The 54,868-nt window shown below is 34.9% G+C and overlaps 3 protein-coding genes and 3 pseudogenes across 6 annotated transcripts; 3 read left to right on the plus strand and 3 right to left on the minus strand.

Annotated features, from left to right (window-relative positions):
* Positions 1-3,728: 3,728 nt before the first annotated feature.
* LOC143539389 (protein NDL2-like) lies at positions 3,729-7,183 on the plus strand. The gene is made up of 11 exons (XM_077032727.1): positions 3,729-3,794; positions 4,949-5,048; positions 5,219-5,316; positions 5,832-5,920; positions 6,008-6,068; positions 6,145-6,231; positions 6,324-6,401; positions 6,476-6,532; positions 6,613-6,668; positions 6,744-6,879; positions 6,968-7,183. The coding sequence occupies exons 1-11, from the start codon at positions 3,729-3,731 to the stop codon at positions 7,181-7,183; spliced, it is 1,044 nt and encodes a 347-aa protein (XP_076888842.1).
* A 15,179-nt stretch (positions 7,184-22,362) lies between these two features.
* Positions 22,363-24,598, plus strand: LOC143539405 (homeobox protein ATH1-like). The gene is made up of 4 exons (XM_077032739.1): positions 22,363-23,293; positions 23,876-24,213; positions 24,298-24,358; positions 24,464-24,598. The coding sequence occupies exons 1-4, from the start codon at positions 22,385-22,387 to the stop codon at positions 24,596-24,598; spliced, it is 1,443 nt and encodes a 480-aa protein (XP_076888854.1). The 5' UTR covers positions 22,363-22,384.
* Positions 24,599-24,859: 261 nt separating this feature from the next.
* On the minus strand, positions 24,860-27,937 carry LOC143539391 (histone deacetylase 2-like; annotated as a pseudogene). The gene is made up of 13 exons (XR_013136429.1): positions 27,775-27,937; positions 27,606-27,661; positions 26,573-26,690; positions 26,425-26,487; positions 26,259-26,327; positions 26,005-26,171; positions 25,861-25,925; positions 25,731-25,777; positions 25,591-25,635; positions 25,460-25,510; positions 25,291-25,377; positions 25,118-25,205; positions 24,860-25,036 (listed from the first exon to the last, which is right to left on the minus strand). The product of XR_013136429.1 is annotated as a histone deacetylase 2-like (transcript).
* Positions 27,938-29,552: 1,615 nt separating this feature from the next.
* On the minus strand, positions 29,553-31,523 carry LOC143539392 (uncharacterized). The gene is made up of 6 exons (XM_077032728.1): positions 31,382-31,523; positions 30,660-30,730; positions 30,543-30,580; positions 29,949-30,440; positions 29,772-29,862; positions 29,553-29,695 (listed from the first exon to the last, which is right to left on the minus strand). The coding sequence occupies exons 1-6, from the start codon at positions 31,521-31,523 to the stop codon at positions 29,609-29,611; spliced, it is 921 nt and encodes a 306-aa protein (XP_076888843.1). The 3' UTR covers positions 29,553-29,608.
* A 5,172-nt stretch (positions 31,524-36,695) lies between these two features.
* LOC143539410 (glycine dehydrogenase (decarboxylating) A, mitochondrial-like) lies at positions 36,696-42,954 on the plus strand (annotated as a pseudogene). Its single transcript, XR_013136431.1, has 15 exons — positions 36,696-38,155; positions 38,245-38,490; positions 38,569-38,646; positions 38,731-38,831; positions 39,239-39,443; positions 39,527-39,652; positions 39,872-40,057; positions 40,132-40,245; positions 40,842-40,994; positions 41,073-41,260; positions 41,342-41,419; positions 41,495-41,620; positions 41,703-41,801; positions 41,887-42,004; positions 42,692-42,954. The product of XR_013136431.1 is annotated as a glycine dehydrogenase (decarboxylating) A, mitochondrial-like (transcript).
* A 4,476-nt stretch (positions 42,955-47,430) lies between these two features.
* Positions 47,431-49,781, minus strand: LOC143539393 (zinc transporter 4, chloroplastic-like; annotated as a pseudogene). The gene is made up of 3 exons (XR_013136430.1): positions 49,766-49,781; positions 48,085-48,740; positions 47,431-47,963 (listed from the first exon to the last, which is right to left on the minus strand). The product of XR_013136430.1 is annotated as a zinc transporter 4, chloroplastic-like (transcript).
* Positions 49,782-54,868: the final 5,087 nt, after the last annotated feature.

A 54,868-nucleotide genomic window follows, 5' to 3' on the forward strand; every position in this document is an offset into this window, starting at 1 on the left:
AATAGGAAAGCTTAATGAACGAGGAGAGTCGAGCCCAACCAGCTTTAACTATGGCTCAGGCTTGAAGTTAAATGACTTAGCTTTGTTTGGTTTATTTAATGTTAACTTAATATTTAAGTTAAAACTAATATTAAAATTGATATTATAGTGGTCTATAATGAGCTCATGGGCCATTTTATGTGGACTTGATTATAAATGAAATTGATTTTTAATACATACATTAAAATTTGGGCTTAACTTAAACGAGCCTAATAAACAAGTTTATCTTGGCTCCCTCGACTCGTTTATAAATGAGCCAATTTTAAATGAGCTTTGATACACAAGATTTTTATACATTCCTACTAGACTTGATCAACTAAAAAACATAGGAACCTTGTCTACGGGTTTAACTTTTGAAGGATGGGAAATAACGATGAGCAGGTTCAACAACTTGTTGAACATTCAACCCATTAAAAAGTTGTACACATGTAATGGATTTTGCCGTTTTATCTTCTCAAATGACTATAAAACTTAATACTACGTTAGTTCAGGAGACTATACACACTACAAAACCACTTGGAGTACACAATAAACAAACAAAATTTTCCAACAACAAACGCATAATCATGTTTGGTGCATTCCAAGCTCAATGGTCAATTCAGACAGTACAATCTACTACTCTGGTTATCTTCTCTCAGAAGACAGATTAGTTCTCTCACTAGCAACATCTGCCCCAACCACAACCTTCTTCTCCTCGTTCCTAATGTTCTTTGTGTTATTTGTAACATGATAGTATTTTTTTTTTCTTTTTTGAATTAGAATTTGCTTTTCATACCGTAAATGAGTTTAAATGTTTTATCTTATTCCATATTATTTTACTAACGTACTATATGAAGTCTGTTATATTATTTTACTAATGGTACACGCTACTTTACATGTTCTTTTGTAAAAATTGAAGATATTATTTTAAGGGAAATTCCCCAAATAAGCATTTGTATAAACAAATTTCTAATTTTAGGTACTATTTACAAAAAATTCCAGAAATAGGTTTATAAACTAGTTGTGACGAGTAGTTTGTAGAAACCAATTAGAACTTGCCACGTGTTCGTAAACTAACCGTAACGAGCACGTTCACTAATCAATTACTCGTCACGATTAAATAGGTTTCATGTCTCGTAATCAACGCCACGAGTAATTTATAAGTCCTATAGTCGCGACGAGTAGTTTACCCGGTTTATAAGTCCCTCGTAATCAAACACCCACTCCTGTTGCTTAAAAAGCTTCTGATAAAGAAACCGCTGCCGAGAGTCATTCTCGATAACATGTTCATAGTCCGATTACAAATCATTTACATTCTAACATGTTTCTAACTTAGAACATACTCACACTACAAATGTGGAGAAATTGTAACACCCTAAAGTTATTAGTAAAATTATGCTATAAACTAAAAGGTGTAAGAAGGAATAAATATGCCTGGGGTTTAATAAGGCTAATGCTAAACTTTAACCCTTATTGATCATATGGCATAATACATTAAGCTTTAACCCCTATAGATCATCATATGACATGATACTGAGGTTATAGTGAAAATACTGCTTTTTTTTTGTTTTTTTTAAACGACGAATTTCAGTTTGCTTAACAGTTCGTTTTTACTCACCACTTTTAGATATAACATAAATCAAATTACCTATATAATTATCCACAAAGTAACACAAACCATCTAGTTTCTAGATTAACCAAACCGTGGAGTACATCCATGCCACCAATCAACTTTATCCTTCCTTTGACCCCGCCTGATTCCCAATAATACACATAAAATCATATTGATTGACACAAATAGCATGTCATCCACATTTTCGAAATCCTTGTTTGCAAAACAAACAAGGCAATGAATTGTGAATGTTCTTACATACATTAGGGATGGGGGCCGGTCATCCCTCCCCAAAAGCATATTTCACACATTCTCTCCTCCACATAGACGTCACGTCATATTTCCACCATCTCGTCTCATTCCATCTTTCTTGCACAAAATTGATATCTTTCCAACTCAATCCATCTTTCACCATTTAAATAATTAAAATTACAAATTAAAAAAAAATCCATCTTTCACCGTTAAAATGCTTAAGGATGAGAACCGGCATAGAGAACCCGAATCAGGTTGGTCTTTGTCGGCCCCAAGACACAGGGTATACCATCCGAAAGTATTCCATCTACCCTTAGATATTGAAAGAAAAAAGGTGGTATTTTTTTATTGAATCGAGTTAGTTGACTAACATATTTATATAATTTAACCATTTAATAGCAGTTGACCAATTAATTATAAATCACTGGTTCAGCAGCAAATTCAGTCTATTTATAAAATTAAACATTCATTTATGGCAGATCGAGAAATAAACTGAAAATGAAAAAATGTCGGTACTTAACTATGGTTAAATAACTAACTAAAGTATAGCGTTAAGTGAGAGGAGAGGTGAGTGGTAATGGTAATGGCCCACTCCAACTCTATAAATAGAAACGGAATGAAGAGAGCGTCGGTTGCTCCATCTTCACGTTAATTACATTTTGGACCCTTATGTTTTCATTTTTACATTTGATCATTGTGGTTCAGATCTTCTCTTTTTTGCAACAAAATAGCAATGTTTTCAACCTTTTATGGTAAAGTATTTATAATGGCCTTTATAAGGATAATTATACAAAACTATTTTAACAGTCACGCATTTACTTTCTTACTACAATTTTACCACACTAATTATCACAAATAAGTGATTACAAATAACCTAAATAAGAAAATCATCTGTGAATATAATGTGTCTGTTAAAAAGTTTTTCTTGACACACATTAAAATTGATGAAAACTCATAGGTGTAATATTTTAGCAATGAAACTGATTATCATTTTGTTTTTTTACAAACTTGTTAAAATGGTGAAAGATGAATTAACTGTTATGAAGTTTCAATACTAGCATTCCATGATAATTCAATATTACTTTATATTTAGCTATAAAATTTAAATAGAAAGTTGAACTTGGTAATATCCAAGTGATGTATTTCATCTTCTAGTAGTATATACGCTCTTCATTCAACGAATATAAAAACTGAAACTAAAATTGATCAAATATAAAATAGTATTGAATAAATATAAAATATAATTCTTTCACACTTAAACATGTTGTGCACTTAAGGGTGCGTGGTATGGACTATGGAGTCAAGATGGGATCAAATTTTGACCGGTATCGATTAGATATGGGACGTTGTTTTTCTTCACTCGCATTACAAAAATTGTTTCCATTCGTGACCATTTTGCCAATCTGGATGGAATAGAGCATTTCCCACTCCATCGGTACCTCCCAAATTCTTATCCATTGTTGCATGTACAGCTTAGATTATGAAGGCCGCAAGTTTAAACGAGCCAAAGAGGGATACATGCAGAAGTTACGCAATTTACTTGTTCTAATTCATTTTTTAACCTTAATACTTTTAAATTTCAATTTCAAGGAGAAAATTATATTTCACTGAAAATGAACAATTACTTAGAAGTGTGAGAATTGAAAGAAACTGATTCCCATAAGGGCCAAAGTGTAAATAAGATAATATAGATTTACAGGCAGGCACACATACACATGACACTATATATAGATATAGATATAGATATAGATATAGAGAGAGAAAGTCAGTCACACACTCCATCATCACTGAGATATAGCCAAAAACATTGTAGATTCGTATTGCATTCAAACGCCATTCATTGGCAATGGCGGATTCAACCGATAATTCTTTCTCCATTGACATGATGGAAACCACCTCTCCTGGTGCAAAGGTATAATTATAATCCTATTCATATCGATGAATATAGTTATGTGTATTTTGAATTTTAGGCTGCTTGCTTTGATTGTTGACGCTTCGTACGCTCGTTTATTATTATTATTATTATTGCGTCATCTTCAGATTATTCGTTGATTGATTGCATTACGGATTCCACATTTCATCGAATTTGTTAAATACCGAGTGCAATCATCGATCTCGAAATGAATGAATTAGGTCTCATCAGTACGTTATCATCTATGCATAGAATGAATTGATGATCACTGACAATTATTTATTTATTTAGATCCGGATACTCTGAAATAATCATCATCATATTATATGTTATGTTATATATATGAATATATTTTAATAAACGGAAATTAAGATCGTGTTAATTAGGCTTATACATGTAGTTATGTTTACTTCGAATTGAATACTTGATAGTATATTCCATGATTGAATAGTAAATAATATATCGTTTGATGATTGATCACACTACACAGTCGAGCTTTGAGCCGAGCTTTGGCTCATTTAAGACACTGCGCACAAGCCTGAGCAGAGCTTGGGCTTGTTTAATTAAGGTTTTTCTTAAAATACATAAAAATGTAAATGAACTTATTAATAAATATTAACCAAGCCGAGCTTGAGCTCGACCTCTCGTAAGCTAAAACAAGTCGTGCTCGAGCCTGGTCAAACTTGAGCTCGGCTTGTTTACACCCCTAGTTGAAGGCATTTCATTTGTTTATTCACAAGATGATCCGTCATTAATGTATTATTATTGTTGAGGGTAGTTTAGTCATTTTATATGGAGTTAGCTGAATAGATTAACGGCCTTAGCTAATAGCTAGTAAGGACCGCCGTAGTTATAAAATACATACATACAACTTAGAGATGCCACTCAATGCCTATGAATAAAGTTAATTTAACCGATGTTTATTTTAATAATTTAATGAATTGGTGACACTATCATTTTTGTGATTTTCTTTTAACGTATTTATACACAGTAAAAATGTCCGTGATGATGAGAATATTAAATGAAAGTACGAGGAGATTTATTGGGCATTGGCTATGTGCCCATTTTGGCCAATACTGTGAATAAATGTATATAATACAATCAAATAATTGTAGATGAAAAAAGTTGTTTTGTAACTAATGCATTAAATTCAGGAGCACCTTATCAAAACAGCCAAAGGAGTGATTTCAGTTGCCATGTTTGGGGATCCAGACAAACCAGCTTTGATTACATATCCTGATATTGCTTTAAATTGTAAGTTAATTACTTAATTATATTCTTGTTTTACTTCTAAGTGCTAAGATATGCTAGCTTTTATATAGAAATTATGGTGTAAAATGATTTTTTTTTTTTTGGGTGAATTGATCAGTGAATAAAAATGATTTTCTATTAATAAGAATAAATTTATGTGATTTTTTGTTCAGATATTTCATGTTTTCAAGGGCTGTTTTTATGTCCAGAAGCATTCTCTCTGTTGGTTCATTACTTCTGCATATATCATATTAGTCCTCCGGGCCACGAGGTGAGCAATTGCTAACTTCACTTTATATTATTAATCATGCAACTTGTACCATATAATTACGGTTGCTAACGAGTCAAGCTGCTCGTGAGCTATTCAAGATCGGCTCGCTAAAAGCTCAAATCGAGATGAGCTTCAACGAGCTCTAGCCTAAAGTAGGCTTGTTTAGCCCGAGCCAGCTCGCGAACCTATACGAGCCTATTGTTTATAAAAAGTTTACTTAATGTATTTAATATATAATTTTATATAGTTATTATTATATATAAAGTTAGAAAAAAGAAATAAATAATAATTTATATTATGATATATAAAATTTATAGTTAAAATTGTATATATAAAATAAGTATAAATATAAGTAAATGAATTAATACATAATAAACAAGTCGAGCCGGAGCCGAGCTCGAGTCTAGCCGACCTTGGGCTCAGCTCGGCTCGTTTCCACCTTCACATATGATAAGAAGCTAAGTTTGATGGCATGTTCATTGACTCCCACACACACTTAATTATTTTGGCTGCAGTGGGGAGCTGCTCCAATGTCACATGATGATCTGGCATTATCTGTTGATGACTTGGCTGATCAGGTTGCTGATGTTCTCGACTATTTTGGGTACTCTTATATTTTCCTTAACTTTTAGAAGGTTTATTTTCTTTTTAGCTTGGAAGGAGTTAAATGATATGTGAACTGTTGTTTCAGACTAGGTGCGGTTATGTGCTTAGGGGTAACAGGCGGAGCTTATGTGCTTACCTTGTTTGCTGTAAGCTGCTTCCTATGTGCATCATACAAATTCATTAATTCTGTATTTTACAATCTTGGTGTTATTTGGTAAACAGATTAAATATGCGCGACGTGTAATTGGTCTCATACTTGTTTCTCCACTTTGCAAATCACCTTCTTGGTCAGAATGGTTGTGTAATAAGGTTAGTAATTTCTGAATGCCATTTCATACTTCCATTCCAATGCCTTAAGAAACTTTTGGTAAATTTTAAACTTGTTCAGTTCTTGTTTTCAGGTTGTATCGAATGTATTATATTACTATGGAATGTGTGGTCTAGTAAAGGAATTACTGCTGATGCGTTACTTCAGTAAGGTACATATTTTATACTGAACTTGTTCTTGACAACTTCATAACTAAAATTGCATTCATCATGTGTTAAATAATAGGAAGTCCGTGGATGCAGTCTAGTTCCAGAAGCAGATGTGGTTCAATCATGTAGAAGAGTAAGTGCTCGAACATTTTGACCCGTTTGACACATTTGACCCACTAAAGATGAAACATAACCCGAACACTTTTCTTGCAGGCCCTTGATGAGATGCAGAGTCTTAATGTGCTGCGATATCTCGAAGCTCTTAACGGGTAAATTTCATTTTCTTATTGTAAGCGTTAGCATGGCCAGAAATATCTAATTAGGTTTTTTTTTCTTTTGTGAAGGCGAGCGGATATTACAGACGGGCTAAAAAGACTACAATGTCGTACACTTATATTCGTCGGAGAAAATTCCACCTTTCATTTAGAATCCCTTCACATGACTTCAAAACTAGACAGAAGACTCAGTGCACTGATTGAGGTGTGTATATGTATGCATATATATGTGTGCGCGCACGCGTGTGAGTGTTATATGAATTTGAGCTAAATGGTTTTGGTGATAATATTAGGTTGGAAGATGTGGGTCATTGGTAACAGAAGAGCAGCCTGATGCAATGTTGATGCCACTGGAATATTTCTTGATCGGCTATGGAGTTTACAGGCCCAGTGAGTTGAATATAAGTCCTAGAAGCCCATTGAGCCCAACTTTGATTTCCCCTGAGCTTTTTAAGCCCGAAAGCATGGGTTTGAAGTTAAAGCCCATTAAGACTCGAGTTTCTACTTGAAGGAACCGAGAAGACGTATATACATAGAAGTAAAGACTAAAGAGAATAGAGTAGATTTCAATCTACTATAAATGCATTGATACACTTACATTCCTTAATTATGGAAATATCATGTAGACTTATATAATTGTTCAAGGTTTGGTTTAGCTGAATTTGATAAAAAAGAATAAGAAGTCTAGATCGAATCACTAACTAATGTTTAACATATAACATATCGAACGAGATGGGTTGGGTGCAGTTGGTCGGATGGATAGTTCGGTTTTAACTGTTTGATCGTTTGAGCTGTTGAAGCGTATTTTTATTTTTAAAATGATTTGTTTATATTAAGTTTTTTAAAATGGAAAAAGTAAATAAAGCTTGTTTTATATTTTTGGAATATTATTTATAAAATAGTCTGTATAAACTTTTAGATAGTTGATTTTAAAGCTTGTTTTTTAGATCATTGTTTCAAGTTGTAGATGGCTGATTCATTTTGAAGTTCTAGTTTTATTTCTCTATATCTATTTTTTAAAATTATAAATTTGTTATTACGTTAGTTAGTTTTTTTAAAACTGTGTAGTCAATAACGTAGAGTGGCTTGTTCTTGGGCCAATCCAGATTTTAAGCACTGATAAGTCTAGTGATGACAATGAGGCGGGTTTAGGTTATCCTAACCTAATTATAAAAGTTTGTCTCATACTTGGTCTAAAACATGTTGGGTATCTACTAAATAACCGTTCGTTCGGTATTAAATATATCAGTTAGTTTATTATATTTAGGTATGTCCAACCCAAAACCCGACGGGTGTCTATTAAACATTACGTTTAGAAATGGTGATGAGAGGAAGTGTAGGTTCTGCAAAAAAAAATTAAAATGTATATACTTAATATTTAAAATTAAAAGATTAATGAATAATCATGTCGGGTATATAATCAGGTAAACGAGTATATATTATCGGTAATCGCCTTGGGTAACGGGTATCACCATATTCCATATTCGTATCATACCAGCAAAAATTCAAAAGTAACTCATATCCGGCTCCATACCCAATTTCCTTCCATATGTTTTGAGTGTTATCATCGGATTCGGCTTTCAGTGTGATCATGAATAACATATATAATGTATTTAATAGTCAATCTATGCATCATATGAAATTATATAGAATTAACAGAATATATGTGGCCTAAAACGCAATGGGTATCATTTGTAAAACAGGAACTAGTGACCCACCGGGTAGATGGTAGTTTGGGTAGCATTCAATATTCAGTGCTAAAAGCAAAGATGGTACTTGGACTAGGGTGTAGGATATCATTTTACATTATTTTATTCCTTATATATATATATATATATATATATATAAGAACTTTGTTATGAATTATGATAAGTAAGTTTAAAATCCACAAATTTGAGTATGTATTTAGGCAATCAAAGTATTTATATAAAAGTGTCATAAATATATAATGAGATTAAAGCACACAAGGTTACATGATCAATTAAAAATATTCTTTCAATAGTGAGTTAGTTAGACTAGACGTAGTGGTAAAGAATTGAGGCGTTAAAATGGTGATGTGGATTTTAATTGTTTGCCAAACACCATTACATACTATTGAGACTGGAAGTTGAAGAATTTATGCGCCAAGCCAATGGCGGCACTAATAGGAAATAAATAGAAAGAATAGAAGACTTTTAATTCCACAATCAAACTTGGAGCAATAGAGCCATTAATTTTTTTGGAAATACAAAAAAAAGTTTAAAATTTTAATTACAAATTTTACGTTATAAACCAACAATTTTAAATGAAGCAAACTCCATCTTATCCAAATAAATTTAAATGACACTGACGAAGAGCTTGATATTAATCACATCGAAGAGCCAATTCACCCAATCGGTAGAGATAACGCTAAGGCTAAGACCCGATCCTCATTATATACCTCGACTACAATGAATCCTGAGATAATATCTCAAGTAGAAAGCTTGGATTTTAAAATCGACCGTTTAATCTGGTTTAGAGAGGAATAACAAGACAATATTGATTTTGCTTTTCTCGAAAAAAACTAATTATATCATTTACCATCCGAAGATCGTAAATAATTATATCATTTATTCGAGTGAAAAAAGAATGAAATTCATGACAAATAATCTGCCAAGAAATAGTCTTTTTCTTTTACTTTCTTTGTTATTTTTTTACAAAAATTGTCTATTTTTTTCAAGTATCCTTTGTACTTTTTTTTGTCTTATTTCAAGGGTTTTTTTTTCTTCTATCTACTTGTAATATTTATTTTATTAAAATGTTATAGTATTTGTTGTATGGCTTTTTTATTTCAGTTATTATGCTTATTAAATATAAAATATGAATGAGTGATAATTGTAATTAGTTAAAACCACTACACTTGATTTAAAAGAGACTTTAGTGAATTAATTTTTATCTACATGACGTCTAAGTGGCATTTTAACTAAACAATTGTCAAAAACCACTACATATAGCCTTATTCAGATGCTACATATGGGTTACTCAAATTTCATGTGTGCTTTCTAACTTTAAAAAATTACATATATGCACTAGCTGTATGCTAACTGTTTCTAAAACATAACGCGGATTCTCCTTCAAGTGAATGAGCGTTAGTTCACTTGAAGTAACTTTTAGAAATAGTTGAATTATATGCATCCGAGTAATTTAACTCTAAAAGTTACTTGCAAAAACTTGTTTATAAATTTCAAAAATTAAAAAAAGCTAAAATATTATAATTTTTGTTTTCTTTTTAAAAACTCATGCTGGAATCAAGCATGTTAATATCAATATTTTTTTAATTGAAAGGCGTATTAATATTAATAAAATTTATAAATATTTTAAATATAATAGCATGTCATTTTAAGACGTCATAGGTTGCCACCCAGCCATATTTTAGTGTTATTCAGATTTTTTTATGATAAATGCACGATAATTCTATGTATGTTTTTTAAAATTTGTTGAACTTAAAGCTTAAAAGTTAAAAAAATTATTTTAAACTCGATGGTTGAGTAATCTGGTGGCTAATTGATATGATTTTGAATGAATACAAATAGGTGGTGGTCCATTAGTAAAGACAAAATCTTTAAACATTTAAGTTTATAAATAGGAGATTTCGGGTTTAAGTCCCGCAAAAAATATTCTCATTAAATAAAGTATAAGTTGAATGAATAAAAAGTGTGAAAAATATCATTATCAAGACAATAAAGTTATCTTCTTTAATGTATTCAACAAAAGTACTTATAATGCATCCACTTGTCCAACAATAAAATCGCAACGCATCATTTTCCATTTAATGAAGTCACGGAAAACATGTGATATATATGTGTTAGCCGATTTGAAAAGGTAAAAAGAAATGTCAACCTATGGATCAAATTAAAATATTAAATCAATGGCTAAGAAACAGATCGACAATTTTTATAAAGTATCCATGATTGTACACATTGCCGTCTTCGAGAATCTTTTAAAATTTTAAGACCTGGGATGAGTAAAAAAGAGGCTCCTAAAACCGTGTTTTCAATTATTTAATAGATAATTTGACAATTTTACAAATAAAGTTGTCTTTCAAAAACCCAAAACAAACAAATAATAATAAATATGTTACTAAAATGACTCATATAAAACACAAATGAAAGTTTGTCTATATAAAAAAAAAGAACGCCAATTGTGAGAGTTGAAACCATGACATTTGTTCTCCATAGTCTAACACATTTTTCATTCAACAAAAGAGTTAATTATTTTGCAAACTTCTAGGTAAAAACAAAATTATATTTAAAATATAAATTTTATTTTTTAACAATTATTGGCTTCTCGAAAGAGTAGGCCTGGGTTCGTCGCTGTAAGGCTCCGTTCCCGGTGCCCTACATTTGGTGTTGGATTTACTCATAAACACAGTTCTAAATATCAGAGTTAATAAAAACTTTTCGAGGAAATATAAAAGTCAACCATTCTTACAAACCAACAAGTATTAGTTTTAAACAAAAGAACACAAGTCTTAACGATAAACATAAATAGCACGTAATCTTCCTTATCTTCGATGCCAGTCTTCTTTTATTTGCTACGTGTCCCATCTCAAGCAACTTGTCTCATTCTACTCACTTGCGTGCATACTAAAAGTCAGCTACGCTGAGTAAGTTCTAGTTAATCAAATTACATACATTGCTTTCATATCCTTAGTTATACATATCCGGAGATACGTATTTTGTACTTTACTTACTAATATTTCTTTCATACATATTTACGTGCATACATACTTACATACTTTTCTTTTCTGTTATCCTTTGTTATAACTTCTATACTTACATTACTTCTTATTACTCATTCGCTTTAAAGAGCATTTCGCCCTACATACCTCGGATATTATTAGGGTCCGGTGTCATTCATACCTCGGATATTATTAGGGTCCGGTGTCATTCATACCTCGGATATTATTAGGGTCTAGTGCCCTCCATACCTCGGATATTATTAGGGTCAGGTGTCTTCATACCTCGGATATTATAAGGGTCCGGTGCCCTTCATACCATACAACCATACAACTAAACATACGTTTGTTATATATCTTTATTACCTTCAAGTATAAATAAATATGCATAACTGCATGCATACTAATTAATCATTCTTTATCGTCCATCAAACATACACAAATAACCATCTAATATACACTTACCACTTAAGGTAAGTGTATGATCTAACGCATCGTAGTATGCATGCAGCATCGAAAACATAACACAGAAAGGGGCTAGAACTCACCTAAAGTCGGTTTCTATCTAAGTTAATGGTAATACCCTTCCTTAGCACGGCTAACTGTGTAATAATTATAAGTATTAATTAATTACTTCTAAACAAATCATACTTCTAAGTTAGTGAAATCCCTAACGACCGGGGGGTCCGGGGGCAGCGCCTTGGTAGCGGGGTCTAGGGGCGGCAGCCCCTAGCAGGGTCCAAGGGGCAGAGCCCCTGGCTGGGATCGAGCTGTCAGGTCAGATTGAAAAAATTTTATTTTCATTAATAAGCCTTTATCAAAATTTCATCAGAAAAAACGAGTCAAGTTAAGCTTTACAACAATCTGAATCGCATGTTAAAGCAATCGCATCGCATGGCAAAAAGGAATCGCATCGCATGGATGCAAACTAGTCGCATCGCATGGGAGCAACCAGTCGCATCGCATGGCGAATTCCAATCGGATCGCATGCATGTGCGATACAATTCTTCTCCGTGCGATCAGAATAATCGTTTTCTTGATATTTTTTTACCATTTTTCAACCATTCTCCTCTGTGACCTTTCCCTATGACCCAGTTAACCCTTTTTAATGGGTTTTGGGTTGTAACAACTTTGTCTGCTTACTTTTTTTTACGCAGCCCGAACGTCACTTTTCGTCCTATATCGCACCCGCTAAGTCGCGAGTCATCAAGTTTATGTTTTTCTTGCATCTTACAGTCCGATCTAGTATTATACCAAGTTTCATAGCAAACCGACCTCAAACACTTAACCTTTTTAGTTAAAACGTACCTCTTGGATTTGGTTTGGCGTCGGATTTGATCGAATACGTGAATGGTGCTTTGCTTCTTGTTGTTTAGGTGAAGTTCTAATACAACTCGTTTCGGTTTGGGCTCAGATCTGGGCGGAATGTGAGGAAGGTGTTTATGTGTGTTTTGAGTGTGTGGAGGCAAGATGGAAGAATGAGGGTTTTAGGGAATGTTTAGGACCTTAAATACTCTAGGCCCATAGGCTTTTAGGTCCATAATCATTCTAGGTCCATGAACCATCTTAATCTTTACCCTTTCATTCTTGTATTATTTAATTGATTTAAATATCGACACATGACATATTATTAAATGAAAACTTATATTATTTTATTTAATAACTTTCAAAAGTGCGGCCGTTACAATCGCCCTCCTCGCCCTCCCTTGGACCGGGCCTGACTGTGAAGAAGGGTAAATAAACACAACTTTGGCATTTTTTCCGATTTCTTTATTTTTTAGACATAAATAACTTTTAGAGTAAAATGCTAAAATCGTCCTTGAGGTTTAGCCAGTTATGCCACTTTCGTCTAAAAAGTTTTTTTTATGCAAGTGGACCATCGAGTTTCTCGGTTGTTGCCAATTTCGTTCAAATCACTAACTGCATCCAAACTTTCCGTTAGTTTTTTACAAAAAGATCAAATTACCATTGATTATAAAAATACTATTTAAAAAAGAGTTAAATCTTTATAAAATCTCTCCCGCCACATATAGACCTCCAGCCACTTTCGAATACCACCACCATTACCACCCTCCAGCGTTGTACCCAGCACCGCTGACAGATCTGAGGTCACCAGCAAGGCAATTCCACTCATTATCGAGGCTTTAAACCTATCCGGTGTTCTTGTAGCTGACGCACTGACCTGATTGCGTCTCGGTTCAATCACTTCAATGGTTTAGTTCCACCACTAACTCAATCATCCTTTAAAATAATCAAAGTTCCCGTCAATTTTCTAAACGGTCCTGACGGAGGCGGTAGATGCGTCGATGATAGTATGATGGCCGACGTGGTGGTATGGGCAGAGAAGAAGTGGGTGGCGGTTATGTATTATTGTCTTATGCTAATAACAAAAATAATGGAGTTGGCACGGAACAAAAGCAATAAAAGTGTTAGATACATTCTAGCAAACGGTTATAGAAAACTCAAAAGGAAGAAGTATAATTATCATATCGGGTTAAGTTAGAATAAGAAGTTTGATTTTCCTAAGAAGGCTAGGAAGGAGAGTATTTTAGTCTAATACTTTAATATCAAAAATCACTTACTTTAATCTCAAAACCCACTGACATTAATTTCAAAAACCCAATTACATCTTCACTTATCTCCTACAACCACCACCACTCCACCGCCCACCGCCACCACAACCGTCACCCACCGCCACCACCTCGCCGAAAAAGTTCGAAAAAACACAATAGAAAACACTACGAAAAACACAATGTAAAAAACACAATGGAAAAAAACACAATGATAAAAACACAATTGTATGACACAATGTAAAAAACACAATGAAAAATACTATTGTATAACACAATTTTGGTAAAACACAATTTGTAAAAACCCACTTATTTTTTTTTAATTTTATATAACAATGTGGTACTCATATAAAAGATAAAAAGACACTCGTTACGGTGAATTTGTTTTCCAATAAAAACGTCGTAAAAAAAAGTTATGGACGTTTAAAAATGATTTGGGAATTTGGCATGTGTCTTGCATGTGGAGAGAGAAAGTCAACAAATGTGTTATTCCTTTTATACCCTTTCTCTTATGTTCATACTTGATTTCCCCCTAAATTAATCTCAACCCTTCATGTACAAAATCAATGGACAAAATTACATGCTATCATTCCTAAAAAACTATACTTCCTATTATAACATAACCCTTATTACATGTCATAAGTTGTTTTAAACATTATTCATGGGCTGTGCCACTAGTTTGCACAATAAGTTAGGTATAACTGATATATTTACCAACTGGGGTTAGGGTTTTGTTGAAAAGAAAGATGATGCAGTGTTTGTGGAGCCCATAAGTTTTAAAAAAAATGACACATAAGAGTGACACATCATTAAAAAATGTCGCATTAACAAGAAAACTAGTGAGGTTTTGATATGTTAAATTTGAAAGTACTAGAAAAATAACTTAAAGTTGAAAATGAGAGGAAACATTATGTTAGTTAGAAGTATTCTCGGCCAACAAGTTTTGAGTATTTAAATACAATAACCCTTTATACATATAAAAAACCAAATTGTTAAAAACACATTTTAGGTTTATTATTATTATTATTATTATTATTATTATTATTATTACCTCATAGAGTCATAGTAGTAGTATGAAGCCTTTTCAACCATTACTTAATTATTTGTTTTTTTTAAGACTATCCTATATTTTTATAAATTAAAAATAAGCAAAAATTAAAAAAAATAGTTATTCTGATAAGTAATATTAAGCACTAAAGAAAAATTATATTATTAAAAACCATAAAAGTTGAGCATGATAAAACATTATTGTGGATCACCCTCCATTTCAACATTAAATGGTTAATGGAACGGTGGTTTTCCTGACCCATATAAGTATGAAAGTTGTCACGAACATTTAACCAAAACTGAAGATTGTCAGCGGTTACTTGATCATTGATGGTATCGACCCACCACATCAACGCTACTTCCTCCCCGGCCGTCCACGGTTCACGGCTCCTGTCGCTCTATAGACATTGTTGTTTTCATTCTCTGGGATATTCGGATTCATGGTTATAAGGGGAATTCAGAGTGGAAGATATCAAGCTATTAGGTTGGTAAAATGATGCATAATACCTATCTTTCTTTTATAGAGTAATTTTTTTCCGAACCCCCCCCCCCTCTTTCCTCCATCCCTTACTCTTAACTACTACAATTTTTAAAACACCACCTTGACTTCGTCGTCACAAAAGCGGGAAGGGCTCAGAATGGTCAAAAATGCCCACTACGCTCACCCTTAGGTCATATGTAATGGGGCATCATAGGGCATTAAATATGTTTTTAATGGCATAGAGCTTTTACAATAAAGCCCATATGAATTTGAAATAGTAATGACTGAAGAGGGGGATGGGGGGGGGGGATTAAAAAACAATATTCGTTAAATATGTGTTTTGAAGTGGTATTAATTAAAGAGCATTACCATTACGCAATTACGCATGACCTTACACCTACCAAAAACATTGACAAAACCCCTAAGGTGAAATTTGGACAAACTAGAGGTGTAACGCACTCTGAATTCATTTAGTATCATATAGGTTGGTAACTATATTATGCATTAACCAAACAAGTAAAAGAATAACAAGTGTGTAGCCGTACAAGGTGGTGGCCTGGAGAAAAGTAAGTGAAAGCATTTATATTAGATCTCCTGCAAGATTTCATCTTCATCCCCACAAAACCCTCCATTTTAGCTTACATCATCACTTCACACCCCCTAACACACAACCACTAGTACTCAGTACTAGAAACAAACCCTACTCACTGCAACCAAATAGTAGCCATTTCATTTGTAACAAAAGTAACCAACTTTCTTACCCAAGATTCACACACTCCCCAAAAAATGGTTAAAAAAGCAACACCCTTTTCCTGTTTCTTGATTTTTGGTCATATACATATAGATCATGCTCATCATCACCATCCTCTTCCTCCTATAACCCTAATCCTACTTTGCTTTGCTTTCCTTTCCATTGGGTTTTCAAGTTCAGATGTAATCAAGATTTTTAGTGTCATGATTGCAGCTTTAGAGAGAGAAAGAGGAAGTAAGTAATGGGTCCTCCCTTTTGTTTTGTTTTGTTTTGTTTCAGGCTAAAGCCTGCAACAAGAAATGAGTGGCACTGCACCATTTAATAGTTGTAGAGGTTTTTTTTTTTTTTTTTTAAAGTTAAAAAAATGTTTTTGAAATTAAAGGGTGTTCTCATAAAGTATGTGTATTTGGTAGAGGTGTTCAAAAAAACCGGTTACGGAACCGGTTTGGGCGGTTAACCGGAAAACCGGTTTTTTAAAAACCGGTTTTTTTAAAAACCGGTTTGACCGGTTTACGTAACCGGTTTACGTATCGGTTATACTTTTTGGAGCCAAAACCGGTTTTATAACCGGTTATAAAAAAAACCGGTTTTTTTTAATAACCGGTTATTAAAAAACCGGTTAACCGGTTTTTAAAATAACCGGTTTATAGCCGTTATAAAAAAACCGGTTAACCGGTTTTTTAATAACCGGTTAACCGGTTAAACCGGTTTTCGAACGTTACCAAACGGCTTTATAGCCGTTTTTTTTTTTTTTTGCCCGTTTTTTTAGCCGTTTTTTTGGTTTTTTTACCCCCACAAACATCTATATATAGTTTAGGTTGGGTATTGGTTAGATCACACTTGATTATACAACTCCAAAAGCTCTAAACGTTTATTTCATACGCGATTATAACTCCAAACGCTCTTCTTTCGTAGTCGTTTATTTCATACTCGAGTATACCACTCTTAATTCGTAGTCGATTATCATGGCCTCCCAAAGTGCTGCTTCATCGGTCAACATGGGTGCCTCGAACACGGGAGAAACCGTCGTTCGGGTCATCCCCACGAAACGAAACCAAGATATTTGGCAACATTTCGACCTATGCGAAATGTCTAACGGAACCCAAAAAGCTAGATGCAAACATTGTTTGAAGTTTTATAACAAAGAAGCAAACTCCAGTTTAAGAGCTCATGTAGAAAGGCCCTCTTGCAAGGTCTTGAAGGACGAATCCGGAAGTAGTTCGCAGCCGGAGATGACGAATCAAGGAACGGTGTTTACGTACGACCTTGAAGCGGTACGTCAACAGTTTGGCAACTTTGTGATTCAACAATCACTTCCTTTCAACCACTTCGACAACCCTCAATTCACGGAGATGATGCAAAAGTATGTTCAACCACGCTACCAACACGTAAGTCGTTCGACCCTTAGAAGAGATATGCTTAAAGCATGGAAAAACGCTAAATCCGAACTAATTTCATACTTTTCAAACTTACAAACTGGTGTGAACTTAACAACGGATGTGTGGTCGGTACCTAATGGTTCGCCCGACTCATACATTTGTGTGACGGCTCATTGGGTTGACCCCCGGTCGTGGCAAATGATGAAACGAACCGTTGCGTTTCAATTGTTTGATTACCCGCACACGGGTAGAAATATTTTTAAACTCTTGGATAAAGTCATTCGACAATACAAGATTGAAGATAAAATCTTTTCAATATCGTTTGATAACGCGTCCAACAATACGGCCGCGGTTGGCCATTTAAAATTAAAGTATAAACCTATTTGTGATGGAGCGTTTTTTCATAGCCGATGCATTGCACATATTATCAACTTGGCCGTGCAAGATGGGTTAAACGTGATCGAAACGCAAAGAAACAATTTTAAAAGAATGTTACGAGATGTTTTTAGCAACAATAAAACATTTTCAAGATACAAAAAATTTTGTGATGAAGCTAATTGTCAATGGTTGGGGCCCAATTGGGATTGTCCAACAAGATGGAACTCGACTTGTGATATGTTTGAGAAAGCCATCCAACAAAAAGAATCACTAGTTGCGTTTCATCAAATAATGTCAAGTAGGGGTAAATGTGCACCGTACGATCCTAGAAACTGGTTATTGATTGAGATCGTTACGGAGGTTCTTCAAATTTTTAAATCTTGCACAACTAGTTTATCCGGGGTTTACTATCCAACAAGCCCCATTGCTTTACCAAAAATTGCTGTCATGTGCACAAAGTTGACTGAAATTCATTGTAGGGGTGCACCTTATTTTGATATGGGTGCAAAAATGAAAGAAAAATTTATAAAATATTTTCAACAACTACCCGCTGTTTTGACCTGTGCGGCTGCGTTAAACCCTTGCATCAATGTTGGTGGTGTTGAAGCTTTAATAGAAAAAATTTGTGATGAGCTAGGGTTAAACGACGATCAAAACCCCTATTATAGCCAAACTTTAAAGAATGATTTCAACACCACATTGGCAAACATGTATGATGTTTACCTTACAAAACACGGGTCGTCTTCCCAAATTCATGACTCGTTAAGAGCTGTTGCCCAATCCCAATCCCAAACCGACCTTGAAATGGGGATGTACTACATGATTTGGGAAGACGCCGGTAAACGTCAAAGGGTAAACACCCCAAGCAGTGAACTTGGAAGGTATGGTGGTACCAACTTTGTGAAACACATGACTCCGGATGAATTTAGAAGTCTTGATTTGCTGGCTTGGTGGAGAGGTAAGGAGGATGAGTTTCCGATCCTCGCCGCCATGGCCAAAGATTTACTAACGGTCCAAGCTTCCACGGTAGCTTCGGAGTCTGCTTTTTCTGTTTCTGGCAGGGTTATATCGATTAGGAGGACTCGACTCACTCCAGCAGCTGTAGAGATGTCGATTTGCTACAAGGATTACTTGGACTCTTTAGACAGGGCACAACATCAACGCTCACTCGAGGGGGAAATGGACTATGAGGCGGCCTTGTATGAAGACGAGGTCAATCAAGGACACATTCAACCAATGACCGATGAAGAAGCCGCGTACGACGATTACCTAAGGAATAGCTCGGGATCGGGTAGCGAAGAAAATGAGTAACAAACATCAACTTGTTAATGTAATCGTGTCTAAGCATTCTTTAATGTTTGTATTTTTGAGTTACGAATATGCGATAACGATTTAATGTTTGTATTTTTAATGTAAAAGCTATAAATGAAAGTTATGTGTTTTTAATCTTCCAAGCAAAGAATGCTAACAACGAAACCCTAAACCCTAAAGAAAAAAAAAAAAAAAAAAAAAAAAAAAAAAAAAAAAAAAAAAAAAAAAAAACCGGTTAACCGGTTAGACCGGTTATTAAAAACCGGTTATAAAAAACCGGTTTAATAACCGGTTCTAACCGGTTTTTAAACCGGTCCAAACCGGTTTGGCCGGTTTGAGTTTTCAGCAATAAAAACCGGTTAATAACCGGTCCGGTTATTAACCGAACCGGTTTTTTTCTGGATAAAAAAAACCGGTCCGGTTAATAACCGAACCGGTTTTTTCAAAAAAAACCGATTTGTGCACCTCTAGTATTTGGTGTTAAAATTTCTTGGGTCCATTTCCAGTTCCATTATTGTTTGTTTCCTATCATATAATGTAATTCTACCACTCCCCCCCTCCCTATTCTTTTGGCTTTTTGGATCAGAAACAGACTTTATATGCTTTTAATGGTATTCTCATAACACAACACAAGTGACCTTCATTTTCATGACCAGTTTGTCTGTCTTGCTTGCTTTAAAAAAAACCTGTGGGTATTCAGACTTGTTGTGTTTGCGTGTTTGCTTCAACTGGGATCACCAGAGCAAATAGTGATGATGAATGATCATGATTCTTTACTCAACTTTCTGTTTCTTGGGCTCTGTAAAATCATAAATATCACATCTTTTTCTTGTCCATGCAACAAGGCATAATTCCCATTTTTTATTATTTCTTCCTTCTTGTTATTGGCTCTAAAGCTAATAAAAAGATCCTAAGCCACAGCAACCATAGGCCACATGTCTCTTTATTCATCACTGTTTACATGCCTTTTAGCATAGTACTACTACTACTCTCAAACCCCATTTTCAAATGAGCTTTCTTTGTTGCACATCAACTGCTTGATGATTTATGTCCTCACAGAAGCTGTTTGATCCCACATCAACAAACAAGATCCCACCCTCTTCTTCACTTTAAACTCCAAAAAAAGAAAAAAAGTAAAGATTTTTTTAAGTCTTTTGGTGGAGGGTAGGCTACTGTTTCTTCTTCATCTCATCTTTAAATGCTTGCAAGGTTGGTTTACTTTACTTTATCTATGTTTTTCTATCTTCTTGATTTTGACTCTTAAGTCAACTGTTTATTACTGAATAAATTTAGGTGGATTTTGACATCCCAAGTTGGAACTTTATTATTGAAGGATGATTGTTGCTTACACAGTTACACCCACTCTTGCCTCTATTTATACAATAATAATATACTAATTACAAAAATGTTTAATAAACTCTTTCATTTCTAGTCTTGTCTTTTGTTATTTACATGATTTAGTTGTAGAATTTTGGAAAGCTGAACCAAGACCCTTAATTGACATATTGGAGCATTGAGTAGCTATGATCTTTTTGAATTATTAGAAGATATGGAAAAATGTTAAATAGTATTTAGCACTGTTTACACAGGGATATGATAGTGAGGGTTGAGCTTTGAGAAGTCACTTCTTGCCAGTGAAAAAACTTACATTCCAACTAAGAATGTGTCTTCTGTTTTATCTTTAGGCTGAGGGGTGTGGGGGGGGGCGCGAGTGGGGGCTCCAGCCAATAATATTGTGACGTGTGGCAGAGAGAGAAACTTGATAAGATGGGTGTTGGTTGTGGTGCTCGCGCCCCGGGCCCTGGTGTGGAGGGGCGCGAGAGGGGGCGCGAGCGGTTTTTTTTTTATTTTTTTATAAATGTATTAAAAAAACGTATTATTAAAAAAACTCATAAATTATTTAAAAAAACACACATTAATTAAAAAAATACATTAATATCTAAAAAAAATTAAAGTAATAAAAAAAAACATTATTCTTATTCTTCGGCTTGGTCTTCTTCGATCAACCTCTTCCGGATACGTTCCTTTTGTTTTTCCATCAGCATTTGGTCGACCGGATTTAGGTTACTGAAGTCTCTTGTAAGGAAGTCCAAATCTCTCATTCTTTTTTTTTCCTTTTTGTCATTAGAGACCACCTCCATGGTTTTGTTGAATTTATTGAGGGATTCAACAAGATCGGCGATGTTTACGGCTTCCCCCTCAGCCGGTTTTTTCCCCCTGGCGTCCCTTCCCAATGGCCGCCTCCTCGGCGGTGAAGACGTTTCCTCCCCCGCAACGTTTAGGTCGAATCCAACCCGGCAATCCGACCCGGCGGAAGTGCTATACGCTCCAGATGAACTAGTTTTAGTCCGTTTCGGCCCTACTTCCGCATCAAGGTCCGGCGCCACCAGCTCAACCCACTTAGAACGCCTTCTCAACCTCTCCCACACCTTTACATCGTCCCACGTCTTCACCGTCCCATACCTCCGCAGGCACTCCTGCTTCCACTCTTCGACAGTGAAATTATAAACCGCCAAATCGTCACTGCCACTTGGTCTCATACGACCGGCGTTCCTGTTGAACAGATTAGTAAACAAGCCGACAAATTTTCTGATTTCGGTCCACCGACCCAAAATCATATCGGCGTTTCGCTCTGTACTCCCAACGAGCCCAACGGCTCTATTTACGCATTCCCAGGCTCTATTCCCAGCCCGACAAATTTTTTTTTTAATAAACAAAGAGCCCAACGGCTCTATTTACGCATTCCCAGGCCACTTCACGCGTTCTCCCAGCCGCTACCCCTCTTGCGCCCGCCTGGAAATCCGCGCTCGCGCCCCTCTCGCGCCCTTCTCGCGCCTCGGTGGTGTGGTGCTCGCGCCCCGGGGCGCGAGCGGATGGCCTCACGCGCCCTTTCTCGCGCTCCACACCCCTCAGCCTTATGATGCACCATTTTTGTTTCTTCCTTTGTTGGCTACTATTTAGAACAGGATATCTTGAATTATTATGTTTGAACTGTTGGTTATTATCCATCTTATAAAACACCCACTTTCAATATCTTAAACTTATGATTTTGTTTTGATGTTTTAGGTAATTGAATTGTTTTCATCTCAATTTGATCATGGAGAAGAATGGATTCAGTGTTCCAATGGGTATACCTGGAGAGAATTTCATCATTCAAGATGAAAACTTTTTTGGTCAAAAATCATTTCTTGAGCAAAACCACAATATTATTCCAGTATTTCCTATTATCCCAAATGTACCCACAAATGTTTTAGGAGTTACAAATCCAAATGAACATTTTGGAAGTAATTTTCTTCCAAATAATCATCACATAGATATTCCCATTCCCATTTCTGCTACTGCTCTAGCTTCCCTTCTTGCGTCTAGACCCGGTCAAAACGAAAGCTTAGATCACCCTCCTTTTGGTCAATCTCTTGACCAAGTTCCCAAGAGTGTTGTTCCAAACAACTATTTCCCTGATAATTATGGGAATTTTGGATATGATGGAATGATGCTTAATGATATGAACAGGAAATGGGAATCTAACAAGTTTTTCACACCTACAACTGAACGAATCGGGTTTAATACGCATCCAAACGGGTGGGTATCGCGTGATAGTAATAACCCGAGTGCGAGTTCAGATGGGAATGAGTTATCTTTGAGTCTTGCCACGTGTTCAAACATAAGTAATCTGTCTTTAAATGGAAGACAATTGGGTATTGTAGAACAAGCAAGTTCTTGCAACAGTAAAAGTATCTCTTTAGGGTTTGATTCTAACACCACTAGGTCGCCACTTCAGATTTTGTCAACTTCAGCCGGATCAAATGGGTATCTTCATATGATGCAGGAGATTCTTACAGAAATTGCAAGCTATTCTATTGGGAATCTTGATCATATGAGCTATAAGCAGATTAGTTTTGATGATTTTTCGGATGGAAGTAATAATTTTGACTCCCAATTCAATCCGGTTTTGAAATCATATGGTGTTGAAGAGAAAAAGAAGCATTTGCTGGCTTTACTGGAAATGGTATGTAATCAAGAATTAAGATTTTGCTTATTTTTAATCTTTAATTTTATTGATTATTTGTTTAAAAGAGAGTAGATTTGCAACTCTTTTGTGACCAAGACTGAAGATTTTCTTGATTTTGACTTTTGACCATTTCATTGATCAAAAAAACCTAAAAAAATTGTCAACAAGAATCACAATTTTCTTGATTTTATTTTTAACTTATCAAACCAAAAAGGGTTGATATTTCAGACTTTTTGAGACCAAGAATCACATGTTTCTTGATTTGATTTGTTAAGAAGTTTTCAATCTGATAAGGACTTAAAATTTCAAACTCTTTTGTGACCAAGGATCACAAGTTCTTTGCTTTCTTTGTGACCAGAAACAAGATTTTTGTATTTTAAATTAAGTTTTAACCAACTATTTATCAAATTTCTTTGTAAATAGTGCATTTTTGTTGGTTGTAATTATGTACCAATTATTACCCAAAAAGACTTAAAAAGTTTCCATATTTTTCATGACATGACCAAGAATCAAGATTTAACTTTTTAACTACCTACTTGTCTAAAAAGGGAAAAACTTTCTCACTTTTTTGTGACCCAGGTGGACGAACGGTACAACCAATGCTTAGATGAGATTCACACAGTGATATCAGCTTTCAGCGCAGTAACTGAACTGAATCCTCAAATCCATGCTTGTTTTGCTCTTCACACAATTACTTTCTTTTACAAGCATTTAAGGGAGAAAATAAGTAATCAAATACTATCAATGGCTGCCAATTTCAATGCAAGGGAAGAAGAGCTTTCCTCTTTTATACCAAAACAATTGCATCTTCAGCAACTAAGAAGAAAAGAACATCAAATATGGAGACCCCAAAGAGGGTTGCCAGAAAAGTCGGTTTCCGTATTACGAGCATGGATGTTCCAGAACTTTCTTCACCCGTAAGCTACTTGCCAATAATACTTTAATTTAATCTTATATAATGTCAGTTATATTATGTTTTATAATCTTAAATTTGCTTGCAGGTACCCTAAGGATGCAGAGAAACAACTGTTGGCTGTAAAAAGTGGATTGACAAGGAGCCAGGTACCATACACGAAGTACATTCACCAATAGTGTTTCATAATGGGTTTGAGTCAAAACGAGTGGGAATTTTCACTTTTTTATAAGTAGTGTTGTGTATGATTTCAGGTATCTAATTGGTTTATAAATGCTCGAGTTCGTTTATGGAAGCCGATGATTGAGGAAATGTACATAGAGATGAACAGACAAAGGATTCGTGATGAAGAAACTAGTAACCATAGAAACCAGCAGTATCATATTTGAACATGACTGAATCTGTTATTTAGTCCTGTATTCTCCGCTTATTATGGCAAAACTTAAGCCATATTATGAACTTTAATCTAAGTATATATTAATTAATAATGATTCATATTATATCTCTACTATGGGTTATAATCATTATTACCATCTAGAGGTGGGCGGATAATGCTTTATGGGTCAAATAGACTCGGATCAAAGTTCAAGTTAATGTAACTAAAATTTTATCAGTCTTGTTATTTGGCTTTTATTACATCCAACTCTATACAACATTCTTTGTTTGCTAATTTCCATGTTTCACCACAAGGTTACTACAACATGTAGAGACACTTACCGGGCGGGGTTGTAACTTGGATTAGGTGCCGCCCATGGTGATTAATGATTTGTTTGCAAGGTTTATAATTGAGTCAGCAATTACTCTGGCACTTGACTTCATGGAACCACCTGAAACACACATTTTCTTTTTGTTGAAAGTGGAAAAAATATTTATTATATTTTACACAAAAAATATGGTGGTTTTTGAACCTGATGTCAGCATTACGAGTGGGACATTCTTATTGCGAGCAAACTTGAAAACCTTCTCATCTCTAATTGTTACCCCTTGAGGACTAATCTGTTATAATTAAATCATCTTAACATAAAATCTCCACCTTTTTGTATGCTTTAATTTAACTGCCAAAATATAACTATAACATTACCTTAAGTCTTCCTAATGGGTCACCGTCTAAAATATCAGTTCCAGCATTGTAAATCACAAGTTCAGGATCAAATGCATTCTCTGCAACCTAGAGTTTCATTCCAAGAATCAATGACAATTTTAATGAAAAATCCAGACTCAATGATTTAAAACAGAAAACTAACATTTACCTTAAGTGCTTCATCCAACATCATTAAGTACTTCTCTGTAACGGTCCCACTCTGTCCACATCGTATAATTATGCAAAGTTATGAAGCACATTGTCACAATATACAGTAAATTTAATAAACGAATCACTCACTGGAACTTAAACTTTCTGATCAATATATCTCCTTGCCTCATAATCCTAAATAAGATAACATCATGGTGCAGGATAATAAGTTAATAGCCCCACTGTTTTGTAATAAACTGAAATTACGTATGATTTAGGAGGAAACTCACAAGTGGATAGATGTTAGGATTATAAATGTCCAGAATATAAACTCTTCCTGAAGCAACAAGATTCAATATAACTTATTTGGTCATGTATCATAATATGAAAAGAACACATATAAGATAATAAAAAGCCTACTGTCATTTGAAAAATCCTTTTCATGACCGTTTCCTTGATGAGCATCAAGATCGATTATCATCACCCTGAATGTATTAGAAATACAGCAACTGAGTTTCATCAAATGCAGTCTAAATTTCAAACGAGTTTGTAAATATTAAATACTGCGAGATATTAAGATGGATAAACGCATAGTGAATGCAAAGAGATATGTCAGCGTAAGCACAAAAACCGCTACCACGATCTGCACAACAGTGGTGGAAGCCACCACCTACATTGATAGCGCAACCTCGTTCTTTAGCAAGTTTAGCTGCCAGAATAGTTCCGCCTACCTAAATCAAAAGTAAAGTTAACACAGAACATATTGAATAATGCCAAATACAAGAAAAGAAGATTATGAAATAAATACCACAACATACCTGTTTACGGAAAGGGTAAAGGACCTTCTTCTGAACAAGGCAATTAGGAAACATTGCAACAGGAGGAACCTAAATTCACATAAACAAGAAAAAAAAAGCAAAAAATCAATTTCTTCAAAAATATGAGAACTGTGTATAAAGGTGACAAGTGAAAGATTTACCCAACCTCAGTAATTACGGAGACGTTGAAACTGCTCTTGAGACTATTTAAGTACAATTCTGAATGCACCTGCCACTCACAATAATCATAATAAGGTGAGCTAAAAGAGGGAAACAAACAGTATCCATAATATTCTAATGGATGCAATTGATACCACTAGAAGATCATCCTTGGTTGCTTCTAGAGGCTCTACTATACGAGTTTTTTCCAAAGTGCCATTTTCAATGAGAAACCCGCAGATGCGACCCCATTTAGAAGAATCAAATGGATGCCTGCATTAGTTCGACAATACGTGGATATACATAATTATCATAAAAGGGCTCGTTTTCCCTCACCAAGATAAGAAAATAATGTGATCACAGCAGTACTGTCAAGCTGGAAGCATTTGATACCAAATCAATTATACATAATCAACTATTTGAGACTTTTTTGTTGAATATATCAGATTAGGATGTATTTTATCATTATCCTTCATAGATGTAATCTTAACTCACTTGTAATGAGCAAGTACATGTATGTTCTCCCCAATTGAGAAACAATAAAAATACCAGATATTTTTCACACACCAACACTGTATTATTCATCGAGAACTCTTTTGACCCAACATGGAACATGCACTTCTGACTACTTTCCATATAGTTTCATGTAATTAGGTAACCTATTGTTTTTTTTACCAAATCACAAAAATAGCCATTTTCCGGTGTGTTATACCTCTATAGTCATGTCAGATCAATAACACGCATATAGTCATGAAATACATGAATCTTTTTGCGTATCCATATATTCTGGCGTATCTATCTTTAATTGCCTAAACACTAAATCATTTATTAAATTTGCAAAGTACAACACATCTGTGAATCTAATCATCTATCCACGATAGCAATACATACGCAAATCTATACACAACATGGTGCCGTGTAGGCGTGTATCATTATTATGAGAAAAAGTCTGATCCACAACTAAAAGCAAATATACGAATTCCAAGTATCTCATGACTAAAACACCCCGACAAACGATAATTTCGTAATTTTCCCTATCTTTCCTTATGGAGAAATGAAAATACCTATCAATGATGAAATTCTCTTATATTCACAATTGAATAAGTAGTATCATCTCTTAACAAATTATATGCAGAAACTGTGAGTCAACTGTAAAAACTTAGGTTTAGGTATTCATAATTCACTTACAGCTTCTCAATTCCGAGAAACGAGATGTCGTAAGCAGTCGAGTAGATTATCGGAGCCTGATTATCACAAAATACAAATAAACTATCAGAATCATCATCAAACGATTACGAATAACATTGAATGCGAAGTTGAAGAAAAAATTAACAATCAGTAGACTAAACTAGACTACCTTAGAGAGCGGTACATCAAAATAGAGCTTGCTGGATAGTATTCGCTTCTGTCGGGGTGCGTCGGATGCTCCGACAGATGAAGGCTGAGTGGACATGGTGAGGAAACAACGGTGAGAACGAGAGGGTGACGTCAGCGTGCGGAAGTTGAGTAAGAATAGGTGGAGTGGCGTCGGAAACGGTTGAGAGGCGGTGGTGGTTGTGAGTTTGTTACAAGTGAGGTGAACAAGAAGGTACAAGTCTTTAAGCAAAGGGTACATTCAGAGCTAAAGCGGTTGCGGTTGCGGTTGCGGGTGACGGTCCATCCATGGTATGACTATGGGGAATGCATTTTTTCCAACTTATTTTTCATTTGATTATAAAACATTTTTAATAAAACTATATAAATAATTTATTATTAATAAGTATTAAAATAGTTATAAATTATTAAATGTATTTGAGTTTACTATATAGTATATATTAAACGATTATGGATGAGATCGATACCGATACCGGTATCGAATATCCCGGCCCCCAAAATTATAAATTCTTGGTATAGGTATTGAAGGTAAAAATTCGGAAAATACCGGTACCGTACCGTACAAGGTCCCGAAATTCAAAACTTTGATACTGATTCCGTACCAACGGTACCAAATCAGTACCGATTTTGGTAGCGGTACCAATTGTACCAAAGCTGATCATCCCTAATACTTAGATTGTACAGAAACTCGTCGTGTTGTGGTGGTGTGTTAACGCGCATTCGATAGGCATTAGTTAGTTTTATTACGGTACTATTACAAAAAATTAATCTATAAAAGCTCAAAATAGTATATGCACTCATATAGCTTATGTTAAAAAGTTAATATCTTTAAAAAACACAACATCAGCACTAACAAAATCAGTGCATGGCAAAAAAAAGTTAGCCAACGTCCAAAAATGCTATTGACACTCATATAACTTATAATACAAAAAATATAGCAAATGTTCAAAATGATATCAACACTCAAAATGTTAATATAATCTATGGAAAATATACCGTTCCGACACTAAACACGTATCAAGTAGTAAAGAAATTGCGGATCACTTGTTTGTCACGAGGGATTTTGCCTAATTAATGTGGCAATTAATTTCTCATTGGTGTAATCTTTCATTGTTTTAGACTTTTAACGCTAGAGATTCATTGTTTGACTTTGGACATGGATGCTAGATGACTATGATAAACATTGATAATTCAGATTGTGTTGCATCTTGGTCAAGACTTGAGGCAACATGTACCACTCATTGACTAAAACAAATTTATACACTTGAGATAATTTATTCATTATTTTGCTTCAACAAGTTATTTTGAGGTAACGACGGTTTTAACACAATGTCAAACATGATCATTGTTCACTCTTTGATCACGCTCTTGTTAATTCAGTTCTGGTTTATCGACAACTACATTCGACTTCAGTTTCGACGATGACGAGACACTGATCTCAACACATTTCGAATACCATTTATTTTTTTTTCTTCTTTTGGCCCTCACATCAGAATATGTGATTAGGTTTTTAATGGTTTGAGATTCATGATTGCGTTTGCAGATTGATGTTCTTGTTTCCTAAACCAATATAGCATGTTGTGTTCCTGTTGCTTATGAAAGCAATTAATAAACAAATTGACGAAAAAAGTGGCAGACATCATAAATATAAAAAGAAACCTAGAGGTCGATAAGCTATCCACATATCAACTGACAAACAACTTATTATACAGACAACCGCATACTCGAAAGTAAAATGTTAACACACAAACAGCCATAAGCTTATTTAGGAAAGTCAACCAAGTCAAACTATTAGCTTGTCAGAACAAAAAAGTACCTCAGGCTCCATATTTGGGAGCCTTCCAAAGCTTAAAAGCAACTTCATGAAGAAATCTATCAGCTGGTATCGTAAGGTTTCCACCATTCTGCATCAATATTCAAAAATTGTATCAATAACATATACATAATTTGTAAATAGCATATTCGATTTGAGTTATTTACCTCTTTAAAATCTTGAAAAGAGAAAGTTTTCACTGTATCCTTCCGAGTAACAGCATCTTGCCATTGAGTGAACAACATCGGGCAATAATCTCTGTTAAACGATGCTAAAATTAGTAAAATCATGAACCAACGTTAAACGCACGTGAAAGATAATTGTGATAATTACTTTTTTTTTACCTTACATTACTCCTCGGGTTGCTACCTTTCATCATGTAACTTTGACGAGGGTAGAGTGAATTAAACGCCGATTGCATAACTCCATTTTTATTTAAAATGGTAAAATTGGATTCATCGTCTTTTGAAACTTCCCCATAGCTTAACACAACAGATAAATGAAGCCGAGAACCTATCTGTGATTTAGGTTTTGCCTTGGATATTATCTCACCAACTAATGAATTAATATATTCCGTGTGTTTATTAAACGAATCTTGTTCGTGAGCTCCAATGTGTACAAAAACTAGATCAAACTGATTTGTATCTAGAACTTTATCCTCTTGAAATCCAAGCAGATTCAGCAACTTAATGGCAACAAGATTGACGGGCAAATCAGCAAGTGAACGATCGTTGTTAATTAACTCGTTTGAGTCTAGCACCGAAAGTCCAGGTTTGTCTCCACATGACTTCAAACTTTTGTTTTCGGTAACTAATGCTGCTTTTACTCCCGTAAACCTAAATTGATCAAAATACGCCATTTCTATTTAGTAAGCAAATCAAACCAGTTCTTTAACGAGCTTGTATAAGAAATAAGTGTCATTATTATAGTGATATTACCTCTCTGATATAGATGGTGTTATGAACTTGTTTTGATTCTGGAAAAGTAACAAAAGTTACAAAGTGAACTTACTATATTCTCTAGTAAAACAATATTCTAATGATATAAAATCTAACCAAAGCGGGAAAATCGTCAAACGCGTCCACTAAATTCAGAAATTCTCCAATAGTTCGACCATCCGCATTCTCTGAAAAACCATGTTTAAGTAAACAAGTGAAGATCCAAAAGTATCAAATAATACTTGCAAATTTTAAGGAAAAGATGAACATATCTTGCATGAAAAAATTGATAAGTAGTGAACGGACTCGTACTTCTAATGTGTTGCATTGCATGTATGAACATAGATAAAGAATTATCAATTTAAACCCATACTACCAAAAAACTAGAAACATTTTCATCATCTTGATAAAAAAAATGTACACGTAATTAACCTTAAATAATTCCATTTGCATTTGATACTTTTGGTTTCCTAGAGGCTGCGGAGCTACTTAGTCGAGTCCAACGGGTCATGAATATTAATTTTACGACCGCCGGATCAATGACTGTTATTTCCAAAAGACTTAGTTTCGTTATCCAAAAGGAGGTAGCTGCGCATTTGCCTTCTAATTCGATTAAAAAAAGAAAAGAAAAACTTTACCCAAGAAAAAAATAAAATTATACATTTGAATCGCAGATTTAGAAATCCTCAAAATCTGAAAAACCCTGTTGGTGATGATTGCCAGAAATAAGCCTAATTAAACTAATTGGGGATGAATTCAAAAGGGAAGTAGCCAAATTGATGCAGGTAGTGAAATTAGGGAATAATAATAATAATAATAATAATAATAATAATAAATACCAGTAGGAGGTAAGTGTGGAAGTGATAAGAAGCCACATAAAGATTGAGCTGCTAGTGAATGGAGATGGGTGTGAGCAGGGTTGAGGGATCGAGCTAATCCGTCGCCGTAAAACACCAATCCTCTGCTGGGTTTGTCAGCCATTCCGTTGGTGTAAAGGGGTTGCGTTGATTCTATTCTCAGGTGGTGGTGGTGGTGGTGGTTCAAAAGGCAGGGAGTATTATTAAAGTCAGGTAGCTTTGGCCACTAATGACGCAGATTATGTTTAGTGTTTTGGTAATCACCAAAATCTTTTCTATTTTAGTTTTTTAAAAAAGTTAAAAAGTAAGTTTTTTAGAAGTTCAAAATTCTAAAAGCAATGAGCTAATAAGCATTTTTCAAATTCAATCCCAAACACCCCCTAAAGACAACGATGTAAAAATGCCGATTAAATTAAAATCAAAGGTCTGCCAATTCGATTTCACCTAATAGAACCCTAAAATTGTTGCCGGTCAAAAATATAGCCAAATTCGGTTAAATTTTGTTAAAATTAGTCGAATTTAACCAATTAATCCTTAGTTAGTACTCTCTACCACTAGTGTCTAACGAGATCTACCACACTAAATATGCTTATAAATTGGGGATGCCGCTTCTAATCTCAAATCTACGATTTGGACAAGAGTAGGGATGAGCGTTTTCGGTACGGGTACCGATTTGGTACCGTCGGTACCGAATCGGTACCAAGTTTTGAGTTTTCGTATCTGTACAGTACTGGTATTTCCCGAATTTTTTACTAAATATCGATACCGATACCAGTACCGAACCGAACATTTCGGTACCGGTACCGGTACCAATTATTTCCGATTTTCGGGATCGGTACCGGTCAGTACCAGTACCATCCCGAGCTCATCCCTAGACAAGAGGCTGCTTCGATGTCACTTTCAACTAGACGTGTGCAAAAAAGTGGTTTGGGTTGAGTATCCAACCCAACCCAAAACTGGTTTTGAGCTGGTTTGCAACCAGACCCAAACCGTAGGTTTGGCAGTGGTTCGTATTGTCATTCTTTGAAACCTTCTTATAATCCGAAATGGTATTAGAAAAAACCCCAGCTAAACTTGTTTTTTTGTCCCAACCCCGGTTTGTAAACCGGCTTGAATCGGTTTGATAGGTTTGGAGTTTCGTCTTAAAAAAAGCTGGTTCGTAACCTGAACCGATTTAGCCCATTGGGCTTCCAAACCGGCTCGGATCATAACTCAAAATGGTTTGGGATAAACCCGATTTGTACATGTCTACATACTACAGTCTACTTGCAAACCTCGATTTTGGATTTATCAATTTTGAAATGCCTTTTTTTATTGGGGGTCCAATTCACTTTCTAATAATTTTTACATTACTGGGCTAACGTTGAGTCCACTGGGCCTTAATTGAATCCGCCCTTTCAAGTGATTGGTTTTTTGACCTTTTTTCTCAATAACTGACAACATGTTCACTTAAAATTTAAATCATTATTTTCAGTTGTTCACGATTGCATATATGCTTTTGGGATTTATTTCAATAAAATAAATGTGTGTAACACCCAGCTGCTTATACCAGCCATCCTTATATTCCTCTCTATCCCGTTATTAACTAATTGTCATTTTTCTAAATGCTACAAATAGCACAAAGAAAAAGTTGGATGCACAACCTTCGGTTGTGTGAATAGCAACGACTAGAGATGGCAAATAAACCGGTTAATTGAACCGATCCGGAAATCAAACTAAAACCAAACCGATTTGAAACCGATTTTGTAGACATCGGTTTGAAACTGATTAAAACCATTTGTTTGGAACAGGTTTGTAATTTTCTTCATTAAAACCGTTTCCAAACCGGTTAACCGAACCGAAACTGGCCAAAACCGGGAACCGGTCACAACCTGAACCGAAACCGATCATAACCTGGTCAAGAAACCGGTTTCAACCCGAACCGAACCGATCAAAAACCAAGTTTGACTTTTGTTGATCAAACCGAATCGGTTTCAACCCAAACCGGTTTTGAGTTTTAAACCAGTTTGTGCACCTCTAGTAACTAGGATTGTTCAAAGGATAAAACCCTACCCTTTTACCTAATACCATATCCGGACCCTTTACCCTTTTAGGAAGAAATGTGGACCCGAGACCCTACCCTATAAACAATAAAAGGATCGGGTATAAATAAGGGTTTCAAGGGTCTAATCCTTTACCCTCTAAAGCAGTAATCGCAGCTCATTTTCTGCATTTACTAGTTGCATATATCATAGATGACTTTAATATATAAATTCTTAAACAATTATACTTTCATTTAATAACACAGTAAACTCTAACTTCGAAAGTTTATCAACCATTTGAACCGATGCAAATAATATTCACATTCACAAATTACATGTAGAGAATAATTCAGTGATTTTCATATATATATATATATATATGTGTGTGTGTGTGTGTGTGTGTGTGTGTGTGCTTCCAATCAGTAGTATGCTCTTTTATTTTTATTTTTCTTAGTAGTTGGGAAATTTATGATGAATCATATATAAAATACAAACATTTCCAACATTTCAGATTAATCACGAATCTGATATATATCTATCTAGAAACTAGTAAACGGGTAAAGGGTTTGAAAAAGGGTCGGAACCCTTTGAAACTCTTTTACCCTTTAAGGTGAAATTAAAATACCCTTTACCCGACCCATATTATATATTCAAATCTAATTAAGGGTTTTAAGAGTCGGATAAAAGGGTTTCAAGGGTCTGAACCTTATCTTGCTCACCCCAACTAACAAATTTTGACATGACCTCCAACATGATATTAAGATAACCGGATTTTGGGGTGACCAGTATAACCCGCTTAAAAAATTGTCTCTATGTTAGGGTTAATCCATTTAAGTTTCAAAATTATTTATTCATTTTCCTTTCTAGAAACAATTGTTGAATTACTTTTTTTTTAGTGTTTACCGTAATGATATATTGATATACTATATACTATTTTTTAGGTGAAAATCAAATCTGAATTCAGAATTTGAATTTTGATTTGGTTATAACGTAATTCTGAACTCGATTTACGGATTTGTTTTTCTTTATAAGTGATTAGTTTGTTTCATTCGGGTATTGAATTAATCGATTAAGATATGAACTATATTAATATTTTTGTATATGGCACATTCTTTTTAAGCCTATTTACAAAATGTAGCCCAATTTCCATATCCATATTAGACCTTGAGCTATTTTAAGTGTTGAAGAATATTAATCATTTTAGATGTTCTATTACGTTTAAGAGTTTTATGGTTAGGATGGTTTTTTATTGTTGGCTGGTTGTATGCTTAAGACTAATTTAACAGTTTAAATGTTTTTATGGTTTTGATTTAGGATGTGTATGTTTTGCTTGTTTATTATGGTCTTTAACTATTACTCGGATTAGAAACACAAACATAAATTGATTTCAGACCAAATTATTGTTTTGGATGAACTAAATTAATATGGTCTGAATCGATTTGTTCGGTTTTAACAGACACCGAACCAAATTGACTTCGATTAGGTTACCCCCTTGCTGAATTCGGTTAGGTTTGCTTTTCGATTAGGGGTACAAAAATCTCAAACCGGACAAATCAAATAAATCATTAACCGAACCGTTGAACACCCCTATTTGTGGAGGGCTTGCCCAAGTCAAAGTGACTAGTCATATTATAGCCCCACCCTTTTAATTGCATGTTCTGGCTTAAAGGCCCATTATAAATTCAATGCCCACTCTCTTTAGCAGTTGGGCCCCGCCATGTGTTGCCGCTCGGTAATATGTTGTCGCCCCTCCCGTCGGGCTTTAAAGCCATGTCACATCAGCTTTTGAAGTCCGTTTTACAGCCCACAACAACAAGCCTAATTAAAATATGACCGGTTACATAACAAGCTTTAAAGCCATACCACATCAGCTTTTGAAGTCCGTTTTACAACCCACAACAACAAACCCAATTTGAAAAAAACACCGATTACATAATTCAGTCTATCGACTTGAAACAATTAACACCACATATAAACAATAGTGAGTGATTCAAGTCATGACACGTCTAAACTCCATAATATCAAACACTATTGTCGTAGATTTTTTTTCCTTTATTTTAAACATATATTGTTTTCAACACCTGTTCATCAATGCATGACATACATATATGGACCCCCTTGTCGTTTTCTTCCCAGAAACTAGGAGAGATATTTTTATACGAATGATTGGCAACACACTTGGTGTTTTGATGTGAGGTTGAAAGACAGATAACGCGAATGTGAAACAAAATCGGCCACCCCAATATAAATAACCCACTTCCAATTTTACCCTAAAATTCATGCTCCACTTAAACCCAATCCAATATATCGACTGCACGCCACACGCTCGACGAATTGCGTAAGTGAATCCAGGTCAACACATGCCACTTGGTTTTGTCGACTGGCTTTAATTGCTCGCATAGTAAATACATCAATCGATTCATATCCACGTGTTGTATGCCGTGATTATCCTTTTTCAAATGGTGAGCTGGGTAATAATAAATTGTCTGTATCTAAACTGTCACACATCATCTCAGATCTCGTATCTATAATATTTTCCTTTTGGTTTAGAAACTATACACACATTCATATCTGCTCCTTCAAATTTAGTATCCATTTTAGTATCAAAAAATTTTGGTGCTAAGCGGTGCTAACGAGCCGAGCTTGATTCAAGGCCAAGCCTCAAATAAAGTTTGTTTAGTTATCGAGCCTAAGCTCGTCAACCCTTAAAGGACCTTGTGTATTTCCAAGTTTTACCTTTTCTGAACTTTATGCATTAATTTCACACTGAGCTTCGTTTAAGATACTACACGAGCTCGGGCTGACTTTAGCCTCGTTTAAGGTTTTTTTTCTCAAAATATATAATACAAATAAGAAAAAATGTATATAAATTAATGAATAAATAGTACGAGCCAAGACCAAGCTTGAAAAAGTAACTCACAAGCCGAGCTCGAGCTGTCATAAGTCGAAACGAGTTGAGCTCAGGCTCGGCTTGGCTCGTTTACATAAGTCCAACCTTTATTCAAAATAGACATAATGGCTGTAAATGAGTCGAATCAGTGTGAGTTCGAGCTCGACCTCGAAATTAAACAAGGCAGCTCGGCTCAGCTCGAGCATGAACTCGAAGTTAAACGACCTTAAGATCGAGCTAACGAGCCAAGCCGAGCTTTGGCCTGGTTACAAAAATGAGCCAGCTTGGCTTAGGTTGTTTGAAATCAAGTTTTTTGAGCTAGATTTATTCATTTGACGAGTGAGCTACGAGCCTCGAGTTTTTTGAACAGTCTATATTTGAGTTACAACATGAAACTTTGGGATGAAATATGAAAGTAGGTGTATACTTCAGGACCAAAAACATAAATTTTTATCCTACATGATGACAAGTGACTTATTGAACATTACATGTGAGGCCAGTGTAATCCCGTTAACTCCTTTTTATCACCACCGCCTTGAGTTGATAAGAAAAGTAGCAAGAAACACAGAGCATTCTTGCTCTTTTCTTTATTATCATTGAGTTTGATTCATTCAAGTTCATTAGACTTGACCATACACAATGGAGCGTGCGCGCAGGCTCGCAAACAAAGCCATCCTAGGCCGTCTAGTTTCACAAACCAAACACAACCCATCATCTCCAGCGTTATCTTCACCTTCACGGTACGTTTCCTCGTTATCTCCTTACATATGCAGTGGCACAAACGTTAGATCAGATAGGAACCTTAACGGTTTTGGTTCACAAACCCGATCCATATCAGTTGATGCATTAAAACCAAGTGACACTTTCCCACGTCGCCATAACTCCGCCACACCAAAAGAACAAACCAAAATGTCTGAATTTGTCGGTTATCCGAATCTAGATTCACTCATTGATGCCACTGTACCCAAATCGATCCGTCTTGAATCGATGAAATACTCCAAGTTTGATGAAGGGTTAACCGAGTCACAAATGATTGCACACATGCAAGAATTAGCCTCTAAAAACAAGATCTTTAAGTCCTTTATTGGTATGGGATACTACAACACATCTGTTCCTACAGTTATTTTAAGAAACATTATGGAAAACCCCGGTTGGTACACGCAGTACACGCCATACCAAGCTGAAATTGCGCAGGGTCGACTCGAGTCCCTGCTCAATTTCCAAACCATGGTTACTGATCTAACCGGTTTGCCCATGTCAAACGCTTCATTATTGGATGAAGGAACTGCAGCTGCTGAAGCTATGGCTATGTGTAACAATATCCTAAAGGGTAAAAAGAAAACCTTTATTATTGCAAGTAACTACCACCCACAAACTATCGATATCTGCAAAACTCGAGCCGATGGGTTTGATCTAAAGGTGGTTACTTCGGATCTTAAAGATTTTGATTACTCGTCTGGTGATGTGTGTGGGGTGCTGGTTCAGTATCCAGGAACCGAGGGTGAGGTGTTGGACTATGGTGAGTTTATCAAGAATGCGCATGCGAATGGGGTGAAAGTGGTCATGGCTAGTGATTTGTTGGCTTTGACTATTTTGAAACCACCTGGTGAACTCGGTGCTGATATTGTGGTGGGTTTGGCTCAACGGTTTGGGGTGCCAATGGGTTATGGTGGGCCCCATGCAGCGTTTCTTGCAACATCTCAAGAGTACAAACGAATGATGCCTGGAAGAATTATTGGTCTTAGTGTTGATTCTTCTGGAAAACCGGCTCTGCGTATGGCGATGCAGACCCGTGAGCAGCATATTAGGAGAGATAAAGCAACTAGTAACATTTGCACAGCTCAAGTAATATTCTAATTTTTTAATGGTGCTAATTAGTAATTACTGCAATTCACATTTGTTTCAACTATGTAACACATATTTTTAATATATAGGCATTGCTTGCAAACATGGCTGCTATGTATGGTGTGTATCATGGACCAGAAGGACTAAAGACCATTGCCAAACGGGTCCACGGTCTAGCTGGCACATTTGCTGCTGGTTTGAAGAAGCTTGGAACAGTACAAGTTCAAGATCTTCCGTTTTTTGACACCGTGAAAATAACATGTGCGAATTCATATGCAATTGCTGACGAAGCTTACAAGCATAAGATCAATCTTCGTATTGTGGACAAAAACACTGTAAGTATATTTCCAAGATGCTATTTAATATTTACATATTCACTTTCTACAACTTTTTTCTCGAACATGCTCGCTCAGATTACTGTCTCCTTTGATGAAACATCAACAATTGAAGATGTTGATACTTTGTTCAAAGTTTTTGCATTGGGGAAGCCTGTGAGTGTCCCCCCTTTCTTTATTTTACAAAATTTTGTATATATTCTATTTATGACAGAAACTTAAGGTTTTATTTTCTTCTAGGTGACATTTACTGCTGCATCTATTGCACCAGAGGTTCAAGATACTATCCCTTCTGGGCTTGTGAGGGAGACTCCGTATTTGACTCATCCAATTTTTAACGCGTATGATTCTTCCTGTATTAGAAGTTTTTAAAAATGGATTTCTGAGGGGGTGTTTGGGATTACTTATTTTCACCAACTTATAACTTATTAACTTTTTGAAAAGTAATAAGGTGTTTGGGATTGCTTATATTGTGAGAGGAAAAGTTTCATAAGTTACACTTTTGTAACTTATTAACTTAATGAAAAGTTATAAGGAGGTAAAATAAGGAATCCCAATTCCCAAACACCCCCTGAGCTTCAAGAATCATACTTTTAGTTACATGTATGGAAAAAACATTTATCATATCGTTATATGTTGTCTACATGATGATAAATTATAGTAATCAGACTATCAGAGTTGCAATGAAAAGGTTTCCATCTTTATACGATGACTGGTTTCTTTAAGTACCAGCCTTAATTTATTTCAGGTATCACACGGAGCATGAGCTGCTAAGATACCTTAGTAAGTTACAGTCAAAGGATCTATCACTGTGTCACAGTATGATCCCCCTTGGATCTTGTACCATGAAGCTTAATGCAACCACAGAGATGATGCCTGTGACCTGGCCCGCCTTTGCAGATATTCATCCTTTTGCTCCTGTTGATCAGACACAAGGTTATCAGATAATTCTAGTTTCCATTTCCGTTAATACGATTCGTTTCCTTTTCAAAATTTCAGACTATGTTAAATAATCTTTCTTAAAAAATTTTGGCAGGAAATGTTCAAGAATTTAGGTGACTTGTTGTGTAGCATTACTGGATTTGATTCTTTCTCTTTGCAACCGAATGCTGGTGCTGCTGGAGAATATGCTGGGCTGATGGTTATCAGAGCATATCATATGGTATGTGTAAATTAGTTGCTGACTGTAGTCAACTTTTAAGTGAGTTAAATAATTGAGTTGTTGAGTGTTGACTTTGTTCAATTGTACGTGTGAAAGTTAAATTGAGTTACTGACTGCGGTCAAATTTAAGTGTCAAAGTTATATAATAAGTTGCTGACTGTGGTCAACTTTAAGTGTCAAAAGTAAAATAACTGAGTTGTTGACTTTGGTCAACTGTAGGCAAGAGGAGATCATGATAGGAATGTATGCATTATCCCTGTGTCAGCACATGGAACGAATCCTGCTAGCGCTGCTATGTGTGGAATGAAAATTATTACTGTGGGAACCGACTCCAAAGGTAATATTAATATTGAAGAGGTGCGCAAGGCTGCTGAGGCAAATAAAGACAAACTATCTGCTCTTATGGTAAGTAAATGCTAGTTAAATATTGTTTTTTACGGCAAACGGATATGTACTTAATTTATTTGATTGGAGTTCAGGTTACCTACCCATCGACTCATGGAGTTTATGAAGAAGGTATTGATGAGATTTGTAAAATTATTCATGACAATGGAGGTCAAGTTTACATGGATGGAGCAAACATGAATGCACAGGTATATTAAAATATCAAAGCCAATGCTATAATTTTAGAAAATTTCATATATATTCTTTAAAATTATGTCAAATATCTATATACCCAACCTTAACTTAAAATATAATATATACCCTTTTTTATAAGATGAGCATCTAGTTTATGACCTTATTACCCCTCTCAAATATATTACCTTTCTAATCTTGTTTTATCTTTTAAATTAATCTATATATAAAACAAAGAAATTCACTAAGAAGAAAATAAATAGTCATCACAGTTTTTACAGTTCTCGGCTGCTTTTGTACTTTTTGGTATGCACGATATGAAATAAATTTTGAAAAACTTATAAAAGAGAATCGATAGTAGATAAGAAGGAAAATGACTTGTTTTTGATGATGTGATTAAATATCGTATTTGAGAAAAATATTGTGGATGAGTAAGTATAACGTTTAAAGTTAAAAATGGGTAAATATGAAATTTTATAGGTTTAAGAAAAATAAAGGTAAAAAGGTCGTATTTCTATTTGCTTTTAACAAAATGGGTACATGTGATATTTTAATTAGTTTCAAGGGGTATGTATGATATATATGAAATTCACCATATATTTTTGGGTGCCAGGTTGGTTTGACAAGTCCAGGGTGGATTGGTGCTGATGTGTGTCATCTAAACCTACACAAGACATTTTGCATTCCACATGGCGGTGGTGGGCCCGGGATGGGTCCCATTGGTGTTAAGAAACACTTGGCACCATACTTACCTTCACATCCTGTGGTAAGTACCAAAAACATTTAGTTGTCAAAATAGTTTTGTTACTTTCTTTATATTTATTAATAGTACATCTTGATTCAGGTGGCGACAGGTGGCATCCCGGCTCCTGAACACAAACAGCCACTCGGTACCATTGCTGCAGCCCGTGGGGTTCGGCTCTAATCTTGCCAATATCATATACATACATTGCCATGATGGGATCTCAAGGAATAACAAATGCATCAAAGATAGCTATTCTGAATGCAAACTATATGGCAAAACGTCTCGAGGTCTCATTTATTTCCCTTTTTTAATAAACAAAATATCATCTGGATATAATATGACTTGAACTTTGTATTATTACACTGCAGAATCATTATCCGATTCTTTTCCGTGGTGTGAATGGAACGGTTGCCCATGAATTCATTGTTGATTTGAGACCCTTGAAGGTAATTTTTAATTTTGAATTTTTAATTAGTGATTACCTTAATCAAGTTTGTTGATTTAAGATCTGTCATTTCTAGACTACTGCCGGAATAGAGCCAGAAGACGTTGCTAAACGTCTTATAGATTACGGGTTTCACGGTCCCACAATGTCATGGCCGGTGCCAGGGACACTCATGATTGAACCCACTGAAAGTGAAAGCAAGGTATGGTGGGGAGAGTAAGTTTTCATTTTTATTAAAGTTATAATATTAATTTGACTTAAAGCACGTAATTTTGTATATGTAGGCGGAGTTGGACAGGTTTTGTGATGCTTTAATCTCCATTAGGGAAGAAATAGCAGAGATTGAGAAAGGAAAAGTTGATATTAACAACAATGTCATCAAGGTATCTTTGCCATCAGTTTAATTGTTTTGGGATAATGATTTGTTCATGAATTGTTTTAGTGATTTGAGAGAATTTATGTTTGTAGGGAGCTCCTCACCCGCCACAACTACTCATGGCCGACAAGTGGACAAAACCATACTCTCGAGAATATGCAGCTTACCCTGCTCCATGGCTTCGTGCTGCTAAGTTCTGGCCTACTACATGTACGTCTCTCTTTCTCTATCTATTAATGGTCCATAATTTAAATTTCTTACTTCTTACATTATATATAAATGGCTATATTATGTATAAAAGACATTAAACTCGTTTGTTTATATGTTTTTTTTTCATTTTTAAGCGTCTACCTACACGACTGCACATGTGTAGCCGTGTAGGTTATGTGTAGAAATATAGCCTGCCTGCACATGCTTTACACATGTATAGATTCTATTAAGTATAAACAATCAGTTTTTGTTTATATTTCTTTTAAAGTATTAGAAGAGATGAATAAACATTGCATTTTAACCATTTTTATATTTTAATATTTCTTATGATTGAAAAAATAAATGAACTATTTTGTTTTGCATGCTCTCGCAAAAAAACTGTGTTCCGCCTAGAACCCTCTCGTGTGTGTATATATATATACAAAAACTGATTGTTTATACATACACATATGCATATATCATGGATACTAACAAATGATCATTTTGAAAATGCATGTCTACATTGTATTTTATTAAAGCTGAATATTTGGTTATGACTTATGACATCTGAAAATAACATAATCACTTTCAAAACGCATATTCAAACACCCTTGTAAAAGACAAATGTTGTCACTTTTTCAAAAGATATCATTTTCTGCTGCGTCTTCATGTGTTAAGTAATTAACTATGGTTAAATTGTGGTGACAGGCCGTGTAGACAATGTGTATGGTGACCGCAACCTCATCTGCACCCTTCAACCGCCACAAGACTATGAAGAGAAAGCCGAAGCGACTGCTTAATTATAACCTATGAACCACCACATGTGCTTCAAGGTTCTTTCTCAGATTTGTACTTCAGTCTGTTCTTGTATATACATGTTTCATGTTGTTACGCCTTACGACTGTTGGATTTAATGATACTAGTGTAATCATGATGACCGGCTGCATTTATGACAGTTCCTTCTAATGTACAGCTTTCAAATACAAACACATAACTACATAAGCTATTCAATCAAAGTAAGTTATCAGTAAAATCTAAACATTAACTTTTAAATAAAAATTACGGTCAAAATTAAAATTGTTAAAGGGATTAAGGGACAAATTGATAATCTACTAGTCATCTCATTGTGGTAAATTGGATGATGACTTTTAATCTTATAGACATTTTTGTGTTTTGCTTGTTGGAACTAGTCGGACTGGTTGATACGAGACGCGTTTTGTAAAAACACTTTGAGCAACTTTCCCTTGTTTTGTTACCTGCATTGTGTTCACGAGTTCCTTAGAGCACCCACAATAAAGGTGTTTTTACTTGTTTTTCTGGTGACATGGAGGAAATAGAGTGATTAGATGGAGGAGAGAGTGTGTCATTTAATTCTTGGCTAAAAGCTAAAAGGGGGGGGGGGGGGGGGGGGGGGGAGAGAACGCATGTTGATTAACACATCTATTGTGGATAGTCTTGTAGGGTTGTTGAGTTATCGTAAAAAACATTACAAGTTTCGTAAATTAAATATATTGATTAGGATATGTAAAATCTGCTAACATGTTAAATAAAACACCGTTCAAATTGTACCTGCCCAAACCAGCATTTTACCATAGCCTCTTTGGTTATACGTGTTGGTGATTTTAGTGTCATCGTGATTAACGTAACTAAAGATAAATATGAACAAATATTGATACGAGTGGGGGAAACGCCACAGGGAGGTCCAGTAGCAACATGATTGATGGAAAAATTGCTTCAGATTTGCATGATTGATGGAAAAATTGCATGGAAATAACAGTCGTATCTGATTATCAATACCAATCATCAGTATAAGTTAATACCGATAATGGCAATTTGGTTCATCAATGACAAATGATTGTCAACAATGGTAACTTGGTCCACTGTCTAATTGTTGATATTTAAAACTGCCAACTGTCAACTATCAACTAAACCGTTGTGATGGTTCCCCCTATGCTAAGAAATGTCTTTGTTCCAATTTTGATACGTCGTATTATAACACATTATACATATTCGTTCTTGCTATTCTCTGTGAATAATCCAATTGAACTTTGTTGCATGCAAACGGAATATTTCAATATGACATAGATCTTTAAAGATAGATATCCATGCTTTAATCACGAATTCCAAAACTACATCAACATCTCCATCCTCTCCATCATCGATCATCTTCCGTGCCACCATCTCCAACCCTTGATATGTGCAAAGTAAAACCTTAAACCGAAATTCCGGGGTTGGTTGTTAGAATTAGAAGCTAACACATATTATGTTGTTATTTATACAAGTCGTAAACAATACAAAACATTTGAAACTATTATGTACTAAACAAGCAACTAAAAAAACTGTTTTGTGTAGGTTAAAGTTTGTATATGTATATAGTCCTTTAGATTTTTTTTTTAAATTGTAACGAAACAAGCATTAGGTAGCCCATTAACATGAGGTCTAGGTTGTATATGGTTGTGTAAAAATATGGCATGAATATATTTAACGAGTAAAGCAGTTGATAAGATGATTCAGTTACATAACTATCATGTCATGTCATATCAACGTATATAATCGGCAATGTAGGTTGCAGTTCATTACTTATTTAAATTCACAAAGTTAATGCATAATTAGAATTGAACGATCGAGTTTTGGATATGTCTTAACTTATATGATCTCATTTCTAGTTTAAACAAATTATAAATCTCAAGTTGCACATAATAATAATAATAATAATAATAATAATAATAATAATAATAATAATAATAATAATAAAAACTACACATCAATTGCAAAACCTAAAACCTTTTATCATTGTATCTATGATTGAACTAAAATATATGGAAGTTTTTTTGAGCTATAATCTAGAAATTTAAAGTATTATCACAAAGAAAGAAATATCACATAGGACTTCTAATTATGTTAAATCGAAATGCTACAAAACTTACCTTGCATGAGTGACTTGTCATAGCAGACGAATTGCTGGGCAAATCTTCTTTGGCGGTAGAATCGAAAATAAACTACTGCCAACGAGGAATTACCCAGTAATACATCTATACATTTAAAAACCTTTCTATTCACTTATTCAGTCGCAGCTTGCTAGACAATACTTTCACATCGAAAACAATTTATAGACCAATACTTGATGTAAATATTCTTATGCATATAGAATATCCTTAAAATATTTCTTTTTGTACAACATTCAACGTACACTTTGTATAAAAGTTTTGTGATAAATATTGGTGGCAAACACTATGCTTTACAGTCCTTTTGTGTTTCAAAGAGACAATGAAACGTGAAGGTAAGATTGGGATTGTGTTAAATTACCTTGGCTCAATAAATCTTGATTTGCACAACTCACAGACTGATGTAGACCATCGGAATTTGATGTATGGAATCAACACGTAATATAAGTTTAACTAAGATTTACATTTTGATGCATAATTGAAATGTTTGAAATATCACCTAGTTCATTAAGGTATTTGGCCCAGATAACTTAGACACGTTGTTGTAAATGAACAACTTGAATGCATAGTTGTAACTAGTTTAGATACACTATTATAACTAGATGCGTACCAACATCTTCTTTAAAGATAAAAGCAATACGTCAATATGCTCAAACTAAAGATAACCAAATCTCGTCGTTATATCAATTACAATCTCGCCACTTCTTTGATATTAACTAATGAATGGTAAGACCAACGATCCTAAATATTAAAATAGTAAGAGAAACGACCCATATAACTTCACACGTCTTATAAAATTTTCACTTTGTAATTTATATATATTCTATTAAATAATTTCTCACAAATGCAACACACTTACAAATCGCCAACTTTGACTTATAAAGGTTTATGATTCTTTTGGTTACAAATGCAAGCAATCTTTTAATACTTTGTAAATTAAAAAACGTATATGCTTTCCCTCAAGTAAGTGTGTACCTTGGCATATCCAATACTCACAAACATTTATACCAACGACCAAGAAAAGCATCAAGATCTCAAAAATGTAAAAAGGTTGCGAGATGTTGATAATATTGACCAAGGTTCGATGCTCCTAAAAGGAATTGAACCTTAGTATATCCAATATAATAAGACGATAAAAATTGATGGTTTGATGGGTCGCTTTACGTGACAAATATTGAAGTATACATTGTCGATATCGATTAAAGAATAACCTAAGACAAATATCCATATACTCTTATCACTATAAAGAGCGTATATACTACAATTAGGAGGTCATTAAGGTTTATACACTATGCGTTGTGGTTTTCAAATGTGTTGAGAAAAATATTACAAAACGGTATTACTAGTGTTAGGATGTCTTTTAAAAGGGAAAATGCAATGTTTTATAATCAAATCATAACACATGTAAACACTTTGAGTTATCTAAGCTCGGCTCAAGTTCAGTTCATTTATTAATTATTAAAGATTATTTCATTTAAATGCGTACATTATTAGTTGTAACTTTGTATTATGTAGTTACTTAATATTATCATATTGTGTAATTATATGTTTGTTATGTTAAATAAAAATTATAATATTTATGTAAATGATATGCTCGTTTAGGCTCGCGAGTCTTACTATATAAATTTCATGCTCCCCACTTATTTAAACTCAAGTGAGATGATCTCAAATAACTTATAACTGCAACTGAATTCGCATGCAACTTTATGCCCATACATGTTATTCAAATGTGATAAACAAGTTGTGAAAGATGGTGTTCAAACTTGTTTTCGTTGTTTAATGATGTTTGATTATATGAAAAATGTTGATTGTTAAAATATTAATAGATAGAATGATAAAAGTCGTGAAGGAGCAGGTTTGCATGTTAGATTCTCCTACCCTCTCTAAGTGGAGATGCAGGTTCGATTCCTGCTTAGGCAAATTCGAATGACATCTAGGTGAAGAGACGAATCAGGATTTTAATCCCGGATTTGAACCTGTCAGGGGGCGAGGATATACGGATTCCATTATGTTCCCGGACATCCAGACTCACGACGGTCAAGGAGTCACCCTAGGATATAGCCCCGAAAGGGTAGGTTTATACGTGAGATTCTCTGTTATTAAAAAAAATAGAATGATAAAATAAAACATTTCTTGTGATTATATAGCAATTTTCGTTGCAAGTTCTATAAAATTAAAGTAACTACGTATACCTAGCCCTAGATAATCAAAGGCATACTTTATTAACTCGGTGTTTAACTCGATCAATAAAAAATCACAAGTACAGATAATATACATTGTCAATACTTAGGATGGCATTCGACTCGATATCACCTAATATCATACCCGTCAAATGCCAGAAAAAACTTTTAAAACTAATCACATTCCTAAATACATGTCCCAGCCGTTTCAGTTTCCTGTCATGTTCCCTTTTTTTTCTCATCATTGTAAATCCTACTTTATACATGTAAAGTTAGATCCACATGAATCAAAAATCAAAGAGCTATTATAAAACATTCTGTACATTTATACATAACATTTTTATATGAAGCCAGTTAATATTAATTATTTACGCCATTAGTTAGAAAAAAAAGTCATCTTTAAGCCCATGCTGCAAGAGAAGCCATTAATCCAGCCCCAATAAAAAGTGCACTAAAAGACACCATTTGAACCCCCAAATTGCTTCTCATCTTCTTACTCAAGAACTCAGCAGCAATTAAGTCCACCAAAGCCATATAAATTAAAATCCCAGCAGAAATTGAGTCCAAAATGCCTTCAATTATCAAAGCTTTAGGGCTATTATGGTCATAAAACGAAGACACGCCCATGCCTATGCCCACACTTATAGGAGCCGTGACTGCGAAAAAACCAGCCATCAATGTTGACCGAAGCGCCCCGAATCTTGCTTGTGAGATACAACCCGCTAATGCGAATCCTTCAAAGAATTGATGGAAAGATAATGCCCCGAGCAACGGTCTGATTGTGCACGGACTTTGTGAAACTCCTAATGATAAACCGATTATTATTGAATGCGACACGATTCCAACTTCTAGTACCTGAAATATGTCATGTTGCGTTACTTTTTTGTAACAAACTGTAAACTCACGAGCCCACCAGTACCAAGAGAGATAATTATTGCAGGAAACCAGTGGAAGCTGGATTCAAATCTAAGATTACCTGTGAAACGACAGCATATCTTACAACACCATCCGTATCATCATCGTCATCAAATGCATGTTTGTGAGAATGGCTCTCTAAGTGCTCGTGCGTTTGACCGTTTTCATGAATGCACGTTTGACTTTGACCATCCATACCCGCAATATGAATCCCGTTCCCGACTCCTTCCTCATCCAAACCGCCATCTTTCACCACCAACGGGACCACCACGGAATCCAAACCATCCACCTCAACTCCAGAACTAATCTGCTTTTCTTGTTTTTCTCTCGTAATACTGAGTGCTAATGAAGTCAGCAAGCAATGTAAACAAAGCAGCCATCATCGCAACAAAACCCGAAAACGGGAAACTGGACCACGGGAATTTAGGCAAACACGGGTTGGATAATGCTGATGTGGCATCAGGTAGTATGTGCACGAAACCTGTAGCCAGGATGACACCTGCAGCAAAGGCTTTCGTGGCCGAAAAGAAACCGGAATCTGATCTGAGAATTCGACTGTTCTTGCCGACCAATGGGACCGATACTCCAATTATTCCGGCCAATAGTATCGAAGCAATGGCCACGGTTTTGAGAATGAATGCAGCCTTTTCGTCCCAGCATGCTTCTAATTCCGGTGACTCGGTGCAACTAATGGTTGACATTGGTATTGAAATATTCCTATGAAATATGTATAAAATTTTAACAAGATTCAAACAATAAATGCAGCCCATTCTCTAACTATAAGGACTAATCAAACTGTAACATAATAAAAATATGTATACAAAAGAGGGCAGCTGTGCAACTTGTTGCCCGCTTACCTGCCTCGCTATTGTTATTGGATCCTTTTATTTTAGGTTTATTGGATTTTAATAATCCCTATTGACTGGTATTGGCCGATAATAATCCCTATTCATCTTATCACCACTGGCGGTCCCAAATTTAAAAAAGTTGGCCCCCAATGGTCCCCGTTAAAAATGACCTAACGGCGTTATACTTTTTTCTGAATTTCAAACTAATTTTTTAGGGCTTTTGATTGGAATGAGAATACGAGTCGATTGATGTAAAACTTAGCTCCAAACAGTGATCCATACGACTTGATTTTTTGTTAATTGTAAGTTCAAACACCCGAATTGAAGCATTGTTTCGTTGTTTTGGAGCACCGTTTCGAATGAAGTTTTACATCAATCGACTCGTATCCTCATTCCGATCAAAAGCCCTAAAATTAATTTGAAATTCAGAAAAGTATAACGCCGTTAAGTCATTTTTAACGAGAGACCATTGGGGGCCAACTTTTTTAAATTTGGGACCGCAGGTGGTGATAAAATGAATAGGGATTATTGTCGGCCAGTTTATAGGGATTATTAAAATACAATAAACCTTTATTTTATGGATATTTGTAGTAAAAAAAATATATGTATACATACGACTGTACAACTCACATACACAAAACTAAAAAGTGAAATTTGAGCATGAGTTATAAAACCTCAAAAGAATCATACAATGAATCTCCAAAGTCCTGTTATAAATAAATAAATAATCACAAACTCAAATAGAGGTTAAAAAAAAAATGGGTTGAAACTGGTGAAGCCCGATCAGAACCTGGACTGGGTTTGACTTTTTGTTGAACACGTTTTGACTTTGGAACTGGTTGTAATCGCGAATAGATGTTAATGACGGAAACAAAGTGAAATGAATATTATTACCTAAAAACGATGGAGCATGTGTGTGTTACTGTTGATTGATGAACAGATCCTGATGGAAAGAAAAAAAGAAAGATTAGGGATTTGGATAATTGGATTGATCGAGGATAAGTTGAAGAAGCGGTGACATAATAATAATAATAATAATAATAATAATAATAATAATAATAATAATAATTTATTAAAGGATGTAGTTTTCAGTAAGATGGCGTCTACGCACGTTACCGAAGTTGGCTTTCCAGAAAATGACTTTCAGAAACTTCTCTTATGCTGTTTGTTTTGTTGATTGAGATGGTGATAAAGAAGTTTATATTTTTATTTTTTTAAGGTCGTCAAGTTTATATATTTTAAGAGTTTCATTAGAATTCATTAACATACCCTAATCTCTTTTTATTAGCAAATTATAATAAATAATCCCAACTTTTATTTATTGATTGATAATAATTTCAACTTAAAAATCACTTCCAGCGGTCCTAACTTTCAACTATTTTTGTCTCAATGGACCTCTATTAAAACATACTTAACGCCGTTAAGTTTTTTCCTAAGTTTCAAACCGATGTTTTAGGGCTTTTGATCGAAAAAACGATATGAGTCGATCGATGTAAAACTTATCTCGAAACGGTTATCTAAACGACGAAACAATGTTTCAATTCGGTGTTTGAATTTCCAATTAACAAAAATCGAGTCATTTGAATCACCGTTTCGAGATAAGCTTTACATCAGTCGAATCATATTGTTCTTCAGATCAAATGCCCTAAAACATCAGTTTGAAACTCGGGAAAAAAACATGACGACGTTAAGTGTTTTTTAATAGAGATCCATTGAGACAAAAATACTTGAAAGTTGGGACCGCTGGTAGTGATTTTTAAAGTTGGAATTATTATCGGCCAATATACAAAAGTTGGGATTATTTAGTTCCAATTTGCTTTTTTTATTTATTTTTAATTGAAAGTAAATTAAACAGCTGAACTAAGCTTACAAAAATAACTAAATCTTTATTAAATAAAAAATAATACATAATTCAAATAAAAACATCAATATAAGAAAAACAAATACAAAACAAACATATGGATATAAAACTAAACCACTCATCGTCTAAGTCGAGGTATAGTCGATTTAAAGTTGCAAGATGATCCACAAGATCAAATCGAAATCGGAAATATGTATACCAGTGATATCGCATTTTCGTCATCCTTTAGGATCATGTTGTGCAACAAAATGCACACATGTCACTCTCTTAATCTTGTTTACAATCGTGGCCAGCATGGGTCGTCTAATAATACCCTATTTTGCCTTTAGAACACTGAATGTTCGTGCCACATCTTTTCTTGCTGACTCATGCACTTTCTTGAACTTCTTTTCATTCGTCAAGATAGGATATGGAAACACTTTCACAAACATTGACCACGTAGAGTATATTTTGTCGGTAAGATAGTATCCATGTTTATGTATAATTGTCCATTTACATGAAATGGAAACTTAGGGGCGATTCCATCAGTTCAGTAAGACCACAAAACAAATGCCAAAACCATAAATTTTTTGAGGTAACCACTTCGATCATGACCATAGGGTATTGGTGATCATCTTTCATATATTGGTCATCATACAACTCAGCGACACTCATCCTCCAAACAAGATGTGTGCAGTCAATGCTACCTATCATTTTAGAATAACTTGAAGGTGACATTTTCCTTCATGTGCCTGGTACAAAAGCACAACATCGTGGCTTGTCGGCCTACACAAAAACTCTACTATATAAGCCAATCACGAATTCCTTTAAGACATACATAAATACTCATCGTATTTTGTCAGGATTTTTTTTATTCTCGTAAACACCCCCACCCCCCACCAAAACCCTATTGAAAATATAATAGATAAGTCCTTAATCACCCACTCTCATCTCCCCTTTTAGAGACGCTAAGTTTGGGTCTCACCCCTCTTAGAGATGCTAACATCGCGCTTCTTACCAAGTGGTGGTGGCGGTTTAAGAATGAACCGGACGCCCTTTGGAAGAAGGTGATTTTGGCGTTACATTCTTCTAATAGGTCTTGGCCTATCCTTCCTCACTCAAAACGTCTTTCGGTACGTGGAATACTATAGAAAAATGGAAAATCATCTTGCATTTTCCAATCTAAATTTGGGCAACCTTATCAAAGGGGAGATGGGAGTGGGTGATAAAATAAGATTTTGGATTGACCCTTGGATAGCTCAAGAACCTTTTAGAGTTCTTTTCCCTAATTTGTTTCTAAACGAAAGAGATAAGGGATGTTTAATTATTTCGCGTTATGAGAGAATTGGTAACGCCACGGTTTGGAAGTGGCATTGGAAGCGATTGAACTTATCCGAAAATGAAGCTAGAGAATTTCGGAATGTTTAAATTTGGTGCAACAAGCTTCCTTTCTAATACTCCGGATTGTTGTGTTTGGCCTAACAATCCTCCAGAGTTTCTTCAGTGGATTCTATGAAGAGGATTTTGTTCAATATATCCAATTCGTCTACTCCGTTTATTTTGAAGTGGAATAGTTGTGTTCCAAAAAAGGTAAACATTCATGCTTGGAAAGCGGAAATGGATAGGCTCTCGACCCTAGTTGCTTTATCCAAAAGAAACATTGAGATGGGTCCGGTGAAATGTGATTATGTGGAGACTATGAAGTATCTAGTGATCATCTCTTCAAGTCTTGTTACTTTGCCACGTTAATTGGCAATTTGTTAGCAATTGGTGTCATATTTCCCCCATTTTTGCTTTTACGGTGCGTGACCTTCTTCAGGTTCATGATACTAATTTGAGGTTTCACAAAACAAGGTCTTGAATGGCATTATTCTTACGGCGTGTTGGTGCATTTGGAAGACTAGAAATGAGGTCATTTTCTCTAACAAGCCGGCTTGTCTTTCAAAAACCATTGAGGATATCAAATCGTTAGGCTTTCTTTGATTTAGAAATCGTTCACGTTTCAAAAACTTGTTGTGGAAAGATTGATGTAACTTTCGCTTGTAATTTTTTGTTTGTTTGTTTGGTTTTCTAGCTTCTTGCTAGTTTTTTAATGAAATTCGCTATTAAAAAAAAAAAAAAAAGATAAGTTCTTAATCAGCCCACATAAGCCCAACCCAATCCCTCTAGCCAACCTAACAAAAAGCCCACCAATTATATGATATATCATATATCCGTCGTCTTTGTTTAATCTTCCACATTCTCTGTTGCGATTAAACACTCGCCGGTCCTATAACGCCTTAACGCCACCGTCAACCGTCGAGGTAAGTTTTTGTTTTGGATCTCTCATTCCTATGGCATATCTTTATCCATAGTTGTTTTATGCATGCCTAACAACAGATCTATCGGTTGACATATTATTATTATTATTATTATTATTATTATTATTATTATTATTATTATTATATCATCTTTCTAGTTTGTCTAAATTTATATCAATAGATAAACACACAACCACACTTGGTGTCACTTAATTCCCATCCTCGAGTCAATGGGCCGACTAGCTCGAGGGTTTGGTGTATTGTTTATCAAGTTGAGCCCATAAGTTGGTTTACATGGAATATTACTTGGTGAGGTCGAGTAAATTACCTGGACAACAAAGTTTTTCATATTAATTAGTTGTTTAGATTTGTTTTTACCAATTAGTATTTCAATATAATAAGGTTTTGTATTCTAGTCTAATTAAGTTTTAAAGTTTTAAAGCAGTATATATATACCCGAGCTTGTGGGTTATATAATTGAGAGTTGTAATTATTGAGTTAATGAAAAGTATAGAGATCGAGCTTATGATCTAATTCATTTTTTTATATGCTTTGATTATGGTACTAAACAACAACATTTGCAGGTAGCATCCAAAGTATGGAAAATTCTGTCCCTGCATCAATTGCTACACACAATGGGATTATGCATCCTCCCCTGACATCAGAACCATTGTCGACAAAACCGCAAGCTTTGTGGCAAAAAACGGACCTGAGTCTGAGAAAAGAATCTATGCTAGCAATGCTGGAAATCCCAAGTTTAATTTTCTGAATGGTTCAGATCCACATCATGCATACTATAAGAACCGACTGTCTGAAGCCGCGGGGGGCTCTAGTCAACGTCAGCCTGGCCTGTCTGCTGCTGCTGCTCCTGGCTGCTGCAGATGGCCACCATGCAGCCAAGAAATCTGACGCGCGAGGAAAAGTAGATAAGGCTTCAAAAGCGTGTTTCTATGAGTCTATGACCGATAGTTTTTTTTCTTTTTTTTTCCTGATAAGGATATAATATAATGTGCATATATGGACACCTTGAAAAGACTATTTCCTTCTTTTGTTCTGTTTAGTACTTTGAAGAGTTTTGACAAATGGCTTTAATAGTAGTGTTAATTAAACCCGTTAAATTGTTATTAAATGTGTTTTATAAGATTGTATCATAGAAACTAAAACAATGATGGAAGACCATTTGCATCAAGGAGTTCATGAGCCCATAGGCCGATGATGAGAGTGACGCCAAGTAACATATTTGCCACGGACGTCCCATTGTGCGATCTTATGTAACTATGTTGTTGATCGCGGATGGGTTTAGGGTGAAGGAAGTATTAAGTTTCTTTTGAAATTAATATGTTTTTTACTTTTATTAAAAAATGTGAGTTAAAAGCAAGCGAGAATGGCTACGCATGAGAATTTTAGTAAGGCTAGCAATAGAAACCAGTCATGTTATACCTATAGCATGTGAGGAAAATATGACAAGTAAAGTCATGATACATTCTATTATGTATCATTCTTACACATCACCCCATTTATAACCCGCTGGGTACGTTCTTAAAAATTACAAGAAATCAAGTTTTGTGCGCCTCTAAACCATAGATTATGTGTGCCCAATTCTTTAATATAATAATAATTAAAGCTCTAAAACCATTCTTTATTAGAGAAAGATACGAATATGCTAGAGTTATGAATGTGTGTACTTTACTTCGGTCATCACACGTTTATATCCCATGAGTATGTATGTATGTATGTATATTATATTGAAATATTGAATCATTGGGCTGTGTTTTTTAATAAAATTAATAATATGTTTTTTACTTTTATTAAAAAATGTGAGTTAAAAAGACAGCGAGAATGGGCGAATGGCTACGC

The sequence above is a fragment of the Bidens hawaiensis genome, unplaced genomic scaffold, assembly GCF_021521415.1.
Source record: "Bidens hawaiensis isolate Kalapana, Puna unplaced genomic scaffold, B.hawaiensis_p1.1 tig00011868_1, whole genome shotgun sequence".
Taxonomy (NCBI): Eukaryota; Viridiplantae; Streptophyta; class Magnoliopsida; order Asterales; family Asteraceae; genus Bidens; species Bidens hawaiensis.

Excerpts from the sequence above, each read along its gene's own strand:
- LOC143539389 (XM_077032727.1), top strand. The coding sequence starts at position 3,729 with ATGGCGGATTCAACCGATAATTCTTTCTCCATTGACATGATGGAAACC. Across the intron at positions 6,533-6,612 it reads TGGTTCAATCATGTAGAAGA|GCCCTTGATGAGATGCAGAG; the intron begins GTAAGTGCTCGA and ends CTTTTCTTGCAG. Across the intron at positions 6,669-6,743 it reads TATCTCGAAGCTCTTAACGG|GCGAGCGGATATTACAGACG; the intron begins GTAAATTTCATT and ends TCTTTTGTGAAG.
- LOC143539405 (XM_077032739.1), top strand. The coding sequence starts at position 22,385 with ATGGAGAAGAATGGATTCAGTGTTCCAATGGGTATACCTGGAGAGAAT. Across the intron at positions 24,214-24,297 it reads TTCCAGAACTTTCTTCACCC|GTACCCTAAGGATGCAGAGA; the intron begins GTAAGCTACTTG and ends ATTTGCTTGCAG. Across the intron at positions 24,359-24,463 it reads GTGGATTGACAAGGAGCCAG|GTATCTAATTGGTTTATAAA; the intron begins GTACCATACACG and ends GTATGATTTCAG.
- LOC143539392 (XM_077032728.1), bottom strand. The coding sequence starts at position 31,523 with ATGGCTGACAAACCCAGCAGAGGATTGGTGTTTTACGGCGACGGATTA. Across the intron at positions 30,731-31,381 it reads TCCACACTTACCTCCTACTG|AGAATGCGGATGGTCGAACT; the intron begins GTATTTATTATT and ends ATGGTTTTTCAG. Across the intron at positions 29,696-29,771 it reads CTTTTCAAGATTTTAAAGAG|AATGGTGGAAACCTTACGAT; the intron begins GTAAATAACTCA and ends ATATTGATGCAG.